This window comes from Chenopodium quinoa, unplaced genomic scaffold (genome assembly GCF_001683475.1).
Source record: "Chenopodium quinoa cultivar QQ74 unplaced genomic scaffold, ASM168347v1, whole genome shotgun sequence".
In the NCBI taxonomy this organism is placed as follows: domain Eukaryota; kingdom Viridiplantae; phylum Streptophyta; class Magnoliopsida; order Caryophyllales; family Amaranthaceae; genus Chenopodium; species Chenopodium quinoa.
Window position 1 is genome coordinate 6,675,654 of NW_018744304.1, and position 72,089 is coordinate 6,747,742.

Here is a 72,089-nt window from a genome sequence, read left to right on the forward strand (position 1 = left end):
TATACTAGTTGGTGAAGAACTGTGATGCCCCTACATATGAGATATTTTACCAACTTAGGGGGAGAATTGGAGTAAGTTGGAAAAAATTAATTAAACTGATGATCCCTATATATATAATGGTAATTTAAAATGTTTTCTAGCCAACTTTCGTCCATATGTTATCAAGATATGTTGCACATTGAGATAAATCTTGCCAATTGTATATACTTGAATCACTAAACCTGAAGTGTAGATTGTATAATCGGTTCCATATTAAAGATGTGATATATGGCAAGATAGTGCAGTCGACACTTTTAATAGTATAATAGTATATTAATACCAAGTGTATGAAATACCCTTGAAGTTGTGTAGATATCTGAATTATTACAATAGATGGCCTATGATGATATAAGAAAAATTATGATGGTACCAATGAAATATGTATTCAGATATCATTGTCAAAATAGCATGCAAATTAAAATTGTACCTTGAGGAATTATATGATGATTTACCGGTATATGATGGAATCGATAAGTAATGCATATGCATGATATAATAGACTAGTGAATAAGGGATCTGGAATATATGTCCATTTTAATGTCGACATAATGATAATAGTTTATCATGGACCAGAAGTCCAATGAAATATAGACTTTTAAAATCCCCACTGTACAATGTCTTGCATTATTTCGAGTCCTATATTTGTTCATATGTATGTGTGAGTCATAGGTTACTGGATTATTTATTGCATATGTTTAAAGTTGTTATATGCATTACTTATTGTATAATTTGTTTAATATGTTATCATATTTTCTATATCTCATATTGCATGCATTACTTTCTATACAATAATTGTGGTGTATGTCAATGTTCATTCAAAGTATAGTAAGACATATTTACAACATTGATGGAAAATGAGAAAGAGATATTTATATTCCAATGGGCTTATAATAATTGTGATAAAATTATTGATGACGCCAATTTAGTTGCATGTTATGAATCATGTAAGAAGAAGGGTTCATGAAGAACTTATGTACGATGCATTTATTTATCTATCCCTACAAATTTATATTTTGAATATTGTAACTATTATTAAACTTTTAGTCTATGTGACTAAATCATTGACATCTCAACCTGAAGTTTGAGCGTATAAGTGTTAATAATGAGAATTACTATTTGTAATAAGAAAGAGAACTATCATGTCAATTATAAATATTCTAAAGAATCAACAAGATACTTATGCGTGAGACTGTTTTATCACGGTCCAGAAGAACCATGATTAATGTATTTAGTTACATGTGTTATATTATTATTCATAAATGATTAAAAAATCAACATTAATAATATCATGCGTTGCCATATTATTATTAAGGAATGTTTAATCAAATAATAATGATCATCAATTTCTATTATTCACGGCCTCTAGAAGAAGGCATAAGTATAATGATTAATACAACTTTAAACAGAGATTTCAAATGAAATGTGGACAAACACATGTATTATTGTTATAGGTTTCGTGATATGAAGACTCACTTGATCGCGTAAAGATTTGAAGATTTGGGAGGATCGAAAATTAAGGAATGATACTATTCTGCGTCATGTGAGAAGACTCTTAACTATATTGGATTCATTACATTAGAAGACCTCAAGTTATGTATTCATCAGGAGGAGAAATTACGCGCTACACTCTTTTTCCCTTAACCATGCGTTTTTATCCCATATTGAGTTTTCCTGGTAACGCTTTTAACGAGGTAGCATTTCGAGTGTTTTACGAAAAATGTTGTACTCTTTTTCCTTCATTAGGATTTTATCCCACAGGATTTTCCTAATACGGTTTTAATGAGGCACAACCTTCGATAATAGACATCCAAGGGGGAGTGTTATGAAATATTTGTGGATATCCATTATCCTCCTTTGTATCATTGTATACATACCTTATCATATGGAATAAAAATATACAGATAAATTCTCTCTCCATCTCTCATATTTCTTCTTATTTTATAACATAAATATTATTATTGATAATTATTATTATTATGATTAATAAATATTAATTATTATTAATAATTATTAAAATTATTTTTAATATTAATAATTATTATAATTATTCAAAATAATAAATTATTATCATCAATACAATATTAGTTATTATTATTGTTATTATTAATTATTATTTAAAAATAGAGCAGAGCAGATTTGATCTGAGTAGAGTAGAGTAGAGCAGAGCAGCTGTAAGCAGCGGCCTAATTAGTGTAAATTAAGTTGACTTGATTGTGCAATAAGTTAATTTAATTATATGGCATCAATAATGTCCACCAAAATCAATAATGTACACCTCATGTTTTGCATTATCTATTATATTAATGATATTATTTTTGCTACTCCGTATAAAAATTAGATTCAGTACCCAAAATACTTGCTATTCTTAGAATTTCGAACTTTGAAAGCAGCCATCTTAAAATGGAAGGCAGGGATCGTTGCTGTAATTGGTTGAAAAATCATGAATCACTTTGTAATGTACTTTTCACACTATTTTTGGGTCAAATTATTTCCTTCACTTTGGCGACTACCAGCTTTGCTGCTTCTTATTTAGCGACTCGTGGTAAGTTACCTTCTTTACTTTTGGTTTGAGGAAAAGGTAGAACGAGCATTTTATTAATGTAAATTAATTTCCGTTATAGAAATTATATGAAACATCGAGATATATTCAATCTTGATTTTTTTTAATTTATTTTTTTATGTTAATTTATGACAGGTGTTGATGTCCCAGTGACACAGTCATTTTTTACTTACTTCGGTTTGGCTTCAATTTATGGAAGTATCATGCTCTTTAGGCGTAAGAAATTGCTGGTATGCTCAGTCTAAATTGTATCGAATCTCGTCTATATCACTGTTAGATCTTAAATACACATGTCTATACGCCACCGAAAAGAGAAAATATCTACTTGACCAATTATGCATGGATAATGATTTTTTATGCTGGAATTTGGATATGCAGGTTCCTTGGTATTATTATGCCCTTTTAGCATTTGTTGATGTTCAAGGGAATTTACTTTGTAAGTTAAGTACATTTCTTTGGAGTGCTACAATCATGTATTAGTATTCCTTAAATTTAGGCAGATAAGCTCTTCAATGCTTCTTATTGGTATTGCAAAAAAAAACTTAGCTCCTTATTTTTCAAGTTTTGGGTTCTTGTTGTGTCGAATATAACTATAAGATACAACTATCCAAGTTCATGGCATGTATTGTTATCTAGGATAAGAGAAGTGATGAAATGGTTACGATTGAATGCCAAACTTTATGATTACACTTGTACACTTTCCAATTCTAACATTTTTCTAAGATGAATTTCTCAAGTTTTACTGTCGACATATCAGCAAAGATTTATTTGTGTTGCACAAGTTGGCACCTTGCTGGTTTGATTGCTCGAATGTGTTGCTGTCTCATTTTGCAATTTTCAGCAATCTCTTTGGTTTTTATGGGCATCATAAGTCTAGGCTTATATTATCAACTGTTAATACTCTATAATTTGTTTCTCAGTGTTTTACTCATATATAACGCATATAATCATATATTGTGTATGTATGTGTACATTGTTAGCAGTTTCATTTTAAACTTTGTAAGATTTTCATCTGTTGTTTTTACTGATATGTTGCTATTTGTATTGTTGATGATTTTTCTGATGATTGAGATCCTTCTATGCAGTTATTAAGGCATTCAAATATACATCTGTCACAAGTGTGACGCTTTTTGACTGTTGGGCGATAGTTTGGGTGATGATTTTGACATGGCTCTTCCTAGGCACAAGATACACTGTATGGCAGTACATTGGAGCTGCAATATGTGTAGTTGGCCTTTGCTTCGCACTCCTCTCTGATGCTACGATTGGTGGTGGAGGTTAGTATTTCCTTATACTTCTGCGGTTTTGCCTAATGCATATGACAACCCTTAAGAGTCATCAACACTTCCTTTAGTTCATTGTAGAAAAACTGCAGTACGTATCTGTCTACCTGATTCAGGAGCCTCTCAGTTGCATTATAACTTCTTATCTCAAATTCCTTTTGCACATTGTAATTTTTTAATATCTGTTATGCACACCAGATATCCTTTCATTAAGCTAAAATAAACATATACAATGTTAAAGAACATTTCTGTACATGTTTAAACTATTCAGCACATCACAAGAAGTACTAATGGAACCTAGCATTCCATTTGCTTATTTTCATCGCTACAAAATCAAAATAATGGTGTACTTGTAAGTAGTATCTACAAGCCAGTCCACTACATGTATTTTTTTGGACACAGCTGATTTAGGGCCTGTTCACTTCAGCTTAATTTTAGTTCAGTTTAGCTCCTAATTTCCTTCTCTCATAAAATATTCATTTCATCTCTATTCAGATCAGTTCAAATCAATTCAGTTCAGTTCAGCCCATTTCAGTAAATGTGAACAGACCCTTAGCTTTACCTTTTCATTGCTTTTTTCAGGTGGATCTAGACCTCTTTTTGGTGATTTTCTTGTAATAGTTGCAACTCTGTTTTATGCATTGAGTAATGTTGGTGAGGTAAGTTGTTTACGATTTTCTTACTGTACTAGTTCAATTGAATTCTTTTTGTTCTGCACTATCTTGCTATTGTATCTACATATTCATCATACTCTAACATCAAGTATCTCGAACTATAAAACAATGAAACAAAATTAATTAAAATGTTTCAGTCTGGTCTTAAGACAATTTGGTCTCAGTCATTTTCCTGCAACTGTTAGCACAATGTTTGCTTGTCTTCTTTTCTCTAACGTACTTAAAAACCCTGTATGCAGGAGTTCTGTGTCAAACAGAAAGACATCGTTGAAGTAATTTCAATGCTTGGTGTCTTTGGAATGCTGGTGAGCATGTGTCAGATGTATCCTTGAATAAAAGCTGCTATATACTCTTTTATTAGTTTTCAAGATTTAAGCATCATGTTGCATAACAAAACTCTCTTTAAATTGTTTCAATACATAACATTTTATCAGTATACTATTTGAAAGGCAAGATTTGGAAGCAATTGAGTGGTCTGCAGATATTGTAAGTATAACTTGGAAGCAATACACATGATTTTCTTGATGTAAATGTTTCATTCTGATCTGATGTAATGACCAAAGGCTACAACAGCTTGATTTACGTTCATTGTATGACCTTTCTAACTTTTAGATGAGATAATAAACTTATCATTAATCAAGAAAATTCAATAAGATTTTTAAAAGTTGATTTTAGCATAAGATACTCGGTCAGTTCTGGCATTCTAGCTCTGAAATGGTAGAATGACTGATTTTAATTTATTTCAGATACTAGTATTTGCTGGATTTGCAGTAGGAACTTGTTTGTTCTACAGCCTTGTTCCTTTAATTTTTAAGGTAGGACGCGTTTAACCTTCCTATATAATCACATATGTATTGTTTCTGTTCAACTCTGATTCTTTCTTAGATCAAGTTAATTACTGCTTTTGCGTGAGGAGAATTGTTCATTCTGTTTTTGATGTGCTTCGCGTGTAGCTAAGTGGAGCTACATTGTTCAATCTATCTATACTTACATCTAATATGTGGTCAGTTGTCATCCGCATACTATTTTATCACGAAGAGGTACTAATTTAACCCTTATTATCCTCTGTATACAAGTTCATGCATGATTAATTCTTAAAATTTACAGCTTTATAATGATGGATTAGACCTGTAATTCATGAATTGGACTGCTGATGTGATAAGCGAACATATTTCTGTCTGTACAGGTTAACTGGCTATATTATGTTTCTTTTGCAATCGTGGTTGTGGGACTTGTAATCTATTGCAAAACGTACACACTGATCTCTCTCTTGAATCTTTTTTTCCGTTGTCTAAATTTTATAATGCAATTGCAGTCCATGTTTATTTCCCATCTATGATCTTAAAAACTGTCTTCATTATTCTGTAGAGTATGGTTGCTAACTTTTTGCTATTTTTCGTAGGGAGAACAAACCCGAACCAATAGACACTCATGTGGATGGGCATTTGAGTATACAATATGAAGTTCTTGGTGAAGAAAGCTTACAGTCAAGAGACGGTTCAATTAGAGCATGAGAGGTGGAAAATGAATCTAAAGGACCTTAATCATGTTGTAGTTATATAGTAAACCCTACTGAAAAGAGGATGAAGAAGCTGGGAAATTGCATATAGCTTCTTGTCCATGTTCATTACATATGTTGTGAGTCTGTGACTATAAACTTATTTTCTTTCTAAAAAAATAAGAAGAAAGATATATATTCATGATTTTTTTACTATAAATAATAATTATATACATTAAAATAATTACTTGTATAGGAATTTATAGAAACATATGGTTAGATGTCTATGTTGGCAAGTACCTTATTATAGAGAGCGAGGGACAGCTCAAGTAGTTAAAGCTTACCTCTCGATTCCAAAAGATCGAAAATATTATGGAAATATTCTATATCATTTTATTTCAAAAGGTTTTTTTTTTAAAAAAATATACTAAGGACAGACTAAAAGATGACATGTGTCATTGCTGGTGTGTCTTTTAGTATATATATAGGTTAAGTCCCGTGCCATGCACGGTAATTTATAATACTTAATACTTATCATTAGTCTAACACTATTATTTAATTATAAAAAATTATACCTAATTGCAAAATAGGATGAAAGTTCTGTAATTATAATTTTTTTAAAAAATTTTATCACACTAAAGAAAACAGAGAGAATAATATATGCACGACTAATAAAAATAACTATGAATTACATTACAAAGTTATAGATAGCAAACTATTATTGCATATTATTGTATAAAAAAAATAATATCTTTGTTTGAATGTGTACAAATAGAATATACTTATCAAATAGAAAATGAAATATTATTGCATATATTTGTATTAAAAACTTTTCTAAGAAGCTTTGGCCAAAAAAATAAAAAAAAATAAAACTTTTGGAGGGAAAAATTTTAACCAGGAGATGACATGTGTCATTCCTGGTTTCGCCTTTAGTATAAAGTTATAGATAGACAATATAGTTATGATGAAACACACACACTAGAAAATTATAGAATCTTATCTGTATCTATATTATACTAATATATTAAAAACCGTTCCTTAACAAGTTTAGATGCTATGTATCACTTTTCATCTCATAATCTCAAGATTATAAATATTAAAACCTTAACCATTAAGGGTTTGTTCTCATTGACTGAACTGAACTGAACTGAACTGAGCTAAATTGAGCTGAACTGAACTGAACTAAACTGAATTTAGCTGAACTGATCTGAACTAAACTGAATTGAGCTGAACTGATCTGAACTGAACTGAATATTTTATAAGAGTAGGAAATTAGGTGATGAGCTGAACTGAATTTCAACGTAAGATAATAGACCCTAAGTCACGAAAATTTGGATGTTATCTTAAAAAGAAATTTTTAATAAATAAAGATACTATACGTTCGTTGACTCGAGGCATTGTTTGTGCTTAGAACTAGTTTTCGAATATTTAAATAGAATATTAATTATTTAAATGGGAAAAGTTGAATTGATGAAAAGTTGACATGGAAACTATGATGTTAGCAACTTTTGTTTTAATTAGTACGACATAAGCTTTTTTTGTTATTACAAGGAATAATATTTGGAAACCCTTGTGAAGAATTAAAGTAGAGTTATTACAAGGAATAATATCTATTTATCACTTATCGGTAACTAAATGACTCACATTTGCTATCCAATCTAATGCATTGTTCATTTCTCGACTGATATAGTGATTGGTGAATGCTCCAACTATGAAACTGAAAAAAGTGCTCTAACATTGAAGCTGTAACATTGAATATGATGTGCTTGATCTCTTGTGAAATGGACCAAATACATTGTACATAGTAGTTGATAATTAAAAGGTTGTTGCCCTTAATTTGAATATTGCAAATATAATACCTTGTTGGAGGTTTTAGTACAGAGTAATAGTTATAGATTCTATGTGCCTTTCATGCAATACAAACATTATATGAAATAACCGTGAAAGGTTGTCCAATTCTCAAAACTAGTCCTACATATAACTTCATCTCTAAACACACTTGAAAATTTTTATATGCATGTAAGTATAAGGTGTATTCAAGAGCTTTTTTTTTGCTCATTTAATATTTTATATTACAATAATTTATTCAAATTGAGTCGATTTTAATATGATCGAAATCCGAGATGACCCGATCCAGATCTGACCCAAATATGTTAATACCCGAGTGATAATTCTCTCAGTATGGCCCATGAATAAAGCAAATCCATATTCGAACATCAGTCACTATTCGAACATCAGTCACTTTTATCAGTCTAAACAAACATAACCCCCTTTCAACTGTAATCGAGCCCGTAATCTGCATCCTCAAATACTCCGACAAAACTCAGTGATCATGAACCTTACTACGAGTGGTGGACACACCAAAAGGAAGAGAGAGAAAATGGGCATTTCAAGAAGACCCTTTCTTCTTGGATTAGCCATTGTTATGGGTTTGGGTTTTGTTGTTTACTTCAGGTTATGGATTCTTGATTACCGCATTTCTGCTGATGATACTGAATTGCTAAGGTATTCACTTTCAAACCTCTTCAATTTTATTATTATTTTCAATTTACTGGTTCATATACTGCTATTTCTGATTGGATTATGAGATTATGTTGTTGAGTTTTTGAACCCTTGTTGTGATCAAGTATTTGTCTAATTTTGGACGAGATTAATTACTGAAAATGAAAATGTGGCATGTGATTGATGTGGATTTGGTGCATCCGGAATTTGGTAGTGTAATGCGACAATTATTTAATCGGAGGGATGCAAGTGATTGATGTGAATCAGGAGTTTTCGGAATTAATAGTCACATCGATAGTGTAATTTGAACGAGTAATGTGACTAGTAAAAAGGATGAGGGATCCATGCAATTGATGTAAATTAGCAATGTCCGGAATTAATAGTCATATTGATAGTGTAATTTGAGCTAGTAATGTAATTTGGATGGGGGATGGAGGGGGGAAGCTAATCGAGCCAATTAAGTGGCATTTGATAATGATAAAAAATTTAGTCTCATGTTTTAAATACCTAATGAAGATGAGGCAGTAGAGTGCAAAACTACATGCCTCAAATGATCAATTTTTATGTCATATATGTCAACTTACTACTTTGACCTTACAAGCATTTGTGGTTAGTTATTTTTTGTTAATTTAGGCTAAAAGTTCTTATAGGTTTTGACATTTAGTTTGAATAATTAGGTTTCAATTGTACGGTATATAATTACATGAGATGCCCCAGTTAACTTCTGTGATCATGTGATGAACAAGTTTCGTTTATCACAGAGCAAAACTGCTACTTGAAGTTACCACAAAACTTACACTTTTGCCCCTGTAAACTTGGATTTTCGGTAGCTTCGGAGGAGAAATTTGTAGGAGCCAAATTGTGAAAACTGAATGAATTATTCCGGTGTTTTGAGTGTAACACTTAAATGATTTGGAAAGGACCATGAAAGGCTCTCATTCGCTTTCTGTCTCCTGCAGCATTTTTGCGGTCCATTATGGATAGATTATGATTTGTTTCTCTCGAAATTTTTTGAATTTTTCTGGTTTTTAAAAAATAATAATTATGTTGGTAATCTACTTTTGACTTGGTAATGAGAATATTGCTGGAAATTGGTGTAGTCAAGTGTATTGGTAATATGCTCAGCTGCCAAATCATTGAATTTTGTACTGGAAGCTACACGAGTTAAATTGTTAGTCATACCAATGGGCAGGAGACAATTTGATCTCGCCCATAGGGAAGCAGTGGACGAGTCAGCGGAGTGGAGGTCAAGGTTCGATGAAGAAATGGAGAGAGTCGCTGAATGTATGAAGGAGCTTAACGAGGTATGCTGTTTTCCTTTCTCCTTATCTTATGATGTTACTGAGTTGTTACTTTTTATGTTGGATTTAATAGTTTATGCATTGTTAATTTGGTGCTCAACTAACAGTCTAACACCCATCAACATATCAAGAATTTGTGATTCTCAGCGTTTGGTTCTGGTAATTATTCTATGTATAACATATTATTTGCATTTGTTTTTGGTAATTTAATTTCACCAACCAAAATTTGAGTTAAGTACACTAAGGCTGAACTCTCCTATGAAGGGTTGCCTTGGCATTGGAGGAAACCTGAGTACAAGTACCTAAATACAGACTTATCTACTTCTAAGAAACCTTTTTATTTACTTATTAGTGCTAACTCTATGGAACGTGCTTATTTTAATTACATGAATGCAACAAGCGATAGATTGTTGAAAGTTTTTAGAGCACTTAGCATTCCTGACCAGCCAAATTAAACAAACTGTATGGGCTACAGGGCTAGACAATAGACACAGTATTAGCATCTCTGGAACCATTTAGCTGACAATTATACTTCCAAACACCATGTATTTAACAGAGGAGTGATGTATTACAATCCAATTAGGAACTTTATGCCACACTTCTTGACTAAATGCACAACTACAAAAAAGTTCTATGGTTTTCAAGTCTGTACGAATGTCCACAAAGAATGCAAAGTTGATCTCATAAAAAACCAAATCGAACAATCCTAACTTTAATGAAAAACACTCTAGAAGAAAATAACACTCTAGAAGTCTCATTACCACAAAATACTTAATGAAAAACTTGCCTTCAATGACAAGCTACTGTTACTTTGATGGTCATGAGTTATTGAGTGAGAAGATTTTATATGAATAGAAACAATTACATAATCAAGCACAAGTCTTCTGACTTATATCCAATTTTGGATCAACTAATCTGGGAAATCAAATTTATTACTCTACCAATTTAGGATGAATAAGAATCTCTCTTACTCATAAGCATGAATCTCACATGTTCACACAAGTTTTAATGAAATCTGAAAATCTCAATATACTCAACCTTTGTTACAACCTCAGGCCCTTTGTATAGGCTTATCAGTCCAACATTAATTAAAAATCCTAATTACATTAATAGACAATCTTCTTTGTCACGTGTAATATCTTATACATAAACTATCCTAAAAAACTATACTACTTTCCTAAGGACTTGAAATAAAATTGTAAGTCCCTTACAATTTGGTTCACACTTATTTAATGGTAATAAAATATTAACTAAAGTCTTAAACCCATCAAATTCCCATAATCCATATTACTTAGCTATTTACGATATAATTGTTTGATATTTTGGGTCATGTCATGTCTGAGTACATATTTTTAGATCAAAAATTAGAACTATTCAAAAGTGTGAAGCAAGTTCTAAGTTTTCAAATGCAGAATTGTCCAAACTATTTGAATCTAACCTAGTTTGCATGCCCATAATATCGATGTGATCCTGTGTGATGTTTGGAAAGATAGAGTGGAAGAATTAATGTATCCCATGATAACTTTAATCAACAATATGTTGTATCTTGCCATGGTCCTCTCTAACTGAAAATATTGTGTGACCTTTAGACGGGTCTCTGCATTAGAAAAAGCAGTCCTTTGTAAAGTAGCTGTTGAAAAAGGAAGTTTTTGATGTTTTCGTCTTAGCTTTAATTTTATCATTCTCATTTGGGTTGTATCCGAACAAATTAAAAATCCTTGCAAATTCTGCTGCTTGAATGAACTTTCTTATGTGATGTATAGAATAATCCTGTTCTAGTTAATTTCTGTTTTTCACCAGTGAACAGGTGTTATTTAGTGGCTCTTTATATCCTAACAAGGACTTATTGGAAATTTGGAATGATGCAATGAAGTTTTGAAATAATAGAAGACAAATATCTTAAATTTATCTTACCTTTTGTTCTTCCCAACTAGAAAACTCATAGGTGGGGCAATTTCTTTAGGATCAGCCTTATTTTGTTAATACCTTTTATTCCAATTGTTCTATGAAGATTGAAGAGTAGACCACCTAGAAGATAAATTCCTTAAATCTAAGTTTGTGTTGTATCCTTATTTGGGAATTAGCCTTGCCAGTTTTATATATACTCATGTAGGATCCTTGTAACACTTTTTTTTTTTAATAAATAATCACCATAATTTTTATGGTCAACATTGATTGATTGATTGACCATCAACTGTGTAGGTGATTAATGATTATGCATCATTTTTTTGCAGTTGAAGGAGTCCCGTGGTAAGATAGCAAAGGACATGCCTAGTGTTGATGAAAGAGTTGAAAGGCTACAAAAGGTAAACTTGTGTGATTTGATGTTAGTTTTACCTGTGAAGTTCTAGCTCTCTTTCCTAGAAGTTCAGTGCAATGGAGTTTGTTATTATGGTAACCCTTGATGGTTTGCAGCGTCATAATTCTTCATTTTTTGTGATCAGGAGAACACAGACTTGCGTGAGATGTTAGTGTCTTTGAAGCAGGAGCTTGAAACTGTGAAGTTGAAGTGCAGGTCGTAGTAGAATAAGTGCATACAAGAGTAGTGTTGAGAAAACTATCTTAACATTAGGATCATATGAATTTTCACCATTGAATATGCACATGCTAGAGTAGCTCACAGATTTTTTTCGTGTGAAACAGTGGTTTCCTGTTAGTAACTTTACTAACAATGATTTTGATAGAAGACAAAATTGAATTATGTGAAAGTTAACTGCTAGTTTGCTGTCATGGAGGTGGATATCAGTTGTTATGTAAACTTTTCTTCCTCTCTGGCGAAAATTGGCCAGATCATTAGCGTTATTCCCTGTATTTATTCAAAGATGAACACTTGGGAGCAGGTTTTATGTAGTGCAATGTAAATTTCTGCGAGCTCTCCCATTGTACTATATGGCTGGTGATCTCCCCAAAGTTTGTATTTGTAATCCATGGAATTATACGTAGACTTTACTGGTCCCAATTTTGTTTTGCACTGAGATTTGCTCCTCGTTGAGCAGTGTGGAAGATGGACTTGTTTTCTTTTCATTGTGTCGTCCACTCTATCGAATTTGCTCCAAGTGCGCTCAATGGTCCTCTGTATTACCCGCAATGGTACATGATTTTGCTTGAGAGGTTTGAATGTTTTCAGCAGATGCCAAGTGTTCTTTCCAAGTGAGATACTTCAGCACTGCTCTAATGAGGAGGTAATTTCAGGTTCAATTTCAAGGATGTGGATTCAGAATAGGGACTAAATTTAATTCATTTACAATTGTTTTTTTTTTTTACTTTGAAAATTAATTTATTAACCTTTTCTAGTCTAGGTCACTATGTAAAGAAATGCATTGTGGATATCCATTTGATGTAATTTCCATTTTTAAGCCACTGCGATTGCTAACATGTAAACATCTTAGCTATTGGGTCAAAAATATAATTGAAATCAACTCCTTCAATTTGTAGATTCTTTTATTTATTTATTATTATTTTTTTTAATTAATTGTTGAAGCGCTTGTAGATTTATACACAACTAAACGCCTTTTAAAATGTTTAGTAGTACCATCTGATCCTACAATTATTTATTTTATTTTATTTTTAATAAAAAACTATTATTCATTTATTATTACTCAAAAGTCATGCAAAATCTTTAAAAAAAAAAAAAAAAAAAAAAAAACTTTAGGTAAGGTCAATCGGGCCCTAGCCGAAGGTTCCTATCACGGAAAACCTAGCTGGCACAGCCCTAGATGGGTAGGGAGTGAGATTTGCCGCTAGTGAGGACTGAACCTCGCACCTCGAGGATGCAAGGTGACCTCTTGTGGCACTGCATCAAGAGGTCTCCCTAAAAAAAAAAAGAAAAAAAAATCTAATTAACAAAAACATACAAGTACTAAATTGAAAACATAAACCTGATCTGATGTTACATAATTGGAGAATACTCAACTTAAGCAAGGAGGTGGTGACAGGAGCTTTGACATGGAACCCTTTGTATGCCAATGTGACTTGACGATTTGAAAAGTTTCTTGAATGTCGGTATTTATGAAATTACATCATTGAAACAAAAGTAAAAATATAATTATACATTTACTGTGTTTGTAAATTGCAATTGGAAATATTATAGTAAGTTGAATAATCTGATAATAAGGCAATACTAGTTCAAGTCCTTTAACATCATGAATATATTGAATGTCCCTTAACAATGTAGCCTTTAATAATAATATTTGGGGAAAGAAGCAAATATTTGAAGAGGCAAGAAACTGATTATAATAATGTTTGAATAGGCAATTGTAGGCAGAAATCAATCTGCCCTCGGAACCCTGAATATGGGTTAACAAAGAGAGTTACAATATTAACAAGACACTCTAGGTTGTAGGTTTAAATAGCAGTTCTAAACATCCCATGTTCATCAAGATTGCATCAATTGGTTCTTTATATACATTAAAACTTCTTCGACGTTAACTGTCCATGCCACTGAAATAGGTGAGTTTCCTGTCCATGGATTTTCTGAATTCCACCTGCATCACAAAATCAGAAGTCATTCATATTCATCAGCTAAGACACAAAAAAGATTCAGGGAGAGGTTGAAGTATAAGACAGCGTTTGGACTAACTTTTTAAGTCCTTGATCCATTAGTGTATGCCCTGTGCAGATGCCCTGTGTCTCAACTCTTACAACCCCTTTTTTGTATGTAAAAAGATCAGGTCTCACGACAGCTACAAAGCTAACAGGATCATGAAGGAATATACCTGCAGGCATATGTTAGTGATATGGTCCGTATTAAAAGAAATCTGAAAATATTATTTTCAAAATGTCCACAAAAATAGCTTCATTTCCTAAAAAATTTTACGGGTCATGACTGAGAATAATCTTATGCCCTTCCTTATGAATAAGCAACGAATAGAAATGGACAACTATCATAATAGGTATATATATATCAAGACATAATTACTTATGAGATATTGAAACAATGTGAAAACACTGAAAAGTCTGATAAATCATTTTGACAGGATTTTATAAATGTTTCCAAACACTTCTGTCAAATAAATATGAAAAAAGAGCAAAGAAATACCATATACACCGTCTGATTTCACATGCCAATCTCGGTAAAATTTGCACATATCAGTGACTAGTCGAGTATGTCTTCCTTTTGATTCCCTTAGCCCATGAAGATCAATGTCTGATATCATAAAAAGAGTTCAATAACAATAAACATATCAACAACTGATAGATCCTAGAGGTAGATAATTATTATAAGGTGGCATGCATTGGTGGGAACTTCACCTGTTAATTTGACTTGAGTTGTGATGTTAATCCCAACAACTGTTATATTTGCCCCTGAAGTAAAAACTACATCAGCTGCCTCAGGGTCCCCATAAATCTGAATCAAGGACAGGCAAAAACCAACATAGGTTACATTGAATCATAGAGATTTGGTAACGATTCACAAATGAAAAGTATCTTGCATTATAATATGATATTCAACAAACTGTAAAAGGGAAAAAGGAGTAAGGAATTTACATTTGCTTCAGCAGCAGGATTAACATTTCCAAGAGCAAAAAAAGCGCCCCCCAGAATCACAATTCGTTTTACTTTGCTAGCAAAGGAGGAATCTCTTTTGATTGCCTGCAATCAATAAAAGTGTCATGAAAATAGCTGTACAGCCTGTACTTAGTGAACCTTAAAACAACCTCAGAAAAAGCAGGCTCACCAGAGCTACATTTGTTAATGGCCCTAAAGCAAGTACAGATACTTCACCCGGGTGTTCAGAAACCTTCTCCACCAAAAATTGTGCAGCACTTTTCTCAATCTTTTTTGCCTTGGGAGGTAATAAATTTATATTGCCCAATCCATCAGCACCATGAATGAAATCAGCAACACGTGGCATGCCACCCTGTTCAAAAGACAACAACTTAAGATAGGTACAGATACAATTGACATACATGAGCGCCATAACCCCAAAAATCCAGAGATATAATTTCAGTATTGACACAATTGCTTAATTGATCTCATATAGAATCTTGAATTCCTCACTAAATCCCTATACTACATCATTAGATGTAGCAGTGTAGCACAACCTAATCCAAGAACTATTTCATGGGAAGAAAACTCCATGAATTCCTGAATTGATGTGCTAAAGGAAAGGCTGCAACATAAGTCATTTTAGCAACTCATTATATTATTTTACAAACTAGAGTGTACCCGTGCAAAATGCACGGGATATATAAGAAAAAATATATTTAAAACGTGGAAAGTTGATTTTGATGTTGTAATTTAGACTTGAGCTGTAATGGTCGGTTTTGGACTGGTCGGTTCTGTTGAACCCTATTTAGCTCTGTTGTACTGAGTAATAATAATAATCGTATTAATAATGTGCTGACACCTGATGTGCTATGCTGAAATATGATATTCTAAGCAAAGCTTAGAAGCTTAAAAAACAGGGTCTTACTCTTTTATTTCGGTGGCCACAAAATGCTATTATGGGGTTTACTTTTTCAAAGTTATAGAGGTTACCCGTTTGTGTTATAGGGGTTACTTGTGTTACTCAGTTAGTGTCATATGGGTTAGCGTCTTGCTGTAGGAGGTACATACTTTCTATTGTACTGAGTATTAATAATAATCGTATTAATAATGTGCTGACACCTGATGTGCTATGCTGAAATATGATATTCTAAGCAAAGCTTAGAAGCTCAAAAAACAGGGTCTTACTCTTTAATTTCGGTGGCCACACAATACTATTATGGGGATTACTTTTTCAAAGTTATAGAGGTTACACATTCTGTGTTATAGGGGTTACTCGTGTTACTCAGTTAGTGTCATATGGGTTAGTGTCTTGCTGTAGGAGTTACATAATTTGTTCTATTGCAAGTAGTTTTTCGCTGAGGCCAATTGCACAAAACGTGTTGTACATTTTCTTTTTGGTTTTGATGATTAAAGAAATGGAAAATGTTTGGAGGGTAGTCCCTAAAAAAATGCATATAATTGAAGGGTTGGGGATTTAGAGTACTGTAATTGAAGGGTCAGGGATTTAGAGTACATTTTATTTTTTTGATATGTTATACTTCCTCTGTTTTTCTTTTATTGCACCATAAGGATTTTTACACTATTCACTTAATTTCTTTGACCATCATTTGTGATTTATTCATTAGGAAAAACATAATAGTGTGGGATCTAGTTAGATTCGTCTCGAAATTTACTTTTCAAATATCAAATTTTTATAATTTTTACAAAAGTAAAATTGAAGATATTAATAGCTAAAGTAATGCATTGGGAAGTGTGAAATCCCTCATGGTGCAATAAAAAAAAGAACGGAGGAAGTACAACGTACCAAAAATAAATAAATAAATAAATAAAAAGAACGGAGTAGTTATTGGTTTTTTTTTAATAAAAAAATGATAAAAAAAAATAAAATAAAGTAGTGGGATTGGTAGTTATTTTTTCCTTTATTAAAAAAAAATAAAAAATAAAAATAAAAAATCTCAAATGCTTGAGGATTGGGGATTTGGAGGGCTCTCGTTAAATGACTCTACAATTATAATATAGATTACTACTGCAATGGAACAAAGAGGGGGCACAGAAGCAGGTTGCATTTGAGTGAGGTTAGATGAAGATAAGTATAGCAAAAGAACCAAACAATCAAAATCACAGCAAGCACCTTAGTATAGATCATATCAAGGCTCAGTTAGAATTGTCCATCCAAAAAACCATTAATCAGATCACACTGTTCACTTAGTAGAGACTAGTGCAGTACATGCATGAGTGCAATAGTGAAATAACACCCCAAGTTATTATGATGCCATAAAGTTTGTGCTCAAACATTGTTGTTTTTGTTTATGTTAAAGGTTTTTAAGATGTTGAACATAGAAATTTTTAGAGGTCATGTAAAACTAATCCCTCTAAGAGCAAGAAGGAATTCAGGTATATGTGGTTTATCTGACTACTGACTCAGTTGTCTCAGACACCCCCCCTCTTTTAAAGAAGAAGTTTCCTTCCTGTAGAAGTATCAGTAGACAACTTGTGTTTGAAACATCTGAGAAACAAAATGAAGTGTAGAAATAAAATTTGCCACAGGCTTATGAATAGATAAAAGTATATGTATATATTTTGCTCAAAAGAAGCAAAGTCGACACAATAACTGATTATCAGTTTACATAACATAAGATACAAGAATTTTAGAAGGGATAAACAGCGTTGCAAAAATCTGGCCAGGTTAAAGAAAGTTCATTCTACCAGGAGAGAATACGGGGGGGTGGGGGTTGCAACTTCTGAAAATGGATAAATGAAGCTTCACTAGTCAAACAACTAGTTCAGAATAAATACCTTCAGTGGCCCAGGACTGCCCTCTGCAACTGGAACATCAGGACGACCTGCGATCTCACACTATCCTTTTGCAAATTAAAAACAGTGAGTGCCAATGAATCAAGAAGATATCTTTGCTATGAAAAGTAATTAAAATATGACTAGGTGAAAAGACCCACATACCAAGAGCAAAGCATTTCGAGTGGCATCCTCTGTCATCACATTTCCAAATATTGTAGTCAACCCAATGACATCCACCTCTTGAGTTTGAAAGGCCATTAAGATGGCCATGGTATCATCTATTAGAAAAACCAATTTCATGTAAATATACTATGTAATACATATGAGAGAATAAATACAAGTGTACAAGCACACATCCAAACATATAGTTTGAAAGAGGAAGGAAAGGCTGAGAATGCACAATTGATATTCTTTAAGAGATAACAAGTCCCAAATAAGCACCTTTTAAAGCTAGTTCAAGTTTTCAAGAAAGAAAAGGTATACAAACCTGTAACAAAACATGCAAGTACAAGTTTCAGTTCAAATTATTTTGGTCATACACTAACATTATAAAAACAGCATCAAACACTACACATAGCCATATAAGAAAATATTGGTGGACTGATCCACCACAAAGTGCAAGAAAAATATGTGATTTCCAGAATCTAATGCTTGTTCTTCCATGAGAATTGTGAGACCATTGTTGATAACTCATAAAGCTTATTAAGTAACTAGGGAATTCAGGTGACAAATAAACCTTACACGAGAAGCATGTCTAAGAAATACAAGTAGCACAGATAACCACCTAGACATTAAAACTTACAATTAATTAGTAAGGTCAGAACCACAATAATATAATTTAGTCCTGTGACTTTAGAACCCTGCTTAAAACACTATTGTAATCACATCTTCCCAATGGTGAGTATCCACATACATAATTCTCATGAATTAGAAGTCGATTACATACACATACACAATCGCCAGAACACTATACAAGTAATATGAACACAATAATCTGAAGGCATCAGCTGATATACTACTGTAGATGAAACAAGTCACTCATGAGCAAGTTTCACCTTTGCATAATAATGGGCACGTAATTTTAATAAAAAATTAGCAACCATCCTCTGCTACTTTACTAACAAATTACAACATTATCCAATATTCAACGAAATCTTGTATACCAAACGAGAGTATTGCGCGCAACAGGTTTAGTCACCTCAAATCACATACCGTGTAAAAAATCAACTTTCACAAAGAGATAACAATTACTTCGTATGTAATTTGAGACAACACGAATACACACGTTGCATACAAGACCAACTATTACTATCATGTGACATGTGTAATTTGTAGTTAACTTGATCACTTCTAACTCACGTTAAACATAAATTGGAATTGGAATTTAAAAGGTTCAAAACTACTGATCAAACAAATTACCAATAAGCTTTGAGTTCATCATCTGAACAATTAACAAACAAAAGGCAAAATTATAATCACTACTTAACCATAATCCAAAAGTATTACTTAAATAAAAATAATTTAAAAAAAAAATCAAAATAATCCAAAAGTATCACTTAAATAAAAAAATCAAACCCAAGAACAATTTCAGTAATAAAAAATACCCATCATTCTGATTCTTAATATAACCCATAAATCGATATAAATTTCTTGAATTTCGAAGTCAAAATTAAAGAAAAATTAGGAGAGAGAAAATCACCAATTCCAGGATCAGTATCAATGATGAGCTTTTCACACTTAGGAGAAGAAAAATCATCATAAAAATTTATCCCATTCGAAATGCTTCCTCCAAAGACAGAATCAACAGACTCCTCAATCGTCCCCATCAAATCAAAAGGTTCAAATTAATTTTTAAGGAATTTTATTTTAATGAAGAAAAAGTGACAGTAAAAAGTTGGAAGATTGAAAAAGGGAAGAAAAAATAAAATTCCAAAGTAGAAAAATTGGATCTTCTTTATCCCTTTAAAAAAAAAATCAAATCAAAACAAAGTGACACCACAATCTTATACTTTCCTGTATGATTGAGGATTTTGTATTTTTATAAGATAACAAAATAAAATTATACAAAAAATTTTGTTCTTTTATCTTGAGTTTTTATTGAGGTTTTTTGTAAATTTCTTGAAATTTTTGGTTCTTCTATCTTTGTGTTCTTGTTTTTTTTTTTTGAGGGATTTTGTATATTTATATGAAAACAAAAAAAAAAAAAAATACATGTTGCTTGGAGGATCAACCAATGGGATTTATACAACTGTGGCAAATGAGTCATTGACAGGTAATCTCATGTGTCAAAAAAATAATTATGGGTTATAGTTTACCTAATGTCTCACAATTATTAAAAAAATATAAAGGTAAAATGAAGAGAGAGAAAGGAGGAGAGAGATAGGAAGAGTGAAAAAGTAATGTGGGCTCCACTAATATTTTTCAGATATATGATCACGTGTAAAAACGGACAAAAATTTGTAGGGACCACAACTATTGAGTCTATATTTTGTTCCACTTAAAACTTCAATTGAATTTTTTTTAGTACCACTGAGACTATATTTTATACCGTTGAGAGTCTATTTTGTTCCACTTAAGCTCCAATGGTACTATTTAACAGTTCAATGAGACATCTCTAAAATGACGTCTAAAATACCTACATTGCCCTTGCGAGACATATCTTTATTGTCTCACAACCCTCCGTTTGGAAGCCCTCTTTTATTCTATTCTAGCTAATTACCTAAACCACCACCTTCTCCAATGATTCCTCAATTATCATGTGTTTTTATTATTGATGTATTTGAAGATCTACAAATTTGCAAATCACATGGCTCTTCTCCAAATACTTATAAGCTGAAGTGAAGTGAACTGATTAGAGTTAAACTAAATTGAACTGAACCAAATTGATTAAAGCTAAACTGAACTAAACTGAAATTAAGTAAATGTAAACAGACCCTTAAGTTATTTGACGTTGACATTGACATTGACATTAATCGAAAGGATTCGACCTTGAGAACATCAATTGTGGATTGAGTGTAGATAGTAATGATGTCTTTAACTAATAAAGTATTTGCTTTTTTAATGCATTTTTTTAAAAAAAATGTTAACGAACCAATTCAACCAAAAGTTTAATTTGATAATTAAGGTCCGAGATTTTATATCCGGACGATGCTCAGATGGTTGATAAAAGTTTTAAAATAACATATTTATATGAATGTTGAGTACGGTCAAATAATTCATTATGATAAAGTCTGATGTTTAGACATACGATATCATATGGCTTATATTAGTGCATTTTTTGTAGTTTTGTTTGTAAATAGATATTTCCTCCCGTTTTTTTTTAGTTGACACCATTTGACTTTTACACTATTTACACAACACGTTTTGACTCGCTTTTGTGGTTTATAGATACGATTAAATATATTCATGTGAGATCTTGTTTGAATCGTTTCAATGTATATTTTATTAATATCCATGTATATAATTTTACAATGTTGATAATTAGAGATATTAATCGTTAAAAACATGTTTTGGCAAGCGTAATAATCGAAAGGTGTCAACTAAAAATAAACATAGGAAGTATATGTGTAATTATTGACATGAAATTATTTTTATTAAACTTCAATTATTTTCACCGAATTGATAGTATTTCTACCAAACTAAAATTATTTACTGATTAAAACAATTCTCTAATTTTTTCTAAAAAAAAATTAAAAAACAAAGCATTTTGTATGCGACTAGCCACACTATATGGCCAGACAAAGTAACTCTTATAAAACTGACCGATTAACCCCTGTAATATAGTAATAGTAACTGAGTAACCTCTAACACTAATTAACTCCTATCTATAACACTGATTGAGTAACTGTTATAACACCAATTAAATAACCCCTATAACACTAACAAAGTAACTCTTGTAATAGTTGGTAACACGGCCTTACCGGCTACGTATAAAAGTTTGTGATTAAATATACTACGTACTATAAATAGATCTTACTTAAAAGGACTTTAATGATGGAAATAAATTTGACTTACAGGATTTATTAAAAGTTATGATTAATTTTGTATATCTGAAATATAATAATTCTATCGATAATAAAACTCTATACAGCAATTTTATCTTAAAAATTTTATCCAAAATTCTCTTACTTAGCAACATATGTGCCACAATTGCTGGAATCTCAAGTGTCGCTGTCTCGTGGGCTGCAAAGTCGATTTTACTATATGAAGCCTCACGGTTTGTTTGAAATTTTTAAAATGATTTATGTGCTAGAATTTGGTTTTTTTTTTGACAAGAAGAAGAATATTATCATTAATAAATAGCCATACGACATCTACAACAATAATAAAGAATTGTAAACCACATATCTAGAGAAAATAACATAACTTTTACAATCAAAATCATAACTATTTTGCATATCGGGCATAGCTCACACTCCACCACTTCAAACTTGACGCGAGTAGTGATTTTCGATGTCTTTGCATCTTTCCAAGTAGAGACCTTCGCAATCTGCGCTGATGTTTTGATCGTAGAGTTGATGACGAACCCTAAACCCATATTTGTTAATATCAAAAGATAATATTTAATTAATTTAAATTGGGAAATTTCATTCGTTAATTTTGCTTACGTGTCATTTAACTTATTTAATTCTAAAAAAAATTTAAATTCTCGTATTAAATTAGTTATTATTCTAAAATTAAATCCTACGTGGCTCTCTAAAAACTCGGGAAAAAACTATATATATATATTAGATTTATTAGTGACTAGTTTGGTGCCCGGGCGATGCCCAGATGGTATATAAAATTTTAAAAAAATAAATTTTGGCTTGATTGTTAAATACGATCATGTAATCTCTTTTGATAATGTGGAATATTTAGGCATACGATATCATATTTCTTATTTGTTTTTTATTTTTTTTGAAAGAATATTTCTTATTTATATAATAATTTACTTTTTGTAGTTTTTTTTGTAAATAGATATCTATTTTATAATTGACTTGAAATTGTTTTTACCGAACTTAAATTATATTTGCTGATTAAGACTTTTTTTTTTTACTAATTCTCTATTATTTTTTTAAAATAAATTAAATATATTATAAATGGGTCTTATTTTAAAGAACTTTTTTTAAACGAATTTGATGATGGAAATAAAATATTAACCGAGTAACCTATAACACAGACTAAGTACCTCCTATCTAGAACACTTATTGAGTAACTGTTATAACACCGATCAAATAACCCCTATATCACCAACAAAGAAACTCTTGTAATAGTTGGTAACACGGCCTTACCAGCTACGTATAAAAGTTTGTGATTAAATATATTATAATAGATCTTACTTTAAAGAACTTTTTAAAACAACTTTGATAATGGAAATAAAATTGACTTATAGAATATTTATTAAAAGTTATGATTAATTTTGTACATATGAAATATTAGAATTCTATCGATAATAAAAATATATACAACAATTTTATCTTAAAAATCTATCCAAAATGCGCTAATATCATATGTGTCACAATAATACCTATTTTTTGCCTACGTAGCGCAACACTTGGTGAAAAACTAAAATGTCAAGTGTCGTTGTCTCTTGGCCTAGCTGGGAGACCGACTTTAAATATTAGTAATATGATATGATATGATATGATATTCTATCACGCCCCCTGACAAGAGAGCCCATTAGGCTTGAAGTGACCCTCCACATACTCTGCGCGAAATATTCAAATATTCCACTTGAAAGTGGAGGTAGATGAGATTTGAATCCGTAATCTCAGTGTCATGTTAGCTCCGATACCACGTTAAAAGACCAACTCAATCAAAAGCTTAAATGGATGGTTGACACAACTACTTTTAATATGAGTGGATACATTCATTTCTAAGTGACTAACACACAAACTTCTTACAATCTGTCACAAATTCCTGGCTAATTACTATTTTCATCTTATTGATACAGTATTATTAAACAAACTACTCGTATAAAAACTTTCCATTTAATGATGTCTAGTCTCTCAAACAACGTATGGAGAACAATAAAAAGTTAAAAGGAAATATGAAAATTTAAGCTTTACAAAATGGCTTTTCTTTGTTGAGCTTGAGATATACAATGTATATATGGATTAGACATAAAGATATGTATTATTCATAAAAACTGTTAGAGATATGAGATATCGGAAAATATTGTGTGATATAACAAAAACCAACTAATCAATAAAAAGACCGTTGTTACCAAGTAAAGCTTTGTGGAATTGGTTTCACCTTGTGACTTAGAGGTCACAAGGTTTGAGCCCCACTACATAAAATATTTGGGAGAAGGGAATTCTCTTAGGAGTCGATTCGATAAAGTCTTTCATCTCACCATTAAAAAAAAATATATATATTGTGGCCGTAGAAAACATGAATATATTCAAGTTGACAAGGTATAGTCGGAAAAACTACAGGTAACATAAAAGGGTCTCCCCTTTATTAAATGAGAAGAATGAGAACTGAAGTTTCATACAAGTTACTTAACCCACTGAATCTTGCTTTTTGAGTTACTTGCTGGTTTAAACTTTTTAGTCATAATAAAATCATCTTCTACTAAACCGTTAAATGGAGTATTAATTTAATGTATTATATAAACCGTTGAATTTGATTTTTCCAAAAAATGTCCATACATTCAAATATTCAATTGGACATTATCAAAGTTCAAACAAAATTCAAGACTTGGGCTCACGGCATAGAATGCATTAATGGAAGTACGTAAGCTATTACTTGTATTTAATTTCTTTTTCATAGTCACCTTTGAATTTTTATATCTTAACTAATGCTTAGGACTTATTCTCTTCAGTTTAATTTTAATTCAGTTTAGTTCAGGTCCAATTTCCATCTCTCATAAAATATTCAATTCATTTCAGCTCCAATCAATTCAGTTCAATTTAGCTCTATAAATGAGAACATGCCCTTAATTAGTTAGTTTGATATTTAAATATTCATTTTCTCCCAATTTTGTTATAGATAGCTGAATATCCCTCATTCTTAACTCGTTCTATAAAAAATAAAAATTAATAAGATTTCGCAAAAAAAGCTTTTGGTATTCATCTAGCTCTAAACACAAAAATCTAAACATTTTTTTTTTTTTTGGTAAATATCAAGAATTTTATTACCAAAAGAAAAAGTTACAACTTACAAGAGCTAAGAAGTAACAAACACCTAACCCCACAAGACCTGAAACACAGGCCAACCAACCACCAAACAGTTCAAGCTCAATCTCCTGCCACCTTCTAGGAAGGGTTCAGGAGAAAGAGAGAAGAACAACTTGAGCTCAAGCTTCCAGCCACCTTCTAGGAAGGGTTCTGGAAACCAGACCCAAGAACACAAAACAAACACAAACCAGGACACTCCTGCAAGCAAGAAACACCAACCCAACAACTGAACATAGAAAACCCCCACCTAGACTCAGCTGCAAAAGCAACAGGACCAGACAAAAGAGGGAATACACAGCTCAGAAATACAAACAAGCTAAGCACCAAAAAACAACAAAACAAATTCAAAATGCTGACTAAAAAAACAGCAGAAGCAGCAGACCAAACCAGCAGCAACAAACCAAAAAAACAGCAACAACACCAGCTCAGGAACAACAACAGCAGACTGCCACCATGAGCAACCTGCAGCAACCAGAACAAAGCCAGTAGTAGAACAGCAGCAACAGCAACTGAACCAGCAGCTGCAGAAAGCAGACTGCTAGAACAACATCTGCACCAGCTGCCACCCAGAGCCAGACTGCAACAGCAGAACAGCAACAGCAGCAGAGGCCAGAAACAGCAACAGCAGCAGAGGCCAAAAACAGCAACAGTAGCAGCTAGGAACAGCAACAACAGAACAAAGCAGCAACCAGCACCTGACAGAAGCACCAACTGCCATCCTAACCACCTGCAGCAGACCAAACCATCAAGACAGCACTGCAACAGCAACAAAACAACAACAACAACATAGCAGCAACAACAACAAAATAGTAACAGCAACCCAAAGTTGCCAGAACTCAATAAAACCAGGCTGAGGACAGCTGCCATCCAACCAGAACAGCACCAGAAACAGCAGAAAACAGCAAAATCAGAATTCAGTGAAGCAAAAGCAGCTTCATGTCTGTTCCTTTACATCTAATAGCAACATGATAAATAATGTCTTTAAAGACAGTTTCTGCAGGTTTACAGTCACCTGTAAACATCAAATTATTCTTCTGCAGCCATATACTGTAGATAGCCTCAGCAAAACACATAGAGTATACTCTACCCTTGCTGCTAGACTTCCTGCAATTCTTAACTATCCATTGTTGTTCAATGTGAAAAGGTTGAACTGCTTTTTTCACATCAAGAAGCTTCAAAATCTGTTCCCAAATAGTCTTAGAGTAGGGACAGCAGAAGAACAAGTGAGAGACAGTTTCACAAGAGTTCTGGCAGAAAAGGCAAATAGGATCACAACTTGCATTCCACTTAACAATTCTGTCCTTAGTGGCAAGCTTGCCAAGCAGAGCTAACCAAGTAATGAAAATACTCTTAGGAGCGGCTTGGTTATTGCAAACAATTCTTTTCCACCCTGCTTTAGGAGCCTGTGGTCGAATCCGGGCATAAAGTTTAGCAATACTCATTTTTCCATTTTCCATAATAAAGGACCAGCCACCAATATCATCAATAACATCTCTGCAAGCCAAGATTTTCTTCAAAACCCAGGAGCATTTCTTGGGAATAGTGGCAGTCCAAATATTCCTATTGTTGAAATAATAGGTATGCACCCATTTCACCCACATATTGTCAGATTTGTGAGCAAGATCCCAAAGAACCTTGCAAATAGCAGCTTTATTCCTATCACCAAGAGAGGTAATATTCCAGCCACCACAAACCTTAGGAAGAGTCATATGATGCCAGGAGACAGGGGCCTTTTTTGCATAAGTGTTCTTCCCAGTCCAAAGAAAAACCCTGAACTTAGTTTCAATTTCCCTAAGAATCTTCTTAGGAAGAATGAAAATCTGAGCCCAATAAGCCTGAATACCAAAGAGAACACTTTTGATAAGCTGTAACCTGCCATCATAAGATAAGTGTCTAGAAGTCCAGCATCTAATCCTAGCAGTAACCCTTTCAACCAAAGGCCTACACTGAGAAACAGTAAGCTTTTTAGAAGATAAGGGCACCCCAAGATATCTAAAAGGAAAGCTACCTCTACTCATACCAAGAATAGTTTGCAGCTGATCTTTATCAGAATCAGAGATACCTCCAAAATAAACCTCACTCTTACTTAAATTAGCCATCAAACCAGAAGCACATGAGAATTTCTGGAAAGCCTGCAAGAGAAGCTGAATAGAGATGGAATCAGCCCTAGAGAAGAGGAGAAGATCATCAGCAAACATCATGTGGGTAATACCTAATTTCTCACATCTAGGATGAAAATTGAAATTAGGATTCCCAGTCATTTCCTTAAGGCACCTAGAGAGGTACTCCATACATAGAGCAAAAAGAAAAGGAGACATAGGATCTCCTTGCCTAGGGCCTTTTTTTTGCAGAAAAAGGTTTAGCATGAAAGCCAATAACATCACAGAGTAAGAAACAGAACAGACACAAGTCATAATCCATTTCACAACAGAATGAGGGAAACCAAGCTCTTCTAAAACAGTCTGCAAAAATGGCCATTCAACAGAGTCATAGGCCTTCCTCAAGTCAATCTTGATCATGCACCTAGGAGAAACAAACTTATGAGAGTAGCCTTTGATCAATTCAGTAGCCAGGAGAATATTGTAACCAATGTGCTTACCCGGGATAAACCCAGCTTGAGCATCATTAATAACAGTCCCCACCACTTTAGAAATCCTGTTTGTGAGAACTTTAGAGATCAACTTGTACAACATGGTACAACAAGCAATAGGCCTAAACTCTTTGACATAAGAAGGATGTTGAACCTTAGGCACTAAGGTGATTGTTGTACAATTCCACTGCTTAGCAATGACACCAGTCTCAAAGAAAGAGAAGATAGCAACATAGATATTAGTTTTGATCATAGGCCAAGCCTTTTTGAAGAAAACAACATTGAAACCATCAATTCCAGGGGCCTTATCATCTCCAATCTGAGCTAGAGCAGTATCAATCTCAGAAGTAGTAACCACAGAAGTCAAAATATCAATAGAGATAGAGCTGAGTTGAGAACCTCTCCTAATAGTGACCAAGTCAACAACAGGGAGAGAACCAGCACTAGAACCAAGGAGCCATTTATAGAACCCCACAATCTCATTTTCAATAAGTACAGGATCTTTCAAAAGGACATCATCTTTAGTGAAGATAGAATCAATTCTATTTCTACCTTGCCTGTGCTTCATAACAGAAAAGAAGTAGTGAGAACTGGAATCCCCCAGCTTGATCCAATCAACCCTAGATTTCTGCTTATAAATGGACTCCTGGATATACATCCAATGCTTCACCATAGTTACAGCTTCAGCCTCTTTAACATGAAGGTTAGAATTAGAATAATCCACAGCAAGCTGGTCCTGAATGGCTTTCAAAGAGGCAAGAGCCACATCAACTTTCTCATCAACATTAGCAAAGTACTTAGTGTTCAGATCTTTCAGGTTCTTTTTGACATATTTCAAATTCTGCCAAATCGTAACCATAGCAGAAGAATCTGTAACACTATGCCAGTTGTTTTCCACAATAGAACAAAAGTCAACATGAACATCTAGGCAATTAAGAAACCTAAAAGGTATCCCCTTAGCAGCAAAAAATCTACTCACTTCAACCAAAAGAGGGTTGTGATCAGAGAGGAGAGGAGGAAGATAGATAGATTCAACATGAGAATACTTGTTCAACCAAGCCTGATTCACAAGCCCCCTATCAATCCTTGTAGCAATTCTAGTATCACCATGACCCTTATTAGACCAAGAGTAAAAAGAACCTTTACTCTGGAGCTCACGAAGATCAAGATTGTCAACAAAACTTCTAAAATGGTTGACCTCATAATCAGTGATAGCATTACCATTAACTCTATCATAAGAATTGAGAACAGAATTAAAGTCACCAATAACAAGCCAAGGCCTAGAAACAGCTCCAAGACTAGAAATACCATCCCAAAGAGGTAACCTATCATGAATAGAATGTAAGCCATAAACAAAGGTACAGAAAATCTAATGCTGAAGATCCTTGGAGCTAATTTGGACATGAATGAACTGCTCATGAGAGGAGAGGACTAAAAGATTAACCTTGTCATGAGACCAGCCAACCCAGAGTCTACCCCTATGAGAAATGAGTAGTTACAAAACCAAGACCAAGCAGATCCAAACTTCTTCTGAAGCTTAACACTCTTATCACACTTCACCTTAGTTTCCATAATACCAACAACATCCATACACTATTCAGCTAGCAGTTTCTTAATAGAAACTACTTTGCAGGGATCATTAAGACCCCTGATATTCCATGATAGGATAATCATGACCCCATAGGGGGATTACCATCACCCCCGATAGGATCAAGTTCTCCAGCACCATCCCCATCCTTAAGCAGAGCAGCATAGGTATTAGAATTAGGAACACTAGTAAAGACAGGAGGATTACTATGACTTCTATGCTTCCTTCCCACCACTCTCCAATCATCATCAGAATTAGCTTGCACAGTAGTTGGAGCAGGAGTGAAAACACCAGCACTATGAACAGAGCCATTACCCCCAGATTCAGGAATAGTAGCAGGTTGGGACTTAGCAACCCACACCTTTTTCTTAGGCTGCTCCTTAGAAGCCACCTGCTTCTTTTGAGGCTGAACCTTCCTAGGAATAGCACGGTCATGGCCCACTTTGTTACATTTGCTACAAAAGGGGGGTGTCCATTTAAAAACAACTTTTTGTTCAATCAAAGCACCATCTGGACTTTCAAACCAGATAGTCTTGGGTAAAGCCTTTGTTACATCAACTTCAATGAGCAATCTAGCAAAAGAGACCCTCAACTACTTTGAAGTACATTCATCAGCACATAAAGGAACTCCTAAGACACTTCCCAGTCTGCTCAAGGTGTGCACACCCCAACAATTCAAAGGTAAGTTAGGTAACTTAACCCATATAGGAACAGTTCTCAAAACCTCAGCATGAAAGTCAAATTTCTCAGACCAAGGCTTAACAATAGTCGCCTTACCAAAGAACATGTGTGGACTAGCACTAAGAACGACATTCATATCATGAGAGTTTTGCATTTTAATCAGAAAGTAACCATCATCATGCCAAAAAACATCAGGTTTAGCTATAACACTCCAATTTTCAGCAATATATCTATGAACAACAGCTATAGTAGGATAATAGCCTATGACATAGAAAATTACAGAATTCTTCCACTTAAGATTACCTTCAGTAATTTCGGCTTGTTGTAACATGGCAACAGACTTGCCATCTTTGACCATAGGGGCTACGAAGGAGAGGGCAGAACCCTTAGCAGTGAGCTTAGCAATGTCTGGCTTAGTAGCAGGAATAGAATTAGGCTGAGGAGTACCACATCACCCTCCAAAGAAACCGGGTCAGCAATTGGAGCAGAACCAACCCCAGAAACCAATGGAACAGTAACAGGAACCCTAGGAACTGCTGTCTCTGGAATTCGCGGAACTGACCCAAAATTGAGGCCAGGATTACCTTCAGCCACCATAGCATCATCTGTTAAAGCACAACCTGCATCAAGATCAGACGAGGAAGCTCTGAGATCCAATGAAACAGTAGAACGGGGTACTGTTTTATTGGCTTTAATTAATCGCACATGAAAATCCACAAGGGCTTTCAGCTCAGCTCTAGTAATCTTCTCTGTTGAGAATCGACTCAAATGAGAAGGAGTGACAAGTTCATCAGGGTCCTCATCAATTTCTGGAATCGAAGCAGAACCAGAAAGTTTAGACACATTCAGCCGATTAACACCATCATTCAATAGAGATAATGAAGATTTGGAAGGATGATTCAAGTTGTTTGAGGGTTGAGGAGTAGATTGCTTCTTCTTTTGAGCCATTGAACCCGATTAAGCTGAAGAAAAACCAGCAAAATCAAATCACCATGGAAGGAGAGAGAAGAGAGAAAAGTCAACGCAAGTCAACGCCCTGGTCAAGTTCCATTCATTTTTTAATGAGTTTAAAAAAAATCTAAGCATTTAATAGAACAAGTATCAAGAAAAATTTACATCAAAGGAAAATAGATATTTTCTAAAATATTATAATATCAATTTAAGTAAAATATTATAACAAAATCACAAAAAATGTTGTTAGCACACAAAAAATTAATTGACACAATTTTTTTTAATCAATCAAAGATGGTCATAATCAAATTCGCAAAATTACACAATTAATGTAATTCTTTTTTTATTGATTTTCTTTTCTTTTTATGATTTTAGAAAAAAGAAAAGAAATCAGATGACTTCAAGAAAATTACTCTACATTATTACAAGGAGATTAAAGAATATAAATGGAGCCCAAGCTCCGACATGACACTAATTTCACCCCCAAGGCTTTAACTAACCTAAATGATTAGACTTTCATAGAATACTAATCAACCACAAGTCCACAAGCATATACGACGTAGAATATATGGCAACTTAGGGCCTGTTTTCTTCGGCTTATTTTCTGTTTAGTTCAGTTAAACTCCAATTAGTTCAATTCAGTTTCTAATTTCTTTATCATAAAATATTCAGTTCAGTTCAGCTCGGCTTCAATCAGTGCAGTTCAACTCAGTAAATCAGAATATACCCTTACTGGGTGAATCACCTTCAATAGTTTAACAAACGCATTTAGAAACGTCGTTAGTATGGTACTCGATCGCTAAATCAGATGCTGCTGAAGATGAAAATTTTATAAACGTAGTAAATATTCCTATTAAGTTTACTCAATATACAGCAGACCTGACCAATTCTCCCATATACAATCAGCAGTAATGCAGAGAATACTTGTATAACTTTCCAATAGCATACCAAAAGAGATGAGTTTAACCAAAATACAAACAACATGACAATGGATGCTCAATGTTAATTACGTACGAGTAGTTGGAATAGGCGACACAAAGCTTCACATCTCTACAATGCCTCCCACCGTTTGCTTCCTAAATAGGAGTATATATATGCAAATGTTTTAAATGCTGTAAATTAAGATAATCATTACCTCATATTCCGATCATCCAATATCATCTCTCTATACAACTCATAAAATTAGTGGTTGGTATGTGACAAAACTCTTCCTTGCCTTCCCTAATCGGCCTTCCTTCCCTTTACAATTTTCCCCCTTAAAGAACAGATGCTATTCACTAATAGTTGGAAAGCTAACAGTTCCAAACCAAAAGCTAAATACACAGCAGCTGTTACTCCCCAAAAAAGGCCCTCAGGAGCTCAGAGTTAGGTCACATAACCTGAGTTACAAAAATACTTGAGGCCAAATAATTTGAGCCTCAAGAATAGAATGTCACCAATATATCATCTGAAGCAAAGACGGGTCAAACGAGACTCATGATCCCACCACGTTGGGAGTTGCTTTAGCCAAATGCCCTTTAACATTTCCAGTAGCTGGTCCAGCAGAGGTTTTATTGTCAGCTCCAGTGAGAGATTTCTTTATCTGCCCAAAGATGAAAATGAGAAACAGAGTCAAGGCAAGTACATATTAGAGAATAATAAAGTTGAATCCACAAAGAAAATCATCAAGTACCAGTGCTAGGCGCTCTTTGTGAACATCATTAACAACCTATGAAAACCAAAACAGATCATCAATATGATACGTAGTAAATCAATTAATGGAACAAAAAATTTACATGGAGAACTCAAAATTTCAACCACATTCAAGGAAAAAAATCCCACCTTTTCATTTTTCAGGAAATATTTCTGAGTAATATAAAACAATTAGGTTAAATTTATCTCTACTGTTATTTTCCTAGTCTTTGTTAGGCCAGCTATTGTATACAAGAATAACACTTCCGATTATTTTCATAAAGCTGGAATGATTCTTGAACAACAGAAAGGTGGGATTGATCAAGATTATTCATGTCTAGTTTTCTATTAAGTATATTTCATGTCTCACTGTTCTTTAGCACATTATCTGATAGTAGCTTACTGGTTTCTTGTAGGTCTTAATTTCATCTCCAGTAAACCCTGGAAGAGTCATATTCCAAGTTCTTTCTGCAATGACAAAACACATTCACAAATTAGAATATAGACAAACCAGATATTAATAGCTTAAAAAGTATGATATGACAGTACACATTATGTATATGTATTATCCACGTCACTGACCTAGATGCAGCAATATGTCCTTTGCTTCCAATGTGTTTGACTTCCTATGTTTGGCCAATGAGCAGCCAAATGTCGTAACCTGCTCAAAAATGATGCACAACAGCATTATCATATTAATTTGATGCATGGGAGATTTGAGTAAGATATAGTAAAGATGTTTCATAATTGATTGACAAGAAGGGTATAGTGAGGATGCAGCTTCCAGGATGTCAAAGGTGACAACATGCTTCAAACAAGAAGAAATTTGGAATATATATATATATATATATATATATATATATATATATATATATATATATATATATATATATATATATATATATATTATGAAACAAAAGGTGTACATCATATAACTAAATCAGTTAAGGAATTGAATTATTCAGTAAATCAGTAGCACAAACTGAAACACCGTATGTCATTGATAAGAGCCTTACAACCAGCAGAATATGAGCATAAGCAATTCAATAGTATAAGAAATACTCAAAATAGCTACATCCCATAATATTTAACACCACCTAAAATAAGAGGGGGAAAGGGGTCTGTACAGCATTCTCAGCACTATCTCATATGTACCAAGATAATTTTTTAAGCTTAACTAAAAAAATTGACCAGTCAATCAAATCTTCAGCAATATTGATCAATAAAGGAAGTGAAGGTTAAAACTCAAAGATTATCAGAATAAAGGAGGTGAAGGTTCAAACTCACCGAGTCAATAAAATCTTCAGCAATATCGACTAGAACATCTTCAACATCAGGATCTAATTTCTCAGATGGATCAATCTGTTGATCAAGCGTGAGAACTTAAAATATTCAGAAATCTTGACCAATGAAACTATGCAAGGGCAAATAGTAGATGGTAAAGATCATTCACCTGGTTCACAAGCTCCTGGATGCTTCTCTTGCTGAGTATAGTGCTACAAGGTTCAGGAATTTCTGCAGCACTTACATTCTCAATAGGACCAGAATGGACAATGGCTACTTGCCCCGTTGCAGAGGAGGGAGGCTTCTGATTTGCTGATCCCTGTACCCTGACAATTTGTTGTTGATTAGGTAAAGGTTGCAACACTCTTGATGCTGGGAGCTGTTGTCCATAATTCTCTTGAGACTGATTTGATGCTGAAAAATGTAGCTGTTGCTGCTGCTGCTGCTGCTGCGGAGATGATAAGAATTGATGTTGCTGTTGAGATGGATGTAATTGCTGTTGCTGTTGAGAAGGATGTAATTGCTGTTGCGGTTGTGATTGCAATAATTGCTGTGGTTGGGAATTTGCTTGAATGGGCTGAGGTGGCTGCTGAGGGATATGAGGTCTCTGTTGTAGTGACTGGGGATTCACCTGGGGTCTAAAAGGTTGAGAGGGCAAAGGGGGGCGCCCTTGTTGAGCAGACAACCATGGCTGATATGGAGACTGCTGGGTTTGTGATGTACTGGGCGTTGCTGTATTTGGTGAAGTTACAGAAGAAGCCCTCAACATGCCATGTCCTTGGAAATTCTGCATATTTAGAAAACAGATGGCGTATACCACATCATTACAATGTCTAGGCACAGAAAGTAGATTACATACAGCGAAAGACAAGCGAATAAAAAATTATACAGAAATGCAATAACTTTTGATCACCGCAAGTCCACAACAAACAGCTAAGTATATATGTGACACATACAACCAATAAAACAATGGGAACAGAGGGCATGCTAAAAGAAGAGCATGAGCAGTGACAACAAGGGCCAAATGAAGAAAGGAGTGGGTAAATAAGCTGGTTGTCAGCAAAAACTCCCCTTTCATGGGGCCTTCAACTAAAAATCCAACTTCAAGTGTAAAATTATATAAGCCAGCCCTGATGTAGCATTCATCAATCAAACCTTAAGCCTTAAATTTTCCCTCAAAAAAAAAAAAAAAAAAAAATATATATATATATATAGGGGAAGGCTCTCGTGAGAAATTTTCTTATGTGAGAATTTTTCTTATGTGAGAACACTCTTTATGTCCTAAATTTTTACTCGTATGTTCTAAATTTTAAATCTGATGTTCTAAATTTTTCCTTAGGTGTTCTAAATTAAATCAAATGTTCTAATTTAATACTCACATGTTCTAAACCATAAATTAGTTAAGTTCGATGTCATAAATTTTAAATAACTTGTTCCAAAATTTTAACTTGTATGTTCTAAATTTTAAAACGTGTGTTTTAAGATTTTTAATTTTTTTTTTTAAGATTTTAAATTATATGTTCTATTTTTTTACTCGTATGTTCTAAATTCTTTACTCACATTTTCTATATTCTATATCAGTTTGTTCTAAATTTTAATTCAGATGTTCATAATCTTAAATCATATGTCTATATTTTACTCATATGTTTAATATTTCATAAAGCAAATTTTATAAATTTTTAATCACTTGTTCTAATTCTTAAATCAGATGTTATAAACATATTGCTCACACAAATGTTCTAAATTATTACTCATATGTTCAAATTTTTAATTTGAATCACATGTTCTAAATTTTAACTCGCATGTTCTAAATTTTAATTCACATGTTCTAAATTTTAAATTAGTTCTCATATAAGTATGAATTCTCACATATGAACCTATTCTCACCGGATCCCTCCCCTAAAAAAATCAGTCAAACCTTACATCTAGTGTGAAGATTCATATCCACATACAATTTTCAGCATTTCCCTCTTCCAAAAAAAGGGCAGAAATGCTTACATTTTAAAAAGTATAGATATACATTCACATTAATCAACAAAAGCTAGTAGAAGATGTTGACTGGAAAACAAATTAGAGCTTAAGAGTGGTTCTCTGTGATACCCGTAGTTAAGGGACTTTTGTGATCAAAGCCCCACTTAGGAATAATTTTGTGCTAATATATGTTTAGTAAATATAATATTATAATAATATCATGTAGAATTGTAGATATCAAATAAGTCACAGACAAACACTTTATCCTGATGAAAGTGAAAACTCTCAGTCTATTTATTCATCCAAGACCTGACAAACACTTCAATACCCAAGTCCTTTAAACATATACATCATCAGATACCTGACAAACTGAGAACTCAAAATAGATATGTGTAATTTATTATTATTTGAGAACCCATCAATCCATCAATTTGAAATCATCAAGACTCACAGTGTCTTCTAATTAAATTCCAGTTGTGTACAAAATTAAACATTAAATACTCTACTACTACAAATGTTCTGAGCCAATCGAAATATAAGCTGTCAAAAAAATAAATAAATAAAACAATAAAAAAAATCACTCTCATAGAGTCATAGCCATAATCAAATCTAAGGAGCATATGTAAAGGAAAAAAAAAAAAAAGGAATATCAATGTAAAAAAAAAAAAAGGAACCAAAATCAAGTTTTTTCAATATAAAGTTTCTGCTCAGTGTTTGTCAAAAAAAAATAAAGAAGCAAAATTGTGAAGCTCATAGAGCTTATCCTTCTTCAAGATTACTAATGATTTGAAATGTAAAACCACAAGTGCACATTAGTTGCTGAAAAGCAACAAAGGCACCACTTCATAAATTTTTCAAACGACATTTGCCAATAATAGAACCCACGTTGCTCTTGGCTTTTTGTTCAACTATATATTAGTGCATAGTCTTGTAATTTGGTGAGTGAGTTTACTCGAACTAACCAGGGTCCGACACAATAAACTCCAACAAGAGACAAACACAAATGCTAATACCACAAGAAGAGCAACTAGGAACAAGGAACCAAAAGGTATTAACAATATATATTGTTTAAAAAGAGTGCATTTCAGAGAAATAAAGAATGAATAAGAGAAAGAGAGGCCTCTAGAAAGGTCTAAATTAGTAGCTCTGAGAATTAGTGTTAATTACCCTGTCAACTTGCAGAACTTCCAACAAGCTGATTTGAATATTTTGAATTCAACCAATTGCCGAATTTTGGTCGGTGGATTCAAATGTAACTTCAAGAATTAAGCTAAACACTACAAGCACCTCCATATCATCAAGAATTTTAGCATTTTAGAGATAATGTCCCAATTCTTTGCATTCTCATTTCCACAAACCACTTCATACCATGTAGCTTTCTTACTACAGCTGTTGTAAAGAAGGGAACTGAAACATCATAGGAACTTCATGAAATAACATCATCCAAAATGTACTCTAAACCCTTGCCCCAAATTGTAACAACAAATTAGATACTCCAACCTGGTCAAACTCCATTTCCAAGAAACTAGGTATTCTCAACAACCAAACCCGAACACTGTGTCTTACATTGGAGACTTTCTTCCAAGGGTAGGCTACTCCTTGGGTCATATCAAACAAGGACTTTATCTTTACATCTTTCTTAAATATATAAATGAATTTCATGCCAATAAAATTCAACTATATTTAGATAGAGTTCATGGAAAAGTAGAAAACCTTGATCAGTTGATTCTAAAAATATTATTTGGATATTCTCCTACTATAGCTGCACATGCAAAGATGTAAAATTGATATGAAGACTTGGCATAGCTCTTCAATAAGGTCAACATTTGACCTTCTCCCTCCAGGTAAAATGCAATCCATCCAGCCAACACAGACATAAACTCATGTAAAGAATTGGCATTACCCTTCAATAAGATCAACATTAACCCTTCAAATAGAAGAATTTTGTAGCCCCATACAACAAGGCTTAAACAAAGACATGCAATTATGCTCCTCCTTTACTAAAATTTTTCATCAAATATAGCTTTAGGGAAAAAATCTTACAGAAGTTATTCCAAATCGATAAAAATTAAAACCCACTTCATGGCAAGGCAATGTGAAGTGAGCAGCTCATATGAAAATGGCACAGAAAAAAAAAATTCATGACACTCAGTCTCTATCACGCTCGCCCACATCATTCTTGTCATGACATATTTTTTTCTTGAAAACTCAGCCAACTGAAAAAAAAGTATGCCGTCCCACTTTTGTAAATCGCTATAGCCCTCCACATTTTTCTCTATCTTACACCAAACACAATTCCCCATTACGTAGGCCAATTGGTGATTACAAAAATACACCCTTAACAAAAATAATAATAATTACCACTAGTTAAAATTAATCAATATGGGTGCCTTCTTTCTTCAAAAAAAAAAAATCAATATGGGTGCCTATTTATAAGTTCCATTTTTTTTTTCTTCTATATTATAGAAAAAATGTCATTGAAAACTTTTAGTCGTGTTGTGGATATAATTAGAAAAATCTAAGCAAGATACAAGTATGAAACTAAGATTGGTATGCACGCCACATTAGCCTTGCCGACAAACTTTTAAAAAAAAATTGAAATAGTTTTGGCTAGTGCGCCCTAAAACAGCGACTTCACAATTATTTGAGTTTGCAATTAGCCAAAAAAAACTTAATTCCATGAGATGGTACAGAACCCACTCATACATGAATCAAGACATGATTTGGTTCATTCCATCAATAATTCATAAACCTGTCATTACATAAGCTCAATTTTTATACTTCAGCATAGCCTTCAGACAATTTTATGTCATGAATATGGTCCCTGAACCAACTTTTATGGATAAATCTTACTCCATAATCCATATTTCACAATTCACAAGTAAAAAATAATTAGTGGACCACATTCATGCTAACATGTCTTTACAAGTTCATGAACTATAAAATGATTATATCATGACTCAATTAAAGTTCATATGGAAGTGGCCCTACATGAACCAACTAAGCTAAAAAAAAAAAATTTAAATTGGCTGATAGCTCAACAAAACAATGATCACTAGTGTGTCCTAAGAAGACTACGCACCAAAACTTGTCATTCTGGTGAGTAACATCCATTTGTACCGCCAAGTAGTGATCTTAAGCATGCCCAATCAGTCCAATTTCAGGTTCAATTCCCCTAATTTTTATTTGAGCTTATCTTATAACTAATTTGAATATAACAAACACATCACAACATATTTTTACTTATATTGGTTGTCAATTGAACATGAAACTTCACTCATCAGAACTTATTTTTTCCTATATTTTTTAGCTCTTACACGAACTCAATTTCTCTATAATAAGTGAAAATAAGTTCAAAAAAAATATAGGGCTTAGTATGAATTCTCTTCAACAAAAAGTTTTTGACGTCATATAGTTTAAATGTTATAAATAGACACCCATATTGATTTATTTTCACTTTTCTCCATTTGGACTTCTTTTCTCTCCATAAAATAATTATGATATTCTTAATTTCTTCTTTGCTAATTAATCATGGTAATTGCTTATTTACTTTTTTCCATTATTATATTGCTATGACGATTAAAATCTAATCATTATTATCATTTTACTATGTACTTTGATAATTAATCACCAATTCACTAAGCATAAGAGAAAGCATGTGGTGGTGTATAGTACTAATAGCATAAAGTAGATGAACTACTTTTATTAGTTCTTGAGTGGGGTGGGTGTTGGAGAAAGAAAAAAAAGTGAACAATGGGAAGGGATGAGAAAGAGCAAGAGAGGAAGCCATGGACTATTTGTTTAGTTAATGATTGTACATCCTCTAAAGGAAGATGAATGAGGTTACAATGTAATGAAAGCATAAAGCTTACATAACTAAAGTTAGCCTTCTACCATGTATCTTTTCATAACTAAAGTTAGCCTTCCACCATGTATCTTACTGAATTGAATCTAGACATATTTGAATATCCCAAACACCAAGGACTATTCCCAAGGGACATGAATTATGCTATCATTCTCAAGATAACTCTTCTTCAACTTATTTAAATTACATATACGAGATAAAATCCTCTCATGGAACCCAACTAGACACAAGCACCAGATTCTGAAAACACTAAATTATACCACTGATCAATTTTAAATTATTAATTCTCAAACAATGCAAACACACATACTTCAACTAGAACCGTCCACAGTAAAACTAGATGCATCAACCAGCATACAGCCTTAATTTTAAACTACTGACTTCACAAAGAAAAGCACCACACTTGCTGCAAATCAGTCCTTACGAGCATTTAATTAGTGTGCAACCCTCTTCTTTTACTGAATGGTGGGCTGCCTGTTTCGAGCATTTGGCAAGTATTATGTTGGGGGAATTAATAACTTCTTGTTGGGCAATTTGGGGAGCTAGGAATAAATTTGTGATTGAGGGGGAGATAATGGAGCCATTGAAGACTTTAGAGTAAGCAAAGAAGATTATTAATGAGCTACATTCTGGTTGTTCTAATGCAGCGACTACTTCAAAGGGTGGGTCACACACTCTTTCACATCTTCTATGGCGCCTCCAAGTGCAGGTCAAGTAAAGGTGAATGTGGAAGCAGTAGGTTAGGTTGATAAGGGATTAGGAATTGTTCTTAGGAATGAGGAGGGCAGAGTGGTGGCAGGTGCATCAATTCAGTTTGTCGAGATTTGGGAGCTGAGTAATTGCATGGCTCTAGAACTGAACATGAAGAATGTTTCTGTGGAAAGTGATTGTCTTCCAATAATTCAAACTTTGAGTGACAAGAAGAGGGGTAGCAGCAATCTGTTTTTTATTTTAGATATTTATGCCTTGTTATCTAGCTTTGATTTGTTGTCTTTTTGTTTGTTAAGTATAGACGTATAGTGGAAATAAGGTTGCTAATAGTTTGGCACAATTCCATTTTCCAACCCATGGAGGTTGGCAATCGATTATGGGTAGACAGTATTCATGAAAGTATTGATGTTGTAGCTCAGTCAGATTATCAATATAATCCCAATTGTTGGGTTTTAAGAAAAATACTTCCTTTATGCTGGTCGTCCACTTGTTTATACTAATGCAGACATTGAATACAATTACTATCTAGAAATAAAAGTAGACTATACTTGATTCACAAGATATTCCCATAGTATACTACATTTGATGAAAAATATGATTCTCCTAGATTCTACCGCTTAATTCAAGGTCATTGTTGTTGTTATTGCAATTCTTCTTTAAAATTAGCTTAAAGAATATATTGGAGATATCATGTCAAATTTTTAACGAGAGATAGCAAAGATGCAAATATAATGTGTATTTATTAATAAGACTTGTTCCTCATCCTCTACTGCAGCTCTAAAGTTATCTGTTTCAATCTTATATTTACACAAAAAGATACCAAACAAATGAAAAACTCACTACAACTCACTAAATGAAACACTAAACCTGAACTTTTGATCTAATATTATAAAACCAATGAAGAAGATCCAAAGAAGACAAACATAACCTGGGTCACAGATGGCATATTATTGGAAGTAGTCTGGGATCTAATTCCAGTAGCTGCCTGCATTGGTCTTTGCTGGTGAAGGGCCGAAGGCGGAACCCCACCAGGCCGCATCTGAGAACCTATCATCCCCATGCTCGGCATTCCATGCATCATAGGCCTTGCCTGCAAAGCCATTTCCACACACAACTGAGCATATGGTGATCACAAAGTATGAAATTAACATAATTAAGCATGATCAAATACTACTTCATCAATCTCCATTTCTAGCATAAAAACCAATTCTTGCTCCAAAAAACAGCAATCTATAAACAACATATACTTTGAAATTTCACAGCACAAAATCAAATTTCAACCAAAAACCTAAAGCAACATTCAATTTAAACTCCCACAAAAATCCAGCATTGACCCATCAACCCCAGAAAGCCGAATTCCAGTATTTGACATCGATCAATCAAAAACAAATCAACCCAATTCATGAAATCAAAAACTCAAAAATCAAAAACACAAACATGAACAAATTACCGGAGAAGGGGAGGAAGAGGGGACAACAGAAGGATCGGGAAGACTGACAGGATTGCGAGGAAGAGCAGCACCATACTGAACACCAAAAGCGGAAGAAAACGAGGCGGCGGGTTGAGTCGGACCAGATGAAGCATGAGCAGGAACCCCAATAGCAATGCCACCCCTCTGCGGCGGCGGAGGGGCAGCAGGAGATGAAGTTGATGACTGAAATTGGGAAGAGAAATGTGAATATTGGGATGTGGGTTGTGACCATGCTGCTCTACTAAATGCAACCGGTTGCTGTTGTTGTTGGTGTTGTTGGGGGTAAGAAGGGTGTGGATTTGTGGGGTTCAGATTAGGGTTTGAAGGTGTTTGTTGTTGGTGGTGGTGGTGTTGTTGCTGCTGCTGTTGTTGCTGCTGTTGTTGGTGTTGTTGTTGCTGCTGTTGTGGTGGTTGTTGCTGTTGTTGTGGTTGTTGTTGCTGTTGTTGTTGTTGCTGTTGTTGTTGTTGCGGTTGTTGCTGCAGTTGTGATTGTGATTGTGGTTGTTGCTGCGGTTGTGACTGTGGCTGTTGCGGCGGTTGTGGGGGTGGAAGAGGAGTAGACGGCGGTTGTTGCGACGGAGGTTGTTGCGAAGGAGTTGGTGGTTGAGAAGGAGAGGGAGAAGGGTCTGTTGGGTGTGAAGTAGTGGGTTGTGATGAGGGTGGTGTTGGTGTTGGTGGTTCCATTGAATTAGAGTGAAAAAAATTGGGGTTTTTTTTTCAAAAGAATTGAATTGGGGGGTTTTTGGATGAGGTGAGAAGGGAGTGAGTATTTATATGAATTGAAGTGGAAAGTGACAACTTGGGAGTTCTAGTACTATAGTTGTGGCTTTTGTGGGGGAGGTTGTGCTCTTTGCCTCTTTTTATGGATGACCTTTAGTTCTTTACGTAATACTTCTATTAGGCCTGTACAAAACTATCCGAGAATCCGAAAATTCGATAATTCGATCCGCAACCGATCCGAATTTTTGGATATCCGATTCGAATTTTCATTTCGGATCCGATCCGAAAAAGCGGATATCGGATGCAGATTTGGATTTGGATATTAATTTTCAGAATTTCGGATATCCGATATCCGAAAGATATCCGAAATATAAAGCCTAAAATAATATAATTTTTAAATTATTCATATAAAACTAACCCTGTATTATTAACTTATTGTAATATTCTTAATATATTTGATGATAACATTAATTGCAAAAGGACTACTATTTTTGTTAAAATATTTTGTACAACTTAGCGATAAAAAAACGGTAAAATTAGTGAAATTTAGAAAGTAATCATAACAATTTTACTTAATATTGGATAATGGATATCCGAAGCATCCGATCCGAAAATTTTGGATATCCGAATTTTTCAAATCGGATTTGGATATCAATTTTTGATATCCGAGTCTTCGGATATCCGATCCGAAATCACATTTCGGATCGGATATCCGATCCGTGAACAGGCCTAACTTCTATATCAATAGGGTAAATTCATAACTTCAACAAATAAGTTAGGGTTAATATTGTAACTTTGAAGTAGAAATATGATAAGGTATCAATGATTCGACGGCTTCACTGGTGGAAGTAGCTTTAATGGAGACTTGGAGTAATCAAAGCTTATTAATATTTTCAATGGAGGAGAACGATAACCTTCTCCTTTAATAGTTAACCATGTCCTAATTTTTCTATTTTTTTCTTAGGGTTTTCGTTTAATTTGATGACGAAGTCGCCGAAAATATGATGGTGGAGATGGTGGTTCCTGTGCAGTTTCAGTGGAGGAGGAAAGCGTGAGTAGATGGTGGAGGGCAGGGGGCAGATACAACATGTATCAAGGGTATGCCTTTGCATACCCTGCAACTACATTATATTAAAATAAAATTTGGTGCAACTTTTTACTAATAATTAAGTGTAGTTTCCTGGTTATCCAAGTGTTTTTTTAGTCTTTCTTGAATTTAATTATAGTCTAGAATTCGAATCCCATTGCACGCAACACATTTTTCCCAACCATTATTTTGCTGACTACAACATGATTTTCTATAAGTACATAACTGTGCACACCCTTTATGTGAATCCTGGATACGCCATTGGTGGAGGGAAGTAGCTACAAGCCTACAATGGTGATCTGATTTGCGCCAACGAAGGATGAAGATGTCGAGTCACTTTACTCATATTGTGTTGTCAAGTCTAGGTTGCTTTATTTTCCTTCCCTTTCTATCTAACTAGTATTTAGCCCGTCACGGGTTAAACTTGTTAGTCAATTTTTTTTTTATTGTATACTTGGATTGTTGTACATTTAAATATCAATGAGTTATTCCTACACCCAGGTGTACCATGGGCATAGTAAACCTGGATCAAAATGACAGGCCCAAATTAATAAAACGCGTGCTTATTAAAGCAAATAGAGGCGGAAAGAAAATTTGGTATAGATACAAAGAACGCGACATTAAATATGAATATTCAGTTTCCTTTAATTTAGGAAAAGATAATTATTAATTGATCTTTAATTGCCCGCGTATTAGCTATCATATCTTTTCAAAATATTTGACTTTTCCAAATTCATTTTTTTCTGTCTCTTCGTATTAATTTATCCCAAAAAAATTCAAACTTTTCCAAAACAAAACGTTCAAGTTTGTACTTAGAATTTTTTTCAATAAATTAAAGAAAATTAGACTTTTACCACCTCCATAAAACGACTTATTTGCTTTTACCACCTACATAATTTAAAGTTTTATTTTACCACCTCATAAAAAGTTAAAGTTGGCTTTTACCACTTAAACCCAACTCCGGTGATGGAAAAGTGTTGCAGGGAACACAATAACGACTCCTTTTCAAACTTTTCCCCAATTTCTTTCGATTTCCTTGTTTATGTAAATTCGTCTTCTTCATTTCTCCTAAAAAGAACTTTAATTGTGCTTTAAGTTGGCGAATTTCTCCCTAAATCCTCAAATTTGCTCTTCCCTAATAATCTTATCATCCAAACTTCCAGATTTGTGCTCTTTGAAAAAGTCAGTTGATTGAGAAATTGGAAGAAGATAAGTTGTTCACTTAATTCGCAAATCACATGAATTATTAGGTGTATTTTCGCAATTATTGCTGTAATTATCTTCCAATGTTTTTGTATCATTGTAATTGTTAATATCAGTTATGAATTGAGCCCTAAATTCAGAGGTTCTAAATTAGGGTTCGTGTTAAGAAAAACTAATTTGGGGTTTTTCGAAATTGTAATTGGTAAATATAATTAAGGTTTGGCAATGATAATTGTGTTAAATTAGAACAAATATTTATGTTGTTGGCTGTTAATTGCAGAAGCAAATGTCTTCCATAAGCCTATCACCTTCAAAAGAGAAAAGATGCCAATGTGGAGTTCCAATGGCAATGCTTACTTCTTTGTCAGGATTCTCGAATCTTTGTCAACAAAGACCCAAGCTTTTGGTCCTATCCTTGTTGAAGATGACGACGCCTTTGTTAGTTGTTCTGTTTTTGTGGTGTCACCTCTTCTTCAACTACCAGATGACAAAGTAAAGGAAAAAGGTGAGAAATTTAGGGTTCAATTTTAACAAAGAGATGAAAATTCTAAGGTGAGAGAAGATAAATTCATAAATTTTAATGGGAGGTGGGTGAGAAATTGAAAGGTGTTATTGAAGAGAGAAAGGGAAATCGGGTTTGAAGACATTTAATTAGGAGGGAAGCATAAAACTGTGGACCCCACAACACTTTTCCATCGCCGAAGTTGGGTTTTGGTGGGAAAAACCAACTTTAATTTTTTACTGAGGTGGTAAAATAAAACTTTAAATTATGTAAGTGGTAAAAACAAATAAGTCGTTTTATGGAGGTGGTAAAAGTCAAATTTTCCTAAACAAAATTATGGCAAATGCTATATATAGCACATAACATTCAATTCAACGTATTACTTTTGCCAAAAGTTTTTTTTTTCTTCTTTTGTATAATTGTATAGTTTCAGTTATAGAATTTGTTTGAATTTGTTTCTTTTGCATAATCCCAATTCAATGAAACCCACATGAAATTGGAATGAAAAGTGAGTGTTTTGGGGGGGCGGGGTAGTATATGGAGTTGAAATTTAACGAATATAGACATTGAGTTAACTTCTGCCATATTGAATAACACCCATATAATAAAATGAAATTTGGCCTAAATTTTTTGACGAATATTTTAAGGTTTATCAATTTCGGTTGAAATATTTTTGGGTAGTAATATATATGCTATTGTGATGATTTTTAAGCAGATGTTATAACTTTTGTTCGTTTGAGATGTTTCTAATTAATACTTCCTCTGTTCTTTTTTATTTGACCTGTTTCTTTTATCACGCTTGCCAATGTAAAACTTTAACGATCAATAACTTTTATTCTCTATAAGTAAAATTTTTAAAATTTACATATTATGGGAGTACTTATTGAGACGAATTCAAAAAGATCTTACATGAATATATTTTTCATTGCATATTATTTACAAAAGACGGTCAAACAAAAGGGTGATTAATAGTGTAAAAGTCAAAGCGGTTCAAGTAAAAAAGAACGGAGGAAGTATGCAATAAACTATGTTTTGTTAATAAAGGCTACTTATTTTCATGTTTACAGAATTTATCATGCTTGATTTTGATTTGAATGGACCTTTGATTGAAGAGGAAAATAATGATGATGAACCTTTTATTGGCCAAACTTTGAGACTCAAGAAGAGGTATTTGTCTTTCATAAAAAGTATGCTAAACAACATGGTTTTGTCGTTCGTAAAGATTGTTAGGACACTAGACATGGTAGGGCTATCAGACGTGATTTTTATTGTCATTGCGAAGGGAAAATACCTTTGAAGGTAGTTGATTTTTCTAAACCTCAAATAAATAAGGAATCATCAAAATGTGATTGCAAAGCTCATACGCGAATTACATTGAAAAAATGTTTCGATATATATCCAGAAGAATGGCATGTATTACGAATATATTTTTAGAGATATTATAGTATATTTGATAGAGTTTGTTTATGGTAATTGTGTTTATATTTGTGATTGTTTCCTAGTTCTAAGGATAACGAAGATAAGGTAATTCTAGGTTTGCTTGTACTCTATATATTGGTGTTCCATAATTAATGAGAAATAAGCCATGTTTCCACAAAGTTTAGCATGGTGGACGAATGCAATACTCCACCACCATCAATCATTGAGTGCAATAGTGGTCATGGGGTTGCCATTACATTGACCTATCAATGTCGTGGTTTGAGTTCTAAGTGTAGTTATTTATACATGACAAATCAAAATATATTACAACGTTACAGGTTTGTAAGGCAATGCCATAATTATCGAGAATTGTGTGAATAATAAATTTGATGATACATCTTGGATTATTGACACTAGAGCTACACACCATGTTACAGGAGAAAAATCATGGTTTTTTGACACAAAGAATCTTGAATGTTCAGTAGGGTTACCAAACGGTGAAACAGTATTGACTTCTCTTGTTGGTTTCGTTTGTTTATCGGACAAAATTACTCTAATTGGGGTGCTTTATGTTCCTAATTTGAGTTGTAATTTTCTTTCCTGTTTCACAACTTAATGATAAGCTTAATTGTAACTTGAGCTATACAGGATCAAACGAAGGAGTTGATTGGAACTTGAGCTAGGAGAGACAATTGTACTATTTTAGCAAATTAGATTTGGTGCATCATGTAGGCGCTATCGACGCAAGGTCTAATTTGGAGCTATGTCATCGTCGTATAGGTCATCCTTCCGAGAAAGTGGATAAGTTATTACTTCCAACTGTTAATTGCAAAGATAGTCCAAATAAGGGGTGTGAAGTATGTATGAATGCTAAAAATCTTAGAAATAGTTTTCCTTAGAGTAATAATAAGGCATCTGGAATATTTGAGAAAGTTCATTGTGATTTATGGGATCCATATCGTCATGTTTCGTCGTGCGGAGCTCGTTATTTTTTAACTATTGTTGATGACTATTCCAGAGCAGTGTGGATATACTTGTTGATTGATAAAATTGAGGTGTTATGTATGTTTTTTTTTTATCATGCTATAGTAGAAAGGCAATTTTCCCAAACAATTAAAGTCGTGCAAAGTGACAATGGTACCAAGTTTAAATGTTTACTTGATTTTTTTTTTGCTGCAGCTGGGATTATTTTTCAAACCTCTTGTGTGGGTACACCGCAACAAAACAGGAGGGTTGAGAGAAAACATAAACACATATTGGAAGTAGGGAAAGCTTTGAGATTTCAAGCCAAATTATCTATTTATTTTTGGGGTGAGTGTATTCTTGCTGCGGCTCACTTGATTTTTAGAACTCATACTCCTTTACTTCACAATAAAACTTGTTTTGAAATTCTTTTCAATAAACCACCTCAATTTGATGTTATCGGTTGTTTGGGTGCTTATGTTTTGCTCATAATTAGAAAATTAAAGGAGATAAATTTTCAAGTCGGAGTAGCAAGTGCGTCTTTGTTGGGAACCCGTTTGGAAAGAAAGGTAAGAGGTTGTATGATCTTGAGTCTTAGGTTTTCTTTGTTTCTTGTGACGTTAAGTTTGTTGAGGATATTTTTTTGTTTGGTTCCCCGAAAGATGTTAATATTATTTCTCAAGATTATGAGTCACTTTGGGATGTTCATGACGATTTCATTGAGTATGAAGTGCGGGATGAGAATTGATTGGAGGTTAATAGGTCATTGGGACTACTGACTCTTACCAAATTAGAAATTTATAATACCTAAACTTACACTAAGCTAGTTAGTGGCAATTCAAGTAAAGGGTCAAACCACGAAGACTAAGTGTATCAATCTATGCTAATTAGACTATTAGGATGATCGAGATATAGAGAGAGGTTCAACTAAACACTATTTAAAGCAAACAACTAAAACTAGGGAAAATGGAATCCAATTATATTAATGCATTCAACAACAACATTGCAATCAGATGAAAATGACCTCAATTAGGAACAATCAACACACTCAACTCACTCTCGCACAATTAAGCATGCTAATTATCCTACTAAACTAATTCACTCTCGTGCAACTAGCCTAGCATAGGTATGGAATAATTTAGACTCTCAAACAACTCACTTTCGCACAATTGATTGAAAGCACAATTAAGAACATAGAATCACTTAGCTAGAAAGATTCTAATCCATATAAGCATCATCCATACACAATAATCAAGAATTAATTTCATACAAATCACAATCAATCATTCAATTCGTCAACATAATCTTCATCTAATTCCCTGGAATAAAATCTAGGCTAACATGATAAAGAAGAACATGAAAAACAAAGTAAAACTAGAATTAAAGCTAAAATTAAACAATTAAACTAATAAACAACTCTAATCAATAAACAATTAAACAAAACACAAGAAATAAAGGAAAGCAATAAAGATGAGAGAAAGTTAGGAAGACTCGTTGAATATATGAGAAGAAAATCCACAAATAGCTTCTTCAACCTCTCAAAACTTTATAAAAAAATCCAAGCTTTTCTCTCTAAAACTACTCCTAAACTAGAGAGATGCTCCTAATCTAACCCTAAGAGAGAGAAAATAAAATAGACTAAAACTAATCTAATCTAGGGTGAATTAAATTTAAAAGAGAAATAACCCAAAAATGGGTATTTATATAACAAGTTAATAAAACAATAAAATAAAGTAAAGTAAAGAAAAGAAAAGGAAGTAGATAAAGAAATAATTTGTCAAAAACAACCTTTTAAAGTCTCCACTTTATTTAAAACAACCTTTTAATATTTTTTTTGTTGCAGCTTCAGACCACATTATAATTTTTTTTTTACCAAAGACAACCTAATTCTACTTTCCGGCGTTAACTCTATTTTTCCGATGTTGACCACGAATGTGTGAGGCACGTGACCTCGTATATTAATAATTACACCCCTTTCTCCTCCAATCAACTCCTATTAAAACCCTTCAAAGTGACAAATTACTTTGAGAGAGGAGGGGATTTAGTACCAGTGAATTGGAGAAAAAAGGGTGTAATTAGCAATATATGAGGTCACATGCCTCACACACTCGTGGTCAACATCGGAAAAATAGAGTCAATGTCGGAAAGTAAAATTAGGTTGTCTTTAATAAAAAAATTATAATGTGGTCTGAAATTGTAAAAAAATATTTTATGTTGTGAAATAAGGGGAAAGATGAGAGATTGAAAGAGAATAAATCTATGTATATTATTCCATATGATAAGGTGTATATATACATACAATATATTAGGGTTTGATTGGATAAGAATATAAACCCTAGATCTAGATTGTTCCGGAATGATACAAAGGAGGATAATGGATATCCACAAATATTTCATAACACTCCCCCTTGGATGTCCATTATCGAAGACTGTGCCTCATTAAAACCTTACTACGAAAAACCCTGTGGGATAAAAACATAGTGAAGGAAAAAGAGTACATCATTCTTCGTAATACGCTCGAGATGCTGTCTCATTAAAAACCTTACCAGGAAAACCCAATTTGGGACAAAACCATGGTCAAGGGAAAAAGAGTGCAGCGCGTATTTTTCTCTCCCTGATGAATACATAACTTGAGATCTTCTAGTGCCGCAACGATGAATCCAATATGTTTAGATATCTTCTCATATGTAATAAGTAAAGTATCATTCGTTGATCTTCGACTCTCCTAAGCTAAAGTTGTATCTTCAATTCTTCAAGTCTTCACATGAACATGTGAAGTGTCTTCATTTCACCATACACTTGTTTATCTCTAATATCATTATTTCAAATCTATGTTTAATAGTTGATTTAAAAATTAAACTTATGCGGTTATGACTTCTTCTGGAAGTCGTTAATAATATAAATTGATAATTATTATTTGATCAAACATTCATTAATAATCATTTGATGACAAAACTTGACATTATTAATGTCGTTCTTCAATTTCATATGAATTATAATATAACATATGCAATTATATACATTAATCATGGCTCTTCTGGACCATAAGAAACAGTCTCACACATAAGTACCCCGTTTCTTTAGAAGTTTCATAATTAACTACACGATAATTTTTCTACGAATACAAATAGTAAATCTCACTAACTATTATATACTCAAACTTCAGGTTGAGATGTCAATGATGTAGTCACATAAAATTTTCAAGAGTTTGATAATTGTAATATTAAAAAAAATTGTAGGGCTGGTTATTTAAATACGTCGTATATAAGTTCTTCCGGAACTCTTCTTACATGATTCATAATCGAAGTTTTCAATAATTTCATCACAACTATAAATCCCATTGGAATATAAATATTTCTTTGTAATTTCCTTCAAAGTTACAAATACGCATACTATATATATTTTGAACAAACATTCACTTATACCACAATTATTGTATTGAACTAATGCATCAATATGAGATATAGAAAACAAATATACAATGAGTAATGCATCTAACAACTTTCAATATACGCAAAGAATAATCCATTAAACTATGACTCACACATGTATATGAACATACATAAGACTAAATAATGCAAGACACTGTACAGTGTGGATTTAAAAATCCATATTTCATTAGACTTCTGGTCCATGATAAACTTATGATTATTATCATTATGTCAACATTAAAATGGACATATATTCCAGATCCCTTATTCACTAGTCCATTATATCATGCATATGCATTATTTATCGGTGTAGGGAATATTTCAAGCATTCTCCCTAGCTTGAACCCCACTGTGATCATACACTAAAGTATGGTGACGTCCAAAGGGAAAGAAGATAGAGCAAAAGAGTCGCCAACAAGTTTTAGGAACTTGTAAACCGTTCACAGGGTGAAGGTTACACCCCTTAACGATTCAGGAGATCGTCAACTCCAATAGGTCTGGAACCATGACTGGTAGTTTGGGGATGAAGGTACAAATCCAACCTAAAAGAGATTGAACATTCCCTAATAATAGGCCTCTATTTTATTCTGATCGTATTCATGTGCACTTTTGACTAACATTCAATCAATTGGTTTAACCCTAAACCTGTTTATTTATGTTGGTTGAATATTAATGCACAAATAAAACTATTATTGGCGATCACTTGAATTATAATCATATTAACACTAAACAAGATTATTAACTATCTTATTAAGCGTGATTACAAGTACCAATTCCCTTTAAACATGCACAAAAGTTGTGATCAAGCAATAACAATAAATCAAGAAACATGATAATAATCATAATAATAACAATTATTATAAATAATAAAAATAATAATTATCATAATCATAATAATCAAGTTAAAGAATAATATTAATCGCAAGATCCTAGGTATGATATTAACAAGATTAATAACAAACCCTAACATTTCACTAAACAATAAAAAATAAAAGCTTTAACCCTAACATGATACTAACATGAATATTAGGAAAGAAAATAGGGAGCATCATACGAGACACAATTGTCATATTTGATATTAAAGTTACCCTAAACATGATACTAGGAAGATCAAAACACCCTAACATGACATTAGGAATCACAATAACAACCTAAACATGATTTCTATATCATAATAACAATGAAAACAATTAAAGAACTTACTTGGATGCCTCATACCTCTTTTTAATAACAAAATACACGCGTTAGTAACTTCAAGGAAAATAATAAAATTAAACAATTAAATTAAATAATTGAAATAGAGATTTGGGACTAAACCCTCAGAAATTAAAACCTTTCACGTCTAGGGCGAAGGCAACTTCGAACAATGCTAGGTGTTTCTTGGTCTTGTGAATGCGGAATTTTGTTTGTAAAAGGGTTGGTTTAGAAAAGAGAGAGAGAAAGCTTTAGCTTAGAGAGAAAAGAGAATTAGAGAGTTGTTCAAAGATGATGATATTTGATGATAAAAAACGGAGATTTTAGGATGCTATTTATAGAGAAAATCAACCAAACGGATAGAAAAACAAATCAGAGTTTCGACGAGGATAAAAAAAGTTAGCGCCAGGCGCTAACCATTAGTGCTAGGCGCTAATGTCTATCGTCAAGCGCTAATTATTATTTTCACGCGTTTTCTTAATTCAGATAAAATTTAGCCGTACATAAGGGAAAAATCGTATTTTCCTTAAAAACACACTTTTATTCTAATTAAAACTCTAAAAAGTCAACAAAAGTCAATTTATCAATGCTAATTTAATTAGGAATGAAAAGAACCTTCTAGAAGAATCTAGAAGACTAAAACTAATCCTAATTGCATTAGGAATGATAAATCCATATTAGGCCCTCCTCTAGATCATTGGGCCGCATATAAGGATTAAATCAGGCCAAGTTTAGTAATTTGGCCATAACTTCCTCATTATTTATCGGTATTGGGGTTATAATATATCGTTGGAAAGCTCTTTTCAAGCCCCATCCAACTACACCATTATTGGACCCTTGCTATGGACCAACCAAACTGGACTGTATGTTTTCTCAAAAATAGGTTTTCAAAAACAGAGAGAAAAGAAAAGAAATTAAAACTATCCGCAACACTATACTTTCCACACTTTCACTTCATTCGATTATGATTCGACGTGAAAGGTACTCATCACCAGGTTTGGTTTTGGGGAGACACAAATGGGTGTCTACAGAAGCCCCCACTTTGACTGAGTTTGGAGAAACGCAAGTTTCGAAAACAAAAGTCAAAGTATCGATAGGGACAGAGAATGATTCAGAATGTTCTGCGATCCTAAATCATTCTTGTAACGCCGATACCTACAAACTAGCGTTATTTAAATGGATAAAAGAGTTAAGAAACGCGTATCTTGCACCGTCGAGCACACGTCTCTGAGGGTAACCGATTTGCTGCATTGTCGTATTCCTGTATTTTTGACGACCTCCTGCAAGCTAGAGAATGCCGCCTGAAGACTTCTACGCTTGTAATTGCCTCTAATTCTGCTATGACAGACTTCTGCAAGCTAGAGAACCCCATCAAAGATTGCTTCGCTTGAAACCACCTTCTAGCACTTTGTGACCATCTTCCGCAAGCCAGGGAACACGATCGAAGACAACTTTGCTTGAAATCACCTCCAGTTGTTTGTGACAACTCTCCGCAATCTAGGGAACGTTGTCGAAGATATCCTCGCCTGAAGCTATCCTCATTTGTTGTGATAATATTCCGAGGAAAATTACCGAAGACCCACGCTTGTCGATCTTTAAGAAGTTCGCTTGAACTTTGCTTCCGCTATGCCAGTACGTCGGCGCATTTGCTAATTTTGAACCTGTATGTCGGTGCCTTATGCTGAATTTTGAACCATTATGTCGGTGCCTTTTCTGTATACTGAACCAGTATGTCAGTGCCTTGCAATGAGCCAATGTTTAGGCGTTTTAAGCTAAGTGAGACGATAATTCATTAGGTCGATCACTTTATGCAATTGTAATCGAGCTGATTACTAAATCGTGTCAAATTGCTTAGAGCGGCTAACTGGCGTACCAAGGAACCCAAAATATTGCAAGAGTTCAAAATAACCATACTGAGAGGCTGAACAGTCTGTCGCTGCTAAAATATTGCTGGCGCCGCATATTTGGCTCTGGCGCCAGACGCTAAGCCTTATCGTCTAGCGCCAAGGCCTGTCGCTTGACGCTAGATTCGGGATTTCCATATATACCCCTTTCTTCTTCATTGTCGCCGCTGCTGCTCATTTTGCTCAAGAAATCGCCCGTGAATTTCAATTCAATTGTTCTTGCTCGTTTCTCAACCGAATTCGCTAAAATTTGTTACAAATCAAATCTTATTCCATCCATTTTCGCAATCTATGTAAGTTTTTTTCCAAACTTACTCCGGTTTTAATGAAATTCGCGCATGTTTGTTCACGAATTTCTTGAAAATTCGAAACTTGAATTATTTAATTCACTTTGTTTGTCAAATTTTATGCCATAAAATTGCGTGATTATGTTTATATATTGACTTGGGAGTAATTTGAGACTTGTTTGACTCAATTTGGTGAAGAAACAAATAAATCACCATTGTTGGACCTCTTAAGGTCGGGAAGACAATGTGGCTTGTTCTTGATGTTTTTTCTAGCAATTCTTGTCCAATTTGTCACAATATTTACCATAGTATTGCAAGAAATTGTTTGGATGCTTGAAAAATGTCGTATATGCTCAATTTGAAATTGTGCTATGTTTTAGTACTACGTACTCTGTTTTTTTTTATGCGAACATAGTATCATGCAGCTAGGCGAACCTTAAATACTATAGAACCTTAATGTATGATGATTTTGCACAATGTAGCATGGCTAGACAACGAGGTTCGGGTTCATGGTCCCGAGACGTACGGTGGGAGCATGAACCCGTAGAGGACGACGCCGACCCGTCCACTTCTCTCGGTCCCCTTCCTGAGTAGGATGAGCGGACTTTGTATTTCTCCCCTGTCCACCATATTTCTAAGAGGGTGCGACGTGGGATCACGATTGGTAGGACGCGCTACCACGGATCGGGCTGCGAGACCTTGGGTGACCTATACAAAATGTACATAGGCATTGACGGAGAGGTGAGACTTCTTTGGGAGTCTTGCGGATTGAATGCACTTTTTGAGACCTCGGAGGCCATGATTGCCTCTAGCGGGGGTCAGCACGTGCTCATGCCCTGGTAGAGTACTTTTGGGACACCACCAACACCTTCCACTTTCCCTGGGGTGAGATGATGGTCCCCCCTACCGACTTCAGTATTATTACGGGACTAGAGTTTAGTTCTGTTGCGGTGCCGTTTGACAACGAGATCAATGTCTTTTCCCCTAAGGTCGAGGAGCTGCTGGGTCCGATTGCTGTTCGGGCTCGTGCTGAGGTAGAGTCGACTTAGTTCAGCGCCAAGGGGATTCGCCGTTCGACTCTAGCGGCGGCTTTCGAGGATGATGCGACCACCCGAGAGCAGCGGGTGCGCATCTTTGTGCTCATTTTGCTGTCAGGGACGTTTTCCCCTGACAAGGGTAGTAGAGTGCTACTTTACCACGTACCTGCGGTCCGTGATCTACACTTGATCGGGACTTATGACTGGGCCAGCTTGGCCTATGCTGACTTCATTCGAGCGTTACGAGACTCGTGTCGACACCGGTCCTTCACGGGGAACGTCGCTCTATCCGGCTTTTGGAGAGTCGTAGAGGTATATTTTATCTCCCATAAAGTTTATCCCTAAGCTTTGGTTAGCACTTGCTGATGATTTTTGCCTTTTGTAGATCTGGTTCTACGAGTACTTTCCCTCGGTTGCGCCGGCGAGACCGTCGCTGCGCAGATTTCCAGTGAGTGCCTCTTGGGGAGGCCGCCGCGCTGGGATGTCCACTGCTTATGTCCGAGATCAGATCACCTCAGTATGGTTCTTTGCATATTTGAACATTTTTGTATTACCTTTGATAGATTCTTATCTGATAGGCGTTCTTTGCAGGAGGCTAACGTGCAGTACCAGCCGTGGACCGGCTTGGTTGTCCCTGGGTTAGCCGCGTAATATACTGCTGAGCGTCGCTATTTCTTAGGGACATATGGAGCAGTTGCATATCTTGGAGAGAGGGTTGCTATTCAGCATTCCTTGGACACTTTCGTCGTTCCTGCTCCTCCACCGCGTCATATGTTCAATGCCCCGAGGTTGGTGAGCATGTCAAAGAGAGCTGGTACCCCCTTGGCGATCCTATACAATCCCTGGGCGGTGCTATGAGGAGGATCTACTGTCGTTGTTAGCTCTTGTCCCTGTACTGGCTGAGGAGGTGGCGGTATGATTTCCATCTTTTACCTTCCGTTAAGTAGCCTCCAAGTATTGTTTTACTAACTTTGATTTGCTTTTGTCAGGCTAAACCTACTGAGTTCGTTTCACCTCGTATGTACATCCATTATCATGGGATATACGGGCCGATCGAGGAGGTGATTCCTCCGGCTCCTGAGGGTGAGCGCTTCGTGGAGCGGTCGATTCCTTGTCACCAGACTCGGGTAAGCTTTATTTATTTGCAATTTTTGTCCATATATGTTATGCATTCTTACTAACTTTATTTCCTTGACAATTCTCGCGCGAGGTGGTCACGGCGATGGCACGATGCATAGATGCCTTCCGGAGCCAGCTCGTTCGGATGAGGAATGTGGCTACATGTCGACGCGACGACACCGTTCAGGAGGTAGTTTCCCTTCTTATTTTTTGCATTACTGCTTCTATTTTGATTGTTTCTGACTTAGTTTCTTCTTGCAGGGTCAGCCCATTCCTTCTCGTACATGTACGAGACCTGAGGTGCGGAGAGAGCCGGCGAGGTCTAGCTCGAGACGTCGCCGTACTGGTTCAGGCGGTCGGGGTGATCGTTCTGAGGCTGCCCGCACCGAGGTGGTGGAGGGCTCGGGCTCTTCATCTGAGGGTGCACACGCTGCGCCGGTAGGCTAGGGAGAGGCTACTTCGGCTCTTAGTGGTGGTGGGATGTACGAGGTCGGCTCGTCATCGCAGCAGCTTCCGCAGCCTCAGCCTCAGGTTGATCTTGGGTGGACGGGTCCTGTGCTGAGTTTTCCACCTCCCGAAGAGACTGGAGCTGGAGCTGGTGGAGAGGTTACTCCTCGTACTGCGCAGTTTTATGACCTGATGGGTGTACGTCCTCCGGCGCCATAGTTTATTCCTGTGCTTTTTTATTATTTTGACTTTGTATAGAACTTTGCCTTTATTAGACTTATTATTTAGACATATGGTATATACATATTATTATGTGTTTATTTAATAACATTATTTTTTATTTTTCATTTTTTATGTGCATGTTTGTGTGTGCAAAGAATTGTAATAATTACTAATTTTGCGCAAAAATTCCTTCATTTTATTATTGATGGAGGGTATCCGACTTTCTCCTCAAAAAAGAAAAAATTGAAAAAATAAAAATATTGGGTTTACAAAAACTTAAAAATTAAGTCTAAATAAAAATCCAAAAAAAAAATTAATATAATTGATATATTAATTAAGAAAAAAGAAAAAATATAATTAGAAAAAGGGGTATAAAAAGAATAAATGATCGTAAAGTCATCGGGCAGACTCGAATTAGGCAAAAAAAAACACGGTTTTTAAAAAGCTCGTATGATAAGACATGTCAGCCATCTGGCGCCACGCGTTTTGGGTTAGCGCCAGACGCTAACTCTTAACGTTTGGCGCCAGGCTCTGGCGTCAGGCGCCAATGTCTAGCGCTGATGAGCGCTGACTCCGAATCCTTTCCGGATTGAAACTGTGCCGATTTTGTGTATAAATAGCCCCTTGCGCAGCTGATTTTCTTCAAAATTTCAGCAGATTAAATATAACCTTAGCTTTTGAAAAAATAATAATCATGTCTCTAGTCTCTAAAAGTTGTGCCAACTTCACTCATGAATGGTGTCGGTCTCTAACTGCCAAGGAGAGAAAAGAGTTAGACTTTTTTCATATGGGGGGTATTTATGGTGTCAATGGGGTAGATCTTGATGTAGATTTTATTCATACCGCCTTAGAATATTGGGATGTGGATACTCATTGTTTTAGACCAGGGTGTGATGAAATTAACCCTTTGCCGGAAGAATTCGGTGCTATCTTAGGCTTCCCTGCATTAGATCTTGCAGTAATTCCTAGAATAAATGATTATTATTATAAGGATTTTGAGCGATTCTTTAATTTAAAAGACAAAGATCTAACAAATATAGTAGATGGTAGCATAGTTAATTTGAAAGAATTTGCTCGCCATTATTTTGATAGACCTTATTCTGAGTCTTTTCATGTTTATAGAAGAAGGGCTTTTCTTTTTTGCATGTTTAATCAATATCTTCTCACTAGTGGTAGAGCTAATGAGGGTCAAGCAATCATATCAACTGTTTTGGAGCAGATTGAATTTTGGAGGAATCCAATGCCATTAATTGTTGGAGAGACTATGCTTAGTCTTGATGAATTAAAGAAAAATCCAAAAGCACCTTTTCAGAGCTCTCCAATTTTATTACAGGTAGAAAAATAATATTTTTAATTACAGAAATTAAAAACATATTTTTGTATAGTAATATTAATGTATTTGCATTGAATTTTTTTTACAGATGTGGCTAATGGAAAGACTAGAATTAATTAGTCCTCCAGACAATGTTGAAAAATATACCCCAAATTGTTTTGTGAGAAGGAAAAAACGCTTCTCTAAGATGGGGCGCCATGAATGGAAAAAGGTCTTCGGATCTTGCAATTTTACCATCAAGTGGGTCATCCCTTGGTGGAAAATAGAAAGGATGATTGCTGTTAACAAGCAACCCTATGAATTTCTGCAGGATGACTTTTTATTAACCCTGCAGGGTAAAAAGACAATACGACCTACTTCAAACAATTCCTTCCGAGGATTTATGTCGTCCCTATGAATTTCCTGTCTCTCAAGAAGTAGACAAATTTGATGCTTATTGGAGCGCTAGACCTTTATGGGAAGTGATTACCCAAAAGGTTCCTCCTTCCTTGCCCAATGATGTGAAGAAGTGGCTTTTGAAGAAACCTTCAAAGGACATGAAGAAAAATCAGAGTAAAACTGATGTGAAGAGTCGTCTAGGGGACAAAGTGATTCCTATTAAGGAACGCTTGGGTTAGAAGGTTGAGTTCAAAACACCTACAATGCCTAGGAAGAAAAGCTCTACGAAGGATAAAGGAAAGAGAAAAGCTGACACTTCAGAAAAGAAGGCTTGGGTAGAGAAGAAACATGGAGTCCTAGCTAAGGGAGAAATTATTTACTCCAAAATTGAATGTAGGTCCTCTAAAGGATGCCTACTAGCAAAAGTTATTGATGAAGAAGAGGATACAAACAAAAATCAGAAGAGGGCAAATAAAGAGAAAAAAGATTAAAGCATTGCTTAAGTTTCAATTATTAGACTTAGTTTTAAATTTAAAGTTAATTTATTTAAGCTTTATTTAAATTCCATCAATAATGTAATTATTAATTTATTTTATTAATGAAATTGCAGATTTTTTTTTAATTAAATCATCTCTTTTAAATTTAATTTATTAAAGCAATGAAAACTGAAAATTTAATTTTCCAGAAATTTTTCCGAGTACGGAAGTCAAAAATTTTCCGAAAAAACCAAAATATTCCTAGGGACTATGCAGAAAGGTGGCGCCACGCTTTTACGACTGGCGCCAGTTGCGACAGTCTGGCGTCAGGTGACATTCTTTTTCGTTTGGCGCTAATGTTAATCGGCTGGCGCCGGGATTTTTTCTGTGACGCCGATGTTTTGTCGATTTTCTGTCGAATTTATTTTTAAGTCCGGGATGCGGGGTTTAAAAAAAATAAAGTGGCCGCACCCGTAAAGGGTTGCCTACGTATCCTTTCTTAAGGAATCTGGCCAAACATAGCTATCTTGAGTGTCCTACTTAAGTTATTATGGGTAGTACTTTTTAAGTTGGTCAAGATTTGTCATGTTCGAGAACTCATTGCCATCCATATCAGTTAATTTTGCTGCACCTCCTGATAGGATTGTTTTGACAATTTAGGGTCTAGACCAATTAGGCCTAACTTTCCCCCTTGGATCTAGAACATTCTTCCTTAATGATTTTAACACAAAGTCTCCTACTTTGATGTTTCTTGTCATGACCTTCTTATTAAAATGTCTAGCCATACGAGTTTGGTAGCATTGAGTATGATGTAGAGCTTCTAGTCGTTTTTCATCAAGTAGAATTAGCTCCTCATATCTTGCCCTAGTGACAGGGTAAAGTTGTATCCCCAAATCAAAAGTAATTCCTAAGTCCTCTAACTAAAGCAGATAGGGAAGTAGGGTCGATCTCCACAGGGAAACAAGTCTTTCTATTCCTAATTAACTATTATAATCTAGATTATGAAGTAACCAATATTTATATTTAAATATGAAACTAAACTACTAAGATTGAGAATAGGGAGAAAACAATATATAAAAGGATCTAGGGTATAGGGTCACCAATAAATAATACTCCAGGGTAAAACATAGTAATCAATCATTGACATTGCATAAATAACACGATTAACAGGCTCTCGCAATTTATTAATCAACATAGATCTAACAGGCCCTCGCAATTTACTAGATCTAAGTTCTTATTGAAAATAGCCTTTAATATCAAATTAACATCTGCTCGATTCATCAATTCAATATTGCTATACTTTTACAAGCCGCAATTGTAAAACATTAAAACAATTCAATAAGAAATTATCATGCAATACCAATAATCAATAATAGTCAATCATCAATGCATCAATTAACCAGATTGTAAAGGGCTTTCGCTACGTATTACAATCACAGAATTAATCTACCGGTATTAAATGTCATCTCTCGAATCTCGACTTAACCATTTATAAATTAACCTGCCTATTGAAACTAGACCTAAACATCAATTCTCATCTGTCGAATCTCGAATCAATATTGTTAAACTCATGCATAAAAGATCTGCGCAAATCTAGTCAAAGAGCATTAAATCAATCAATAGGAAATTAATCTAGCATTGATAATCAACAACAATAAATTACCCCTTCATATTATTTATGGATCCCCATAACCCTAGAAATAAAATTACTCAAACATAATAGAAACTAAACTAATCAAAGCAATAAAGTAAGACATGATTAAAGGAATAAAATAAACAACTAAGATTAAGAGAAGAGAAATCGTTACCAAAATATATCTGGAATTAAGAGTAGATTAAGAACAAGGGTTTAAGAGAAATAAAATCTAAGAGAACAATTAAGAGAGTTAAGAAAGAGTAAAAGGAAAGAGAGAGAGAGGAAGTCTGAGAAAAATTAAGAAAGAGTAAAAAGAAGTTAAAGAAAGTTCTAAATTCGTTTTACGGAGAAGTATTTATACTCCGTAAGAATCCTAAACTAAAACAAACTTAAACGACGCTAATCGTCTCCTAACAATAACACGCGCCCGATCGGGAGAGGAACCACCCGATCGGGCTCGCCTTCGGGCGCCAGCCTTTGCTTCCCTCGCCCGGCTGGGCGCGCCTCCGGGCGCCAGCCTCTTTGGCCGGGCACCAACCTTTGCTTCTCCCGCCCGGCCGGGCGCGCCTTCGGGCGCCAGCCTTTTTGGCCGGGCGGCTCTCTTGGGCCACAATTTGAACTACGATTGGGCTCCAATTCTTTGGGCCAATCTGGGGTTCCTCTTCGGGTCTTGAATACTCGGTCCAAATGCCCCGGTATCACACATACCAAGCCCTTAATCACCGGTTCGATGGCTCTAACCGGCCCTGGGCTATAAAATCTGGTCGTGCTTCTCCAATGTTCGTGATTGCTCCAAAATATCTCAGAAAAATACTCTAAAAGTGTAAATCCCTGCAAAAGTCAACCAAATCTACGAAAACACTAGAAAACACCAATTAGTAATAAAAGTGGCTCTAAAGAGCTAAAAACACTACTAATTATGACCAAGGGATGGGGGTAAAATACTATATAAAATAGACACATCACCTAGTCCATTCAACTTCATCGAGTTTGCTTTCTAATGCGATGCGTAGAGATGGTATCTCTTGTAATGCCCCGAAATTTTGTGCCAGAAAATTTCTTTCCTATTTACCTTTAATCTATATTTTGTTATAAATCATTTCATTATCTTAAGTTTATTATATATAATTTATATTTCAGTATTTAAATTTTTATTGTTAATCTAATTTGAATTCAATTTTTAAACAATTGACTTCTTTCGCTTGCCTCGTTTTTGACCGAATTGTTATTGTTTAAACTAGAAGGTTATAGGTGTGCTTGGGCCTTATTATAGGCAAGTGGGTTGCTGTTATTAGGTTCCTAATAAGTTTTCTTCCTAAGCTAATAACCTACACCTAAGTGAGCCTAAAGAGGGATCATGTTACATTAGTTATTGAGACTTGATTTAAGGGGCTTAAGGGAGCCCATTTTCCTCTCTTCTCACGCAACTGATAGGGGGATTAAAAGACTGATTATCTAACCTAAGTAACCTCCCATTTACTCCTCATTACACCCCCCTTAATGATGCCTTAACACTTGCTCTTCCTCTTCCCTTTCTCACGTACAAAAAGGCTTCACAAAACAATGATATTCATTCCATTCACACCCTGCACAAAAATCATCTCTCTTCCTCAAAATTTTCGTGGTCCTCAAAGGTTTTATCAAGGGTAAATGAAGGGTCTTCTTGCTGTGTAATTTATCAACAAAATAGTGGTGAAATATCTCCATTGAAGCAAGGGAATCAAGGAGAAACAAGGCTTGTTTGGGTGTGTGGTTTTCGTGGGTTTCAAAGGGGATTTTCGTGGGTCTTGTAATCCTTTTTCTAAGTCTTTAATCAAGTCACGCTTCAAAGGTAACTAGTACAATCCCTTAGATTAGGAATTCTAAAGTTTAGAGTTGATTACAGGATTGAAATCATGATTAAGGTTGGGTTATTTTTCTGATTTTCGTCATGGGTTTATGGCAGAATTATGTGTGACTTTTATTGAGTTTTATGGGTTTATATCTTGCTATTCATGTTTGGATTTGTTTGATATAAAGGCCTAATTGTTGTATGATACTATCATGATGTTTTTATTAGATTTTTATATGATTTTTAAGGCATTAAAGTCAGATTATAAGTGCTGCCATGTTTGAGTTGTTTACAGCATGTTTATGGAAGGTTTTACCATGATTTCTGCCCTACTATTGTTAGTATCATGTTTTGGTATGATTTCATGCCCTAGATTGAGGTTGAGGTCTGCTGTATGTTCAGGGATGGGAGCTGTACGAAAATGGAAAATTAGGGAGTGAATTGCTCAATTTTTATGTTCAAACTTGTGCCTATTATGTCCTAGTATGTTTTATGGTATTGTATATTGATGGGCTAAGTTAAATTATGAGCTTTGGTTTGTTTTAAAGTGATATAATTACACATACGCAATGCTGCCACATCAGTTCATGTATGACGTAAATAGAGGTAGTTATGTATATGTTTTGCTCAATTTTCATGCTTAAACTCAAGCTCATTCGGTTCTATTATGTTTTTAGAGTTTGTACTATAATGGGCTAAGCTTAGTTTCATGTTTAAGGTGGGTTTTTGGGTGATTTGGTAGGATTGGTACCACTGTGTATTAGTGTAAGGGCTGCTGTAAATATGATTTTATTTGGGCATGTTCTCTCTTGAACTTCAAGTACAAAATAATTTTATATGATGCATATTGAGTGTATGTATGTGCCTTAATTTTTATTTCACATTTGAAGCAAGTATGGTTGGGACTTTATGATGATTTTTGAAATTATATATTGCTGTCCTATTTTGGTTGTTTTATGAATTGTGGTTTGGATTTTTGGTTTTATCAAATGAATTTATGAAATTCTTATTATAACTATTATATATGAGCTGAAATTATATTTTGAATAAGTGATGTATGAATTTTTGGATATTATAAACTCCTAAAGTAATATTTTGATGTGTGTTTGGATATGTGTGGGTTGTAATTGTATTGTCGACGTCGTAATGCTTTAGAGAAGGATAACACTGTTTGAATAGATTTCTGAGTGAAATATATTGTATTATCTATTTTAAGTGATTTTTGAATTGTGTGTGAGGCCATAGTCGGGTGTGAGGCCGAGTTGCTTCCCGATGGTTAATGAACATGCTAACTACCTGGATTGCGAGTCTTAGGTAGCTCGACCTGGGTTAATTGTTGTCGTCCGGGGGTGTGTAAGACCTTATAGGCATCTACCCATAACCGGGAGTTGGCCAATCTTAGACACGGTCTCTGCGAGATGACCGGGGGTTCATCCTGACAAACCTTAGGAAGTGGATTGCGAGGCCACTAGCGTTCCCTCCATGCCAGTTCTACTGTTTTGAAGGTTTTGGATTTGAAATATTTATACTATTAAAATGTTACCTATTTGAAGTTGTAGGCGTCGTTTGAAGTGCGCCTACGTTAAAGCATGTGGTGAATATGCTTGACACTCATAGGAAGTGGGTATTGACATATACGATTAGGGACAAGGAAAGTAGGGAGCCGCAACAAGTTTTTAAGGAACTTGTAAACCGTTCACGGATCATTTAAGGCAACCACGAATAAAGGGACAACGATAGGCAACAACGATTGACCCGTGAAGGTTACACCCCATTCATAATCCATGTGATTACTAACTCCATATGGTTCGGAACCACGAAAGGAGGATCGGGGATGATGGTACGAAGTGAGTCATGTAGTCACATTCGCCCGTATTGGCCTATACTCGATTCTTATTGTGAAAAGTGATTCCTGCGATCTCAAAGGCATACAAACAAAGTTTCAATTTGTTCCAAACTATTATTATGCTAAATTAGTTGAATATTAATGCAACATATAATTCTAAAATATTAGTGATCACTTGAATAAACAACAAGATTAAAAAGGAACCTAAATCGGTTGTCCAAATTATCTTATTAGGCGTGATTTTCAATTACATATTCCCTTTAAAACATGCAATGTGGTGATCATAAAAAATATAATAGAATTACCATTAACATTGGAAGTAATTTAACAATAAATTTTTAGTCAAATCAAATAATAATAATAACCTAATCATGATATTAGCAATAAGAAATAATAATAAGTAATTAAATTGGTTAATTACTCACATTCCGCGCGTTCCTTTAAATTGCTACATCATGAATAAATTGTTAGTAACTTCAATAAATAATAAATCAAATGAAAATTAAATTAAATAAAAGTAGAGTTGATTTGGTCCAAACCCTCAGTTATTTGTATCTTTCACGCCTTGGTTTAAGGACGGAACCTCGGATTAAGTATGGACTCCTTGGAGTGCTTAGGGGAAGAATGGTGTAATTAGGAATATAGGTTTAAGGCTTAGAATACGAGAGAAAGAAAGAGAGAATGGTTTTTGGTGTAAAAGAGAGGAAGAGAGAATGATTTGGTGCCCCGAACTGTAGAGAGGAAGGGGGTATTTATAGGGAAAATGAGCTGAGGGAACACGCGGAACCCTAAAAAGATAAAACCCCTAAAAAAGGCTACCGCGACACGACATATTCTACAGATGATGAGATTGCATGTCTCTGTGTATCAAGAACCTTGTGTTATGAAATGATGGTGGTTCGATTGTCCCCGAACGTGGGCTGTAGATGGTCCGCTTGTCCCCGGACGTGGGCTGTAGTTGGTTCGCTTGTCCCCGAACGTGGGCTGTAAATGGTCCGCTTGTCCCCGGACGTGGGCTGTAAATGGTCCGCTTGTCCCCGTACGTGGGCTGTAGATGGTCCGCTTATCCCCGGACGTGGGCTGGTTGTAAATGGTCCGCTTGTCCCCAGACGTGGGCTGTAAATGGTCCGCTTCTCCCCGGACGTGGGCTGTAGATGGTCCGCTTGTCCCCGGACGTGGGCTGGTTGTAAATGGTCCGCTTGTCCCCGGACGTGGGCTGTAGATGGTCCGCTTGTCCCCGGACGTGGTCTGTAATTGAGACTTGCAAAATAAAATTTTCCAGGGGACTCGTATAGACTATGATTGACTTGACCAAGTTTTGGACTTGACACAACATGAGTATGACTTGTGATTGTGTGTGTATAGTTTGAGTGTGTGTGTGTGTGTGCAGACACAAGCAACTGAAAATGAAAGAGAAAAAATTTTCCATCATTTTTGTCATGAGACGAGTGGAGGATACCGACTTTCTCCCGAAAAAGAAAGACGTGAAAAATGAAATTTTATTTTCGAACTTCCCTCGATAAATATTTTGAAAAAGTTTTTGAACTTCCCCAAAATAAAATAATGAAAAAGGGAAGAAGTTTTGAACTTCCTCCTTGAGCAAGACGAAATGAATCGTATGGATTGAATTGCTTGTCTTGAGAATAATGTATGCATGATGCATGTTCTTAGGCCAGGAGGCTAAGGACATTTACATCATGTGACACGATAGATGAATGAACTTAAGTCATGGAGCTAAGCATCATATATGGTGTAAAGAAGCGATCTTGAACGTCACTTAGGTCTGGAAGCTAAGCACGTATATAGATGAAGTGATTATGAATGTTGCTTAGGTCAAGGAGCTAAGAACTATATGCTTTGTATTATTACAAATCATTGATATAGAAATGTTACTCAGCACATTATGCGATGCATGAAACAATGAACATTGCTCAAGTCAAGAAGCTAAGCAAGTATACAACGTTTCTTCTGATGAATGTTGTCTTGAAAGATGATGAAGCATGCGCGGTAGGGAAACAAGATTTCATGATAAAGGGTTCCTAAGGGAAAGATGATATGGATATGTATGTGTGAAAGAAGTGTGTGAAAGTGATACTAAGGTGAGGCTGCAAAGGTTATGGTGATGGAAATATATGTGTGAAGAGTCAAAGATGATGACTCTTTAGGCTAGGTAAGCTAATGTGATGTGGGTTCAAGCCCCCAAGTCTAGCTCTAAATGGGTAGGGATATAGAGTTAAGCATTTGATATTCTTTGAATCGATCATGCATAGATACGAATATGAATGTGGCCGCACCTCAATGTGAGGTTGCCTACGTATCCGTTAGAAATCAGGTCGAATGTAGCTCTAACCGAACTTTGCACAAGTGTATGTACACCTCAAAGAGGTCTTTCAAGGGTTGTAATGTGGTTAAGTTGATGGTTTAAGGAAGAAAGGGTTAAAAGGCTCAAGACCCGAGAGAAGCCCCCATGATGTGTAATTGTGAATTTGAAAATTTTGAATTTTGCAAGTTTATTTTCAACATGTTTTTTTTTTTTTTTACTTTGATTTTCTTTTTTTTTCATTCTTTTGAATCAATGTAGGTAATCTCAGATCATGCAGTCCATCACTCACTTAGCATTCACGTTTCTCAGGCACGGTACCGAGCACTCGATGAGAGACGCAATTTGAGACGTGTTCATATCAAAGACATTGGAACACTTGCCTTTAGACATTGTTTTATTGTTGCTTTGCTGCTTTTTTTTTACTTGCTTTTTTAATGTTATACAATTACACATCTTCCAATCCCAGGGTTAAGTAAATGTGGGTTGAAGAAATGCAGGCCAAACGTTAGACAGGGATCAAAATGGTTGATGAAGAAATGGAATGTGATTGAACGGTTAACAGGGAATGACAGGGTTGCAAAGGTGCCTCAAATCATTGGTGTACCTTGGGTTTAGTTCGGTAAGTGATTTTTTTTTTCTTCTTTTTTTTTTTTTTGAGAATGAATGAATGAATGAAAATTCTATGATCGAGATGTAAAGGAAATTTGCTCATTTTATTAAGGGAAAAGGTGAACGAAAAAAATTCAAAATAGAAAACCTATGCTAGACATGGATGGGGGAATGAAGATGAATGATAAAGAAAGAAATCATGAAATGGATCTGCTGTGCGCCTTGTGTTCATTACTTCTTGCCGCCTGGAGGGACAGGAAGTTTGTTTGCATCCACCAAGTCTTGAATGACGTCCTTCAAATTCCAACATTGCTCCGTAGTGTGGCCCCTTCCTTGATGGTACTTGCAATGGGCATTGGGATTCCATTTGACGCTCCTTTCTTCAGGTTTTGGCTCTGGAAATGGCCCAATAGGTGTGATAAAGCCTTGACCGTAAAAGCGATCAAAGGCCGCATCATAAGTCATTCCTAAAGGAGTGTAAGTTCTTTTCTTCTTGGGCAATGGAGCATCAAGAGCTAACACTTCATTGAGATCAACTTGGCTTATATTGTTGGTAGTATTTTCGTGCTTAGAAAACGAAGAAAAAGGATGGTCGTTCTTCTTGTTTTTCCAAGTGTTATTATTGTTACTACCAGCAGTCTTTATTAGCTCATCCTCGATATTGATGCCGATGTCGTATACAGCTTCGAAAGTGTTCAGTGGAAGAAATTTGAGATGATCCCTATATTTATGAGTCAGATTTTGAATAAAGAGGCGAACCATCTCTCTTTCTTTGGGAGGATCTACCAAGAGTGAAGCTGTTTCCCTCCACCTGTTCAGGTAAGCGGTGAAGCCTTCATTATCTTTCTGTTTGAGAATGGAGAGTTCACGTTCAGAAGTTTTAGTTTGAATGTTACACTTGTAACGATTCATGAAACTGTCGGTGACATCTTGCCAAGTCGCGTATGCTTGGCATCTAGGGAATAAAACCATTGTTGGCAAGCATGTTCTAAGGAGAGAGGGAACACTGTAGGGAAGAGTGTTACGTCCAATCCCTTAAGAGCCATGGTTGTAGAGAACGCCTTCAAATGGAATATTGGATTATCAGTAGGCTTGAACTTTGGAATATCAGCAGTGGAGAACTTTTCAGGGAGTCTGTCCTTCACATCCAAAAGAGTGGGAGGCCGTTCCACATAAGTGAAATCCTCAGAAATCTTACTAATTTGTTCCTTCAATTTGTCAAGGGTGGAAACAGTGACCTTGTTTTGTTCCATGGTAGTGACCCTAGTGGTAAGGGTTTGCATCATGGCAGACAGTGCCTCGATGGATTTGTTGATGTTCTCAATATCTTCTTTAGTGGCCATTAAAAGGTGATAAGTAATGTGGAGATGGCAAAGTTCTCTTTGAACACCTATTAGATCTGAGAGATTGTTGTGGTAATGACTCGAATCGTATTAATCTATCCCTACTCCTTGACCAAATACTGTGAAATAAAATAATTCACTTAATTGTTTGTCTCATTGCTCAAGATAGGAAAGGAAGGAAAACATAGACATTTGAAAACAAGTGAGAAAACTCCACTCATTTTTTTATTATGACGAAAAAAAGGGTGCATGAACCTAGTATACGATCATAAATGACCTGGTGCACGACTCGAGTCGGAACATAAAGAAAGTGTGTGGACTATACTTGACTCGTGAGTGATTAAGTGATGTTATAAGACTCATGGTATGATCGTATGGCTAGACATGTGAACAGTAACCCAAATGACTGACGCGAGGACAAAATTAACACGGAAGACTAAAAAAAAGCTGACTGGACTTATTTCAAGGGCACCGTGACACGGAAAACTATACCGTGTCACGGTACAAGCTGCCGTGACGCGGTGTTTTTTTTTTTTTTTTTGGAAATCCACCTTGCCACGGTGATTTTTCCCGTGACACGGTGGATGCTGATGTGGCACGAGAAATTTTATTTTATTTGCTGGAAATCCACCGTGACACGGTGGATGTTGACGTGGCGCGTGTTTTTTTTTTTTTTTTTTTACGCTAATTACTAAGTGAGTACGGTCCATTGGCAATCGTTAGTCATAAAATAATCCACCATAGACAAAGAAAGATTGTTAAGGTTAGGATCAAAACGACCAAACATAAAACATGTAGGCACAATGATGCAAAGAATAGTTCGCAACCTAAGGTCAAGTTCTATGTTCGACTATGGTCAGGTTTATTTGGTGTCAATAGGGTACCATGGTTAAGAGTTTGGACGCGTTAGCAAGACAGCCTCCCTTGAGGGTGTATGCCAACGGGCGGCTCTGCGAGTTCGTGATGAAATCGAACTCGACTCCATAGTTTGGGTGGATTTAATAACTTGGATGAACCCTTATTGCCATGAGCGTTTTTGGGTTGATAGAGCTTAAACCCCCCGGGGCTAAGATGCATCTAGAACACACACGTTTTTTTTTTCAGAAAAATCGAAGGAAGTTGACTGTGAGAAGAGAAAACAAGCCACCGGACTGATTTTAGGACTGCCGTGACACCGCAGAGAACACCGTGTCATGGTGCTGCACACCGTCAAATGGTGTACTGCACCGTGACAAAACAGATTCTGTCGTGGCACGGCAGTCAGAAAATCTGACTGGTGCCCTGTTTTCCTTCGTACGCAATCAAGTTATTCAATTTTTACTACGAGGCAGACCTAAATGCGACGTTAAAATGTCTATGCTTATGCAAAAATGCCAAATTAATCACAGGAATATTTTTCAAGAACCTTTCAAGTCTCATCCACTCATCTTAATTAAATACCAATCACTCAAATCGATAAAATAACCCAGAATCCTCCCCAGTGGAGTTGCCAAATTGTAGACGTCGTTTGAAGTGGGCCTACGTTAAAGCATGTGGTGAATATGCTTGACACTCATAGGAAGTGAGAATTGACATATACGATTAGGAACAAGGAAAGTAGGGAGCCGCCAACAAGTTTTTAAGGAACTTGTAAACCGTTCACGGATCATTTAAGGCAACCACAAATAAAGGGACAACAATAGTCAACAACGATTGACCCGTGAAGGTTACACCCCATTCATAATCCATGGGATTACTAACTCCATATGGTTCGGAACCACGAAAGGAGGATCGGGGATGATGGTACGAAGTGAATCATGGAGTCACATTCGCCCGTTTTGGCCTCTACTCGATTCTTATTGTGAAAAGTGATTCCTGTGATCTCAAAGGCATACAAACATAGATTCAATTTGTTCCAAACTATTATTATGCTAAATTGGTTGAATATTACTGCAACATTTAATTCTAAAATATTAGTGATCACTTGAATAAACAACAAGATTAAAAAGGAACCTAAACCGGTTTTCCAAATTATCTTATTAGGCGTGATTTTCAATTACATATTCCCTTTAAAACATGCAATGTGGTGATAATAAAAAATATAATAGAATTACCATTAACATTGGAAGCAATTTAACAATAAATTGTTAGTCAAATCAAATAATAATAATAACCTAATCATGATATTAGCAATAAGAAATAATAATAAGTAATTAAATTGGTTAATTACTCACATTCCGCGCGTTCCTTTAAATTGCTACATCATGAATAAATTGTTAGTAACTTCAATAAATAAAAAATCAAATGGAAATTAAATTAAATAAAAGTAGAGTTTATTTGGTCCAAACCCTCAGTTATTTGTATCTTTCACGCCTTGGTTTAAGGACGGAACCTCGGATTAAGTATGGACTCCTTGGAGTGCTTAGGGGAAGAATGGTGTAATTAGGAATATCGGTTTAAGGCTTAGAATACGAGAGAAAGAAAGAGAGAATGGTTTTTGGTGTAAAAGAGAGGAAGAGAGAATGATTTGGTGCCCCGAACTGTAGAGAGGAGGGGGGTATTTATAGGGAAAATGAGCTGAGGGAACACGCGGAACCCTAAAAAGATAAAACCCCTAAAAAAGGCTACCGCGACACGGTAGATTCTATCGCGACACGGGGGAAATTAGTATGACGCTGGGAAAATTAGAGTGGCGCGGGAGATATTTGACCTAC

At 34.9% G+C, this 72,089-nt stretch overlaps 4 protein-coding genes across 7 annotated transcripts; 2 read left to right on the plus strand and 2 right to left on the minus strand.

Annotated features, from left to right (window-relative positions):
* The first annotated feature begins 2,359 nt into the window (after positions 1-2,359).
* Positions 2,360-6,294, plus strand: LOC110695761 (solute carrier family 35 member F2-like). 3 transcript variants are annotated; one of them, XM_021872991.1, is made up of 11 exons: positions 2,362-2,581; positions 2,735-2,829; positions 2,978-3,035; positions 3,685-3,876; positions 4,465-4,541; positions 4,796-4,878; positions 4,991-5,042; positions 5,303-5,371; positions 5,510-5,596; positions 5,743-5,807; positions 5,959-6,293. In XM_021872991.1, exons 1-11 carry the CDS (start codon positions 2,440-2,442, stop codon positions 6,068-6,070), a joined length of 1,032 nt encoding a protein of 343 aa, XP_021728683.1. In that variant the 5' UTR covers positions 2,362-2,439; the 3' UTR covers positions 6,071-6,293. The 3 variants fall into 3 exon arrangements, with proteins under 3 accessions (XP_021728684.1, XP_021728685.1, XP_021728683.1); XM_021872992.1 differs by lacking the exon at positions 5,510-5,596 and having other exon boundaries at positions 2,360-2,581; positions 5,959-6,294; XM_021872993.1 differs by lacking the exons at positions 5,303-5,371; positions 5,510-5,596 and having other exon boundaries at positions 2,360-2,581; positions 5,959-6,294.
* Positions 6,295-8,229: 1,935 nt separating this feature from the next.
* On the plus strand, positions 8,230-12,728 carry LOC110695763. The gene is made up of 4 exons (XM_021872997.1): positions 8,230-8,559; positions 9,749-9,860; positions 12,092-12,163; positions 12,302-12,728. The coding sequence occupies exons 1-4, from the start codon at positions 8,387-8,389 to the stop codon at positions 12,377-12,379; spliced, it is 435 nt and encodes a 144-aa protein (XP_021728689.1). The 5' UTR covers positions 8,230-8,386; the 3' UTR covers positions 12,380-12,728.
* Positions 12,729-14,046: 1,318 nt separating this feature from the next.
* On the minus strand, positions 14,047-20,274 carry LOC110695762 (uridine nucleosidase 1-like). 2 transcript variants are annotated; one of them, XM_021872995.1, is made up of 9 exons: positions 19,843-20,274; positions 18,306-18,421; positions 18,144-18,203; positions 15,535-15,717; positions 15,345-15,449; positions 15,108-15,204; positions 14,896-15,003; positions 14,437-14,572; positions 14,047-14,341 (listed from the first exon to the last, which is right to left on the minus strand). In XM_021872995.1, exons 1-9 carry the CDS (start codon positions 19,967-19,969, stop codon positions 14,233-14,235), a joined length of 1,041 nt encoding a protein of 346 aa, XP_021728687.1. In that variant the 5' UTR covers positions 19,970-20,274; the 3' UTR covers positions 14,047-14,232. The 2 variants fall into 2 exon arrangements, with proteins under 2 accessions (XP_021728687.1, XP_021728688.1); XM_021872996.1 differs by lacking the exon at positions 19,843-20,274 and adding an exon at positions 18,585-18,608.
* Positions 20,275-32,104: 11,830 nt separating this feature from the next.
* LOC110695764 (transcription initiation factor TFIID subunit 12-like) lies at positions 32,105-42,982 on the minus strand. Its single transcript, XM_021872998.1, has 9 exons — positions 42,551-42,982; positions 42,066-42,409; positions 41,544-41,705; positions 34,238-34,855; positions 34,072-34,146; positions 33,367-33,445; positions 33,188-33,252; positions 32,786-32,821; positions 32,105-32,695 (listed from the first exon to the last, which is right to left on the minus strand). Exons 1-9 carry the CDS (start codon positions 42,768-42,770, stop codon positions 32,588-32,590), a joined length of 1,707 nt encoding a protein of 568 aa, XP_021728690.1. The 5' UTR covers positions 42,771-42,982; the 3' UTR covers positions 32,105-32,587.
* Positions 42,983-72,089: the final 29,107 nt, after the last annotated feature.

What these genes read in the sequence shown, in the direction of transcription:
- LOC110695761 (XM_021872991.1), top strand. Translation starts at nt 2,440, where the DNA reads ATGGAAGGCAGGGATCGTTGCTGTAATTGGTTGAAAAATCATGAATCA. An exon ending in TTCTTATTTAGCGACTCGTG is followed by an intron (nt 2,582 to 2,734) that starts GTAAGTTACCTT and finishes AATTTATGACAG; the next exon opens with GTGTTGATGTCCCAGTGACA. An exon ending in CTTGTAATCTATTGCAAAAC is followed by an intron (nt 5,808 to 5,958) that starts GTACACACTGAT and finishes TATTTTTCGTAG; the next exon opens with GGAGAACAAACCCGAACCAA.
- LOC110695762 (XM_021872995.1), bottom strand. Translation starts at nt 19,969, where the DNA reads ATGGGGACGATTGAGGAGTCTGTTGATTCTGTCTTTGGAGGAAGCATT. An exon ending in CTCGAAATGCTTTGCTCTTG is followed by an intron (nt 18,204 to 18,305) that starts GTATGTGGGTCT and finishes GCAAAAGGATAG; the next exon opens with TGTGAGATCGCAGGTCGTCC. An exon ending in ATGGATCAAGGACTTAAAAA is followed by an intron (nt 14,342 to 14,436) that starts GTTAGTCCAAAC and finishes TTTGTGATGCAG; the next exon opens with GTGGAATTCAGAAAATCCAT.
- LOC110695764 (XM_021872998.1), bottom strand. Translation starts at nt 42,770, where the DNA reads ATGGAACCACCAACACCAACACCACCCTCATCACAACCCACTACTTCA. An exon ending in TCCAGGAGCTTGTGAACCAG is followed by an intron (nt 34,147 to 34,237) that starts GTGAATGATCTT and finishes CTTGATCAACAG; the next exon opens with ATTGATCCATCTGAGAAATT. An exon ending in GGACATATTGCTGCATCTAG is followed by an intron (nt 33,253 to 33,366) that starts GTCAGTGACGTG and finishes TTGTCATTGCAG; the next exon opens with AAAGAACTTGGAATATGACT.
- LOC110695763 (XM_021872997.1), top strand. Translation starts at nt 8,387, where the DNA reads ATGAACCTTACTACGAGTGGTGGACACACCAAAAGGAAGAGAGAGAAA. An exon ending in GTATGAAGGAGCTTAACGAG is followed by an intron (nt 9,861 to 12,091) that starts GTATGCTGTTTT and finishes ATTTTTTTGCAG; the next exon opens with TTGAAGGAGTCCCGTGGTAA. An exon ending in GAGTTGAAAGGCTACAAAAG is followed by an intron (nt 12,164 to 12,301) that starts GTAAACTTGTGT and finishes TTTTGTGATCAG; the next exon opens with GAGAACACAGACTTGCGTGA.